General features: G+C 39.7%; 1 protein-coding gene across 3 annotated transcripts; it reads left to right on the top strand.

Moving 5' to 3' along the window:
• The first annotated feature begins 3,738 nt into the window (after positions 1–3,738).
• LOC114318067 (Nucleotidylyl transferase superfamily protein) lies at positions 3,739–27,920 on the top strand. Of its 3 annotated transcripts, XM_028264931.2 has the most exons (12): positions 3,739–4,132; positions 4,234–4,332; positions 4,432–4,516; positions 6,856–6,925; positions 8,427–8,487; positions 8,581–8,634; positions 15,513–15,669; positions 15,756–15,852; positions 23,096–23,205; positions 24,320–24,426; positions 27,457–27,567; positions 27,665–27,920. In XM_028264931.2, exons 1-12 carry the CDS (start codon positions 4,010–4,012, stop codon positions 27,779–27,781), a joined length of 1,191 nt encoding a protein of 396 aa, XP_028120732.2. In that variant the 5' UTR covers positions 3,739–4,009; the 3' UTR covers positions 27,782–27,920. The 3 variants fall into 3 exon arrangements, with proteins under 3 accessions (XP_028120732.2, XP_028120733.2, XP_028120734.1); XM_028264932.2 differs by lacking the exon at positions 8,581–8,634 and having other exon boundaries at positions 3,892–4,132; XM_028264933.2 differs by lacking the exons at positions 27,457–27,567; positions 27,665–27,920 and adding an exon at positions 24,558–24,960 and having other exon boundaries at positions 3,892–4,132.
• The last annotated feature ends 44,169 nt before the right edge of the window (positions 27,921–72,089 follow it).

The following is a 72,089-nucleotide window of genomic DNA, read 5'->3' on the forward strand; positions in this document are numbered from 1 at the left end:
CAAAACTTTAACTTCGGCAAGATACTGACCTGCAAACTTTTCATAAATTCTAACAAGTGTGAAACATATACTACTCAATGTTAACTTTGCAAATTTTTTCTCAAGTTTCAACAAGTGTTTAAACGGTGATCTCGGTCTAGCCGACTTGTAAATTGCTACAAATTTCAACAAGGATTAACATAACAAGTGTTAAAACAATAATCTATTTGTAAATTGCTACGAATTTCAACAAGTGTTTAAACAACATACTTAGCTTTTTCCTCAACCTGTAAATTGCTGCAAATTTCAACAGATGATCATATGTTGGCTTAACGTTATCTTGTAAATTGCTGCAAATTTCAACAAGTGTTAAGCATCTTCTTTGGTTTAACCAACCTGTAGATTGCTACAAGTGTTTAGCAATAACCTCAACTTTGCTTCAACTCGTAAATTGCTACGAATTTAAACAAGCGAAGGGAAACAGTAATCTTGGCTTAACTTCAACTTGTAAATTGCTACAAATTTCAACAAGTGAAGGTAAGGAACCATCTCAGCTTAACTTCAACTTGTAAATTGCTACAAATTTCAACAAGTGAAGGTAAGGAACCATCTCAGCTTAACTTCAACTTGTAAATTGCTACAAATTTCAACAAGTGAAGATAAGGAACCATCTCAGCTTAATTTCAATCTAAGCATCATCTCGGCTTAACTTCGGTTAAGCATCATCTCGGCTTAACTTCGGTTAAGCATCGTCTCGGTTTAACTTCGGTTAAACATTATCTGGGCTTAACTTCGGTTAAGCATCATCTCGGCTTAACTTCGGTTAAGTATCATCTTGGCTTAACTTCGGTTAAACATTATCTGGGCTTAACTTCGGTTAAGCATTATTTCGGCTTAACTTCGGTTAAGTATCATCTCGGCTTAACTTCGGTTAAGCATCGTCTCGGTTTAACTTCGGTTAAACATCATCTGGGCTTAACTTCGGTTAAGCATTATATTGGTTTAACCAACTTGTAAATTGCTACAAATTTCAACAAGTGATAAACGCATTCTTCTTCTTTCTGCCCCCCCAGTGTGAACTTAAAATCCACTTGGGTTCTCATCATACATGTAGCTTTGACCTTGTCGCCGAGGTTTAATTCAAGTCGAGGTTGTCGGCCTTGGTTTCTCTATTGATCTTACTTGGCTCCAACCTGAGTTTGATTTTCGGCCTCGCATCAGCGAGCCGTTTCTCTTTTCTTGTTCCGATGCCTTGGTTCCCGGCATGTCCTCTTCGGCCCTAGCATACTTCTCAATTCTGGCCAACTTTAGTCTGATCTTGTGTGTTTCCTTTTTATCTTCTAGGATCTGAGATCTGCTCATTGTGCTCTTCTCTCCTCGGACTCAGGTGCCGAGATCTTATCTTCTGGAATCTTGGATCTGCTCACTCAGGTTGAGCTCTTCTTTTCTCGGACCTACTCATCTAGGCCGAGATCATGTCTTCTGGGATCCGGGATTTGCTCACTCAGGTTGAGCTCTTCTATACTTGAATGTTATCTCCTTAGGAGCGCTCATGCCTCCTGTCTTTGCATCCCTTCTGGAAGGGTCTTTGTTCCTCCGCAGGTATCTATCCTTCCATACCTGGAGGTCATCTTCGTTGTAGTATCCGCTTCGATCTGTTGTCTTTGGTGCGTCACCTTCCTGGCCGGCATCTTTCACTCCGTGACTCTGGTCACGAGTTTCTGTGTTGCAATCGTCCCCTTCAATGTCGAGATCGATAGGTCTCCTACTCCCAGTAGGAGCATTTGTCTCTAATCTGATCCTTCTGTCCGTCATTAGCCATCTATTCTTCTTTCTTTCCCACAGACGGCGCCAAATTGTGTGGGTGATTTTCCGACCACACTGCCCGCTTAGTAACTAGCTGGAGAGCACTGGCAGAATAGATGGCACCTGACTGACCTGCAACAGAAATATAAGAATCCCGCGGTGGTTTCGACCACCCGGGGGCACTCCGACGATCAAGTCAGTATATCTCTTAAAGATAAATCAAGTACTAAACTCACAAGCTTGAGTATCAAAAGCATACCTTAGACCCATGGGGGTGCCTCTCTTTTATAGCCAATACAATCCTAGTCCCAATAGGAGCCTGGCCCTAATGGACTTAGGATTACTGCTAATCTGGGACTCCAGTGGGATTAGGATAAACTCTCTAAGAGTCTTATCTTTACCCAAACTGAAGTCTTCTCCCAATTTAGGACTCTTGTCCATATACAAGTTAGTTCCCTCTTCATTTTAGGACTCTTGTCCCTTATCCGTTTATCTCGGATTCCGATATCTTCGGAGGCATTCTCGGCCTAGCCGAGATGACCTCGGCACAACGACCAAGACACGTGGCACCTCGGCTGACACGTCGGCGTCACCTTGCCACCTGTTGGTACTCATAAAATATATCCCCACAAAGGCATATCAATTCTTCTAAGTTTGTTTAGAAAGAAAGTGATAATAATTATTCTCTTGTACAATTCATGGTAGTATGATAACTAAGTTTAGTATTGAGAAATATAAACAAATTTAAATTTATTTATAAAAATAGTTATTTATAATTAAAATTTCTCTCTTTCTTACAAAATTTTCATCCTACTCATTTTTCTTGGGACAATTACAAAAAATAACCTAAGGTTTGATTCTTATAACAAAATAAATCATGAATTTTCAATTTTATAAATTTAAACTTTAATCTTTTAATTTATTTTCAATCTAAATTATTTGCCTATTTTCATGAACTAAAACCGATGAAAAATAATATTTTAGTCATTAAAATATAAGTATACATAAAATATCCATCTTTATTGAATTTAATGACTAAAATATTATTTTTTTTATCGATTTTATTTAACGAAAATATGCAAATAGTTTAAATTGAAAACAAATCAAAAGTTTAGAATTTAAATTGACGAAATTAAAAACTGACGGTTTATTTTGTTATAAGAGTCAAATCTTGATTTTTTTATTTATTTATACTTACTCCTATTTTTCTGAAAATATTAGTGAAATATCCCTCTCTAACTTTGTGTAGTAAGAGATATTTAAGATATATTTTTTTATTAACTAATATCCCTCAACATTTTCACATAGAATTTGACTCAGAGAAATTTCGGCTCCTAACTCAAGAAATTTCAATTTTTACAGAGATTTCTCTGTGAAAATTGAAATTTCTCTAAGTTAAGGTAAAATTTCTTTAAGTCGGGCAAAATTTCTCTGAATTAAATTTTTCTGTAAAAATGTTAAGGGACTTTAATTACTATAAAAATATTGTATACCATTTATTTTATAAAATCTTAATATTAGGGACTTAAAAAAAAATTCTTATTTTTTTTCTTCTTTTGCTTCACTCTTTATTATTTTTTTATCATTTATTTATTTTATAATCAAATATAATGTTATTGCATTTTTTTTTTTTTTTTTTTTGCATCGTTAAATTTGAGGTGCAAAAATAAAAGGAAAACTACCAAAATATGTGTGGTGTGTTAACGCCACTTTGCCCGGTTAGGCTAGAGGCTGTTTGAGCTAATAAAAACAAAATAAATTAAAATAATTAATAAAATAAAATAATACATTTAATTTATAACTATTTTAATTACTATTAAAATAATTAATTATCATTTTAAATACAATTTTTTTAAATTAAACTAAAATAATCACAAAAAATTAAATAACCAACTAAAATAACTCCAAGTACCTTTTATTTCGTTAAAAAAGAGCAAAGGACCAACAAACTGCGAACGGCGAATAAAACGACGCTGTATGGATGAATCTTCTATTCATCTATATCAAAACCTTAGACTTATATCAGATAAGATTCTTATCACCCGACTAGGACGTAATATATAATAAATCACTTGACTAATATATCAAAACCTTATACTTATATCAGATAAGATTTTTATCACTTGACTATAATAAATTTTTTATTTTATTTTTATTTATTAGGATAGCACAGGCATCGCGTGTGCGTGCGGCAACCGCTAGTTTAATTACAAAGGAAGAAGAGATGATGGAGTCATCAGCTATCGTCGACAGAAAAATGACGGACGGTTGTATCCGAGCTCTGGTAGAAGCCATCCACTCAACCCCTACCCACTCTGTCCTCTATATCTCCGGCGGAGCTTCTCAGGTCTCTCTCTCTCTCTCTCTCTCTCTCTCTCTCTCTACATATACATATACTTGTATCTATACATGCCTGATCATGATCACAATCGAATGATTTCAAATCAGGCTCTGGCTTGGCTGATGTCAGTTCCTGGAGCTTCAAACACAGTTCTTGAATCTGTAATTCCTTATTCCAGAATGTCCATGATCCAATTGCTCGGCAAGGTGGCCATTTTATCTACCAATTTCGTTTCAATTTCATCATCAGTTTGAAAAATCTCAATTCCAATAAGTTTGATTTGATTCTTTACTTGATTTTTGCAGGTCCCAACTCAATTCGCCAGTCGTCAAACTGCAGAGGAAATGGCTTTGTTGGCTTACAATCGCGCTCTCAAGCTCTCTAAACCAGGTTTATCTGCTAGTATTTTGATTATATTGTAAATTTATGCTGATGGTTTATCTGCAAGATCGTTAAATTTAGTTTTAAACATTTTCTAGGGTTAATTCACCTGCCTTATAGTGACATTGTTATGTTTGGGACCATCATATGTGGTTACAAATGGAAATTGGTTTTGGAATTACTAGATATCAGTTTGTTTAGGACCATAACTTGTAATTCACAAGGCTGTTTTGTGTAAATAATGATTCCATATATTGTGTTGAAATACTGATAAATTTATTTTGGTTGTATGGGCCAGAAATAGGAAAATAGGTAGGAATTATGTCTTGATTGGAAGCCATATACTTTGATTGATTTACATGACATCAGTGTTGGCCTTGAGTTTTTTAGGGCCCTAGGGGAACTTTTCATCACAATAAGAAAAAGGTTTGTAGGAAAAAAGGTGAAGTATCTACAAATATATATATATATATATATATATTAATTTGCTAATAGCCACATGCTTGCATTTATAATCACTAAAATTTATTTACATCGATCAAGACATGAAGAAATCATCATAAGAACTCAAAGAGATAAAAAATTGGTCTTGTTGCTTTATTATTTAGCCAAATTTAGTTAACAACAAGAAAAAGTATCCAACAAAATCTAAAGTTATAATACTAAATAAAAATTGATTCGCCTACGAGAAAGTAATAGTTAAATGTTACTTTTCTTGCATTTTTGTTTGCAAACTTGCTAATTAAGCTTGCATAATCAATAAGGACCCTATAGTTTGGATTTTGAACTTAGATTAGTAATATCATCCCCCCCTTAAATTTTTTTTCTAAATTTGGGGGGCCCCAGGCGGTGCCCTTGCCTTAGGGCCAACCTTGCATGTTATGGATCATTCACTGTCGGTGATGCTATCTCCAAAGGATGACAAATATATTAAACAACTTAAATGTCAATGCACAAGTCGAGGCCCTAGAGATCACCCTTAGATGGTTACTACATAGTTGGGCCATTCAACCATGTAGGGGTAAGTCACGGATTCACACACAGATAGGGATTCGAACCCACATTCCTGACACTGGTTACGGTTCGCCCACGCCTGGGAGGTTCGTCCTACCAACCATATGTGCTGTCGCCCTGGTGGTTGGCCCCAGGAAGAGGTTAACCCCTCTGTGGTTAGGCCTTTTAGTTCAACATGACATTTGTCATTTGCTGAGCTATAATATTAGATATCAGTACAATTAATTTTCATATATTACCATAAAATCACTTCTTCATATTGAGTAATGTTTTCAACAGTTGGATTTTATTAAACTTTTGGAACTTTTTTTTTATTTCGAGTAATTGAAGTTTTGGATTTTAGTGCTTTGTTCAAAAGTGTGAAGTTGTGCTAAGTCCACTGGACTTAATAGCTAACTAGCCCCGAGTTATTATTATCTTGTTGATTAGGCCTTAGGTAAAGAGGTCATCCAAATGTAAGGACCATGTTGCTACTGTAATGCATTGGACTTAATAATCTACTAGGGAGAAAAATAACAGTTAGAAAACAGATCTCCAAAGCACCAATAAAGCATGGAGATTACCTCTATTATCGTTTTGGAAAGCCATTGAAATGAACACAGAACTACATTTTTCAAATATAGGTGCATAATAAATGGTAAAAAATCATGACATCAAAAAACTAACTTCTAATGATGAAAGAAAAGTATATGAACTGCAATTTGGCATGTAAAAGTAATCCTAACTATGGAGTATTAAAAAGTCTACAGAGCATCCTAAACTCTAATCTTGAGTAAAGGAAGCTAAAATACCGTATATGGGTGTACTGGTGCCTTCCTCGAGTAGTTTCCAGCCTCAGATTATCATCTTGTGCTAGTTACTCCATCTTCAGTCAACTGCTCATGTCTCCTTCTTGTAACACGATTTGTACTTGACTCGACCAGCAATTGCTTCCTGTCTTTGAAGGGCTCTACTTTCCTCCTTTGGCTCCTTGGACCTTCTCTTTTTTTCATTGGATCAAGTCCAACTAATTAGCCAATTAACGACTTGAAGAGAAGTAATACTTCTCAAGTGACCACACCATCTGACATCCTTTTCTAAGCCTTCATTGCCGTGTGGTGTCATCCTAGTAAAGCCACATTGCTCAATCCTAGGGATCCATTCATTGTGTGAATTTGGTTGGGAAGCCTTCAAAGCCCTATGATGTAATCTCGACTTTTATTTTTTAGTTACCACACGCAGATATTCAACTGTCTAAATACCTCAGCTGAAGACATTTAGTAGGTAACATTCATATACTTGTGATGCTATTCACTATTGTTTATTAATATTGCCTTTTTCTATGTGTTCAATAGGTTCCCCAGTTCTAGGTGTTGGTTTTACTGGTTCTTTGGCTACCACACACCCAAAACTTGGGGACCACAGGTATTGCTAATCATTATATCTATTTTAGTCTATAAATAATTATATAGAATTACTTATACTTAATTAGTTGTTGAATGAATCATTTCATTTTCGTCCCCTTCACTAACATTGTTCACATGACATATTATCTCATTTATTTTCATGCGCATATTTCATTATTTAGTGAAGGATACGAAAATGAAAACCATTTTCATTATTTCTCCAAACAGTCCTATTTTTACTAGAAGTGTAAGCATTCTGGCCTGACGTAGAGAGAAAACACATTCTAGCTGATAATTTTGAAGAGGATATAGCCTATAGAAAGCTGAATGGTGAAGAAGGATTTTTGAGTGGAGACTCGGTGTTTGGAATTAGGATTATGGGTTTCTTGAGTTGACCTGAGTTTTAGGAAAATCATATAAATGGATCATACAAGTATTTTTCTTTCTTTACCATGGATGATTTGGATCTAAGCTAATTATACTGCTATGGTGCAAAACAACTGAAGACTGGATTGATTCAGTGTTCCCTAGTTCCATATGAAAAAGAAGATTTGAATTAGTTGAAAAGAAAGCAAAACACATTTTAGATGTATTAAGTATTGTGCACATGCAGTAATCAACATGGCTTTATTAGTTGAAACAATTCCATTTGTTTGAGATGGTGGGGTGAACTTCTTGCCTACGTAATATACTGCAGGGGCAGGGTTTTATTTCACAATGGGCCTACTTGTCCTCCTATGTACATCATTGATGAGTTTAAAAGAAAATTGTTTTTATTTTTTTATATTTCTTCAGCACATCAGTATCCTAGATTTATATGTATTCTACCTCCCATTTGGGTCCTTTGCTTAAATGTAAAACAAAATAGTTTGATATCAAAGTGCATTTTCAATGTTTTATCCTTTCCTAGTTTTGGGCTAGTGTTGGATTATGACATGGGTACTGTTGTCCTTAGAATGCATATTATGCTTTACTTTAGTAGGTGAGAATTGGTTTTTCAACTTGCATTGTATTGTAGAATTACTTTTCATTGTCCAAAGTTACTTTTTTGCTTTTGCTTTTTTAATTTTGAATAATTTGTGCTTTTCTTAGAAGCATGGACATGTGACACAATATAGATATGTGGACACACAAATTTTAAAAAAAATGCAGGACATGACAGGTTCAAAACATATAATTTTATATATTAATTATGTGCCATATTTTTTAATATAACATATTCTATGTCAAATACTTATTCTCATCAATTTCATCAATCTTAAGTACGCTATTCAGGTAAAAAAAACTTAATAAAATAAAAAATTTAAAAATAGGTCTCTGCTTGTCCCTAGTGTATCCGCAGCCCTTCCCAACATGTCCTCAACATATCCAATTCCTCCAGCATGTCTACTTGTGTTGGACACTGGTATATGACCTCCGGAGAGGTGTCTGTGCGTCATAGGTGCTTTTAGACTCACTCCTGAAAGTTTTGATTTTCAATATTTTTTGTTTTTAGACTCAGTTTCTTGTTTCATGTATAGGTTTCACGTGTCAACAAGAACATCAGACCACCTTTGGGTATCTACAGTTACTTTGACAAAGGTATGAATGTGATTTTACTTGTTTTTTGTGGATTTAAGCTTTGGATTGTCAGCATGGAAGTATTTTGATATGTTTTGTAATGAATTGATTCAGGGTTTGCGAAATCGAGAGCAAGAAGATAGGGTTTCTAGTCATGTATTACTTAAGGTGCGCAATAAACATTACAGATCATATCCTGTTGATTTCATACTTGGAGAATGAATCGTCATGATGCTTGTCATTTACATTTAAAATTTTTGTTGAAGATAAATTTGTCCATGTTACAGTTATGGAAGATTATGCTTTTTCTTTTTGGATTGGGAAGATCATACTCTTAGACGCCTAAGAAACATGTCTGTTCTACTCTATGAAAACTTGTATATATCATGCTTCTAGATATCTGCTGGAAAGGCTTACTGCTGACAATAATGGCTCATATACAATACAATGTTTAGAAAAAGATACTTTGCCAGTATATAATTAGGGGCCATGGAGAGTTCATAATGCATGAATTATTAATGTTCTCCGATGTGCAACATGGATAGAAGAGTGAAACATGGGTCCAATACTAATGTTTGAACAAAGAAAAGGAAATGTATTTGTATTTCAGTGGAAGTTTCCTTGTATACACCCGGATCATTTAAAATGGATGAAGTATTAATCTTGATTGTTCTATTCTACATGGACTTTTCATCATACCCAGAGCATGGAAGCAATTCGATTTGATGCTTTATTGTTCCATGATTTCCCCTCTATAGGACATGATCACCCAGGGATTGCAGCACAGGACGCCAGTCACCCTTGGGCATGCTTTAACCAGCAATCATAGTTCAGAAAAAAATCTGGTGTATATTCTGCTATGAGCTTTGTAGAAATAAGAAACAAAAATTTGATGTTTCAACTTGAAAGGACCCAAACAAGAAAGAACTTCATTCTATTTTGTAGGGCCTTGTAGTCCCAGATATAGATATTCATGTAGTACACATGAGTTTCTATTCATTGTGAACCTAAAGCTTAAAATAACTACAGTAGGCACTGGTGATTTGTCTATACAGCAAGAAAAGCAAACTTAGAAGTTCATTCAAATGTTGTTTTAATTTTCTCATATTGTAACCGGTTCTAATTGTTACAGTACCAGTTGATGTCTATTTCCTAGTTTCAATGTCTTTTAAAAATGTTTCTTGGATTCTTACTTGGGAAAAGTTATCCACCCTTTCTCTTTTGGTTAGATATTTACCTATATTTGGTTTATGTTTGTCACTAACCCTCATATTACCGCTACAAGTGTATATGCAAGTTGGATGAATCAAATTATAGTACCACTTCAATAATAGGTTGTTTGCTTTACCCAAATTCGGTATTGAGAACATTTTGTTAGAATAATATATGATTATGTGGGTTATGATTTTGTAATTATTGTATGCGTTAGGGCTCCCTTGTAATCATTGATCTTCATTAATATAAATAGGGGATGATATCCTAATCATTCCCTAATCTTGGTATTCTCTAAATTGATCATAGTATCAGAGCCACAAACCTAACCCTACCCACCACACAGCCACCCAACATCTCTCCATCCCTCAACCACCACCACATTACCCATCTAGTTTTGACAGTGTTCCCTTGTTTTCCCAGTCCTGTCGGCTACTAGCAAAGGGTCTCTCAGTCGCGTAGCTCACTGCTGCGTTGTTGTTTGCTCCTGTCACCTACCAGAGGCAGCCCTAGTCTCGGTGGTCTCCTCCGACAGGCCTCCTGGCCTCATCGCTTGTCCCTGTTGGCTGCCCTAGCCTTGTCGAGCCATTCTACAGCCCTAGCCGACAGACCTAGTCGACGACCTAGTCCACAGTCGCACCAATCCATCTTCTTCCTTCTTTTGTCGTTTTGCTGATGTCGTTTTGAAGTCTGCTCTTGGTGTGTAGTTCTTCCTTCCTTTGTCGTTTTGCTGCTGGTGTGTAGTTCTTCCTTCCTTTGTCGTTTTGCTGATGTAGTAGTGCCAGGTTATCAAACAAACAAACACCAAAAACAAAAAAAAAAAAAACCTATGAGCTCTTAAACCTTTATCATTGTGTTTTTCCTTCCCCCACTATCTTCCGGGTTTGTGATTAGTACTAGTTTTGTTGAGGGTTCAGTCGTATAGTTTCCATGGAAGTTTTCCCCAGTATGTCCACTATTCTTAGACACCTAGGAGTGAGAGTTCCATTCTACCTATTACTATGACTGATAACCCCAGCCTTAGTCTTAAAATCACCACTTCTCCATTTAATGGTCAAAACTATCTAGCGTGGTCGCAGAGTTTGACAATTTTTTTGAAGAGCAGAAAGAAGATGGGGTATGTTGATGGCAGGATATAGGCACCCAGTGTCACTGACCCAGGTTATGACCAATGGGAGATTACTAACTCTTTGATTATGGATTAGCTTATTCATTCGAGGGTACCAGACATTGGTGAGGGCTACTTGTCTATGGAGACTGCCCAGGATATTTGAGATGTTATGGCTGCTACCTATTCCCGCAAAGGGAATTTCTCCCAGGCATTTGAGTTACACCGCTCTATTGAGAGCTGTGTTCAGGGGGAGCAGACGGTTCTTCAGTACTTCACCTTTCTCACCAACGGCTAGAAACGCCTTGATCACCTGCAGGACTATAAACCTGTTTGCACTGATGATTCAGTTGGGTACAAGAAATTCATTGCACAGGAAAGCGTTTTCAAGTTTCTGGCATGGCTTAATGTGAAGTATGATCCGGTTCGGAGTCGGGTTCTGAGTATGGACACTCTTCCTTCACTTCAGGAGGCATTTGCCTATGTACAGAATGAGGAGAGTCGCCGGTTTGTTATGAAGTCTTCCGTCTCTACTGACCGCTCCGTATTACTGTCTACTCCTAGAGATGGCCTTAGCCTGACTCGCATTCCTCCGTCTGCGGTCAAGGACTTTGTATTCTGTAATTACTGTAAAAATCGCGGCATACTCGTAAGACATGTTGGAAGCTTTATGGGACTCTATTCGGTGGTCGAGGTGATCAGTCTGGTGTTAGAAGAGGTCGGTCAGGCCAGTCTAGAGGACGGGATTCTCATCCACTGGCTCATCAGTCTAGTACCGTCGATACACTTGATTCTACTTCCGCTTCCGTTGGCCAGCCTTCTGATGGTCTCTCTAGCATGACTACTCCTGAGCTTGAGGATGTTCTGCGTCACTTGCTGGACCGTCGGTCTTCTACTGCTCTCAGTACATCTTCCTCGTCGTTTGCCGCTCAGGTAACTTAGCCTCTTCTCCTTGTGTTTTCTTGTCTCATACGTCTTTACCCTGGATTATTGATTCTGGGGTCTCAGATCATATGTCTAGGTCCTCTGACCTCTTCTCTGCCTATAAGCCCTTTTTAGGTTAAGACAAAGTTAGGATTGCAGATGGTACTGTTTCTTTTATTTCTGGGAAAGGTTTAGTCCATGTCACTCCTACAATCCCTTTATCCTCTGTTCTCCTTGTTTTCAATTTTTCTGTTAATCTGTTATCCTTGAGTCGTATTACACAGGATTTGAATTGTAGTGTGACGTTTTTTTTCCTGATCATTGTCTTTTTCAGGACCTTGTCACGAGGAGGACGATTGGCAGTGGTAGCGCAGAAAATAGTCTCTACTTCCTGGATCAAAAGGACAAGCTTGCTTATTCTTCTACCATGAGTCCTACTACCCAAGATGATTTATGGCTGTGGCATTGGCGTCTTGAGTATCCTTTTTTTTTATTTACTTAAACATTTATTTCTATCTTGTTTTGCCAACAATAATGTGTCTGAGTTTCTTTATGAGTCTTGTCAACTTGGAAAGCAACATAGAGCTTCTTTTGCTCTCAGTTTTAATAAAAGTTTAGTTCCTTTTTCGTTAATACATTCTGATGTCTGGGGTCCATCTCGTGTTATGTCTGTGAAAGGTCATCGATGGTTTGTTACATTTATTGATGATTTTTCTCATACTACTTGAGTATATCTCATGAAAGACAAGAGTGAGGTTTTCTCTGTGTTCCGCAATTTTCATAAGATGATTTGTACTCAGTTTGGGGCCACTGTCAAAATCTTTCGTTCTGATAATGGGGGGGGGGGGAAACATAGATTCTGGGTTAGGGCAATATTTTTCTACTCATGGCATTATCCATCAGACCTCTTGCACTAATACCCCTCAACAAAATGGGATGGCGGAATGCAAGAATCGCCATTTTCTTGACATGGCTCAGTGCATATGTTTGTCTATGAGCATGCCTCGGTCCTACTAGGGCGACGTTCTCACCGCTGCCCATCTTATTAATCATCTTCCTACCCAGGTTTTGCATAAACACGCTCCTCTTCAAGTCCTCCTAGGTTCCGAGTCTTTGTTTTCTATTCCTCCAAAAATATTTGGCTGTGTCGGTTTTGTCCACAATCACTCTCCTACTCATGGTAAGTTGGACCCTCGCCTCGCTCCCTCAAATGCGTTTTCCGTGGGTACTCTCCTACTAAAAAAGGGTATAAGTGTTACCACCCTCCTTCTCGTAAGTGGTTTGTGTCCATGAATGTCACATTCTTTGAGTCCCAATCCTATTTCTTGTCCTCTTCGGTGTCACAGTCCTCTCTTCAGGGGGAACCTTAGTGTAAAGTGATTCCTGTAATTCCTATAGTGGAACCAGTTCTTGCACCACCACCTCCTACTAGGACTACAGAACCCAAGGGTAGGGAAGGACAAGTTTATGTTGGGGACAAAGACAGACAGAAAGTTAACTGGATATAAGAGACCACTTATGCTCCTCCACTGCCATCTCCTGCTTCTGATGAGAGTCCAGGTAACTTTGAATCTCTTGAGTCCATTGATCTTGATGTTCCTATTGCCAAGAGAAAGGGTGTGAAATCTTATACTCAACATTCTATCTCAAATTTTGTGTCCTACTCTCATTTGTCGTCCTCACATAAAGCGTTTGTGTCAAATATTTCCTCTGTTAGCATTCCTAACCATTGTCAGGATGCTCTTGCTACCTCTAAATGGAAACTTGCCATGATTGAGGAAATGAAAGCACTTAGGAAGAATGGTACTTGGGAATTGACTGAGTTACCTAAAGGCAAACGACCTGTGGGATGCAAATAGGTGTATACTGTGAAACACAAAGCGGATGGGTCTATCGAGCATTACAAGGCTAGACTTGTGGCAAAAGGGGTCACTGAGACATATGGCGTTGACTATCAGGAGACCTTTGCACCAGTGGCTAAGATGAATTCGGTCAGAGTACTTCTCTCTCTAGCAGCTAATCTAGACTGGCCACTTCATTAGTTTGATGTAAAGAATGCGTTTCTCCATAGTGATCTCGAAGAAGAGGTATATATGGACATTCTTTCTATTTTTGAGGATCATCAGACAGAAGGCAAAGTGTGCAGGCTTCGAAAGTCATTATATGGTCTCAAATAGTCTCCAAGGGCTTGGTTTGAGAGATTCACTTAGGCTAATGCTTAAATATGGCTTTAAACAGAGTCAGACAGATCACACCTTGTTTGTGAAACATTCCTCACGTGGTAAGACTACAACACTCATTATTTATGTAGATGACATAGTTTCTTACAGGCGATGATAGTGAGGAAATACCTCTATTAAAGAAATATTTAGCTAGTGAGTTTGAAATCAAAGATTTGGGGAGCTTGAAGTATTTTCTGGGAATTGAAGTTGCTCGCTCCAAGGATGGGGTATTTATCTCACAAAGGAAGTATGTGCTTGACCTGTTGAAGGAAACTGGGATGTTTGGCTTCAAGGCTTGTGACATTCCACTAGAACCTAATCAGAAACGGGGGAATTATAAAGGAGAAGTAGCTGTTGATAAGGGGAGATATCAGTAATTAGTGGGTAAACTCATTTATCTATCTTACTCCCGTCTTGATATTGTTGTTGCTGTCAGTGTGGTTAGCCAGTTTATGCATGCTCCTCATCAGATTCACTTCGAAACTGTCATGAGAATTTTGAGGTACTTGAAGTTTGCTCCTGATAAGGGTTTTTATTTTTCAAAGTATGATCATCTTCGTATAGAAGCCTATACAGATGCTGACTGGGCTGGATCAGTAACTGATAGGAGATCGACTTCAGGGTATTGCACCTTTGTTGGAGGCAACTTAGTTACTTGGAGGAGTAAGAAACAGAATATGGTTGCTAGGTCAAGTGCAGAAGCTGAGTTTAGAGCTATGGCACAAGGGGTGTGTAAGCTGTTATGGATTAAGTTATTGTTGAGTGATCTAGGTATTGATCAGATGGACTCCATGCGGTTATATTGTGATAATAAGGCTGCTATCAACATTGCTCACAATCCGGTTCAACATGACAGGACAAAGCATGTTGAGATTGATTGTCACTTCATTAAGGAGAAACTCACTAGTGGCACAATCTGTACTCTCTTTGTGCAGTCTGGTGAACAACTTGCTGACATTCTTACCAAGAGAGTTGGGAGTAAGCCCTTTCATGGCATCTTAGGCAAGCTGGGTATGAGAAATATCTTCGCACTAGCCTGAGGAGGAGTGTTAGAATAATATATGATTATGTAGGTTATTATTTTATAATTATTCTATGTCTTAGGTATCCCTTGTAATTATTGATCTTCATTAATATAAATAAGGGATGATATCATAATCATTCCCTAATCTTGGTATTCTCTAAATTGATCACATTTATGCTGGATAGTTGTGAGGAATATGCCTTTAAGTACCCAATAGTTGAATGGTATTCTTGTTAGTTATACTGAGGTGAGAGAATGAGTACCTAGCCAACTTAATATTTATCCAGCATTGATGATTTCCAATTATTTGATTTTATAGTCATTTGTAGCAACCCACCCCTCAATTGTCAACATTGGTGACTATTCACGTTATCTGTACTTCTATCTTTCGGCAGAGGAGTACACAGTCCAGATAATAAGCTCAATGAATGTCAATATCTATTCTGTTATTTTAAAAATATGTTTCCAATTATTTTTTATTTTACATTTTCTGGTGTTTTTGATTTTTTATGAAGTCACTAATACATTAACTTGTTGAACTATCTTTTGGTTACAGGCAATTGCAAATGCTTGCGAAGTTCCAACAACATTTGTTTCAGAATTGACTGAATCTGAAGTTCCTGATGAATGTGTAAAGCACTTTGATGAAGATCAAGAATTAGAGCAGCTTATAAGTGGGGAAATATGTTTTAAGGTTTATCCCTTTTCAAGTGGTATGGTTTAACCCTTGGGTTGGATTTACCTTCAACTGACTCTTTATCCTTTGTTTATTCTTCTTTATAAAGAAAATGTTTTGCAGAGACACATACTTCTGATACAGAAAGGAAGATAATTTTATCTGGTTCATTTAATCCTTTACATGAAGGTCACCTAAAGCTTCTTGAAGTTGCTACTAGGTACATCAATCTCTTTGTGGACACGTGATTTTGAAATGCTTGGCTTACTTTTATTCCATTTGGTGAATCACATATTTATTCTTGATATCGGGAAAAGAGTTTTATACTCTCGCTGAAAATATTATTTCAGCTTTGCTAGTCTTCTCTTCTCAAACAAGTGTGCATAATTTTTCTGATATTCTTTTTATTTGAGGTTTTCCTTTATAAGGACTTGACTGATTTCAACAATGTGTTATGCCAGTGGGTTTTTTTTTTTTTTTTTTTTTTTTATTATTTTTTTTAAAATTTTTCTTTCCTATGGAATTTTATCTAGTATATGCATGCATGCATGTGTATGCATTTCTTATGGAAAATCAGTCAGAGGATAGTGTACCTATTCATTTTTGTTGTTACATATTTAAGTATATTCGATGTATTTTCCTTTTTTTTATTGTTCTATTTTGTTTTTGTTTTTTTGTTTTTCTAGAGTTTCCACTGGCACTATGGGTTGGTCATTTCTTGATAAGTTACTCTGATCAGTTGGACTATTATGTTAAAGCATTTCTGGAACAAAATTGCAATTTGTGTTTGTAAGAATTTGATTTTGTTATCTCTGTCATCTGTTATAATATCACTGTTTAGTATAGACATGAGACATTAAATAACAAAAGTAGTCTGAGAAGTGACATAAAAAGCGACACCTTATAATCATTTCAATGTAAGCCATTAGTGTAAATCTTCCCAAGTATACAATTTCTTATTTATAATTGTATTGCCCAGTATTTTAATACCTCACTGGCATGAGGTTTATGTTAAATAGCATTCTTTCATACGGTGAAATTGCTTTACTACTCTTGTGCTTCAACTTTATCAAGTGTTCCTGAATGGCCTAAATCTTTTCTTTCTTTTAGTTTAGCTTTTTTATATGGTCCTTTTGAGTTCCCTATCTTCACCTTATGTATTTAGTTCCACAATGACACTAAACATCATTTAGAACTGACAAAGCCGAGACCCACTTGGGACTGTTAAATCACTGTTAGAATTGATATATTATTGATTGATGTATATTATTATTACAAATGGTGAGGGGTTCCTTATATAGGAGATGTAGTGGAGTAGGTGGAGTAGGTGGTAGTGGTAGGTGTGTAGTAGGTGGTAGTAGGTGGTGGTAGGTGTAGTAGGTGATGGTAGATTTTAACAGCCCCTCGCAAACTCAAGGGGGATAGGAACTAACCAACTTGAGTTTGGAGAGAGTAACAAAACAGAAAAATAAAATAAAATAAAAATGGATAGGAGACACTGTATGGTCGTGTCAGACCGTTGTAGAAGACTGTATGGTTATGGCAGACCGATGTAGAAGACAGTTTATGGGGTCATGTCGGACCGTTGTAGCAGACAATGTTGTGACAGTTGTTGTGACAGTTTACGGAGTCTTGCTGGACCCTTGTAGAAACTAACCGGAATCAATGTCGGGACAGTTTACAGAATCTTGTCGGACCCCTAAAAAGTCGCACCCTCAAAAGGTGTTGTGACTGTTGTTGTGACAGTTTACGGAGTCTTGCTGGACCCTTGTAGAAACTAACCGGAATCAATGTCGGGACAGTTTACAAAGTCTTGTCGGACCCATGAAGGAGCTAACCGGAATCAATGTCGGGACAGTTTATAGAGTCTTGTCGGACCCATGAAGGAGCTAACCGGAATCAATGTCGGGACAGTTTATTGAGTCTTGTCGGACCCTTAAAAAGTCGCACCCTCAAAAGGTGTGCCCAATCTATCAAAAGGCGTGCCCAATCCATAAAAAGGCATGCCATCAAAAGGCGAGCCCAAGTCATAAAAAGATGTGCCGGACATGATGGCGAGGCGCGTCACCACATTGGCTTGCGCGCCTGTTTTGTCGTCTGGCGTCAAGTGGCGCGCGATGCGCGTGTCTGCCTCTTCGTCAGGGTCTTTATAAACTGAGGCGAAGGCTGTGCTTGGAAGCATAACAAATTAGTTGAAACCTCTTCGTTGAGAGAGAAACTCTGTAATACTCTGTAATACTCTGTTGTCCAGAAAATAGCCTCGTCGTCCCGTAGTCTACTCACTCTCTTTCCCGACCTCAACGAGTCCACAAGAGAAATAACTGGTGCGGTGGCCCTGGAACCTCAACCAAGTGCCGCTGGGTTTGCTCCGTTGAACTTTCCGATGCGGTCTGTGGAGCAAAAAATGGCGGTGCAAACTGATATTGAGGCCAATCAGTATACTTTGAAGTCATGTGTGGAGACCATGACTGCGGTCACAAACTTGTCGCACCGGCTGCAGAGTAGGACAAATGAGGTGCAGCATTTAAACGCCCAACTGGCTCTGCTCCAACGCATGTATAAGGATGCGCGAGCAGAGATAAGTGTGCTGAAAGCAGAAAATAAGGAGCTGAAGCGGAAGGCCACCGTGATGTTCCGATTTGGAGGTCCGCCATATGCTGCAGTGGAGGAGTATGGGGGAGTGAACGTGCTCGGTGGTGTGGAAAACACGGAGGCAGCACCGGCAAGGGCCACTCAGGACGGAGGCAAGAAGAAGAGACCAGCTGTAGAGTGGAGAAGAAAAATCCCGCCTGTGGATGTGGTTGTTTGTGTATTTGGTTTGTTTGTTTGTTTGTTTTTTTTGTGTAAAATTGTGATCGGGGTTGATCCCGGAGATGAATAAAATATGGGTGTTGTGCAAATTTGTAAATTGTTTGGTTTTTTTTTTTTTTTTTTTTTTTGAAAGAGGGGGAACACGCCCATGTGATAATAATAAAAATAATGAGAATGAGAAGGTGCACATTGTCCAGGAAAGTGATGATGAAAATAAAATAAATCCAGTGGGGGGTTTCGGAACCTGTGGGCTAGGATAGTGGATGTTAATATATTAAAATGGGTTGGTATAGTGCAAGTGTGTTGGTAATATAACCAAACCAAACCAAACGAAGCCTTAAGTCCCATCAAATGGGGTTGGCTACATGAATCCTTCTTCTCCACGCGGCCCTATCAAAGGCCATTTCAAAGTGTGTTGGTAATATATTAAAATAAAATAAGTATAGTGCAAGTGTGTTGGTAATATATTAAAATAAAATAAAAGAAATCCAGTGGGGGGTTTCGGAACCTGTGGGCTAGGATAGTGATGTTAATATATTAAAATGGGTTGGTATAGTGCAAGGGTGTGTGTGTGTGTATGTGTGCCTGGTGTGTTGAAGGTGCTTCCCATGTGCATAGGTCTGCTGACGAAGGATTTATAGAAGTCAATTCATGGGTGCCAAGTGAAGGCCCCCCAGTGTGGAACCGGCTTGACCGAAAGCAGTCTGTGAGCTTTGTTTATAATTGTGCAGTGATGGGTTGCTGAAGATTTGGGTTTGCGGCACTCTGAATGGGATCTAAAAGATTGCTTTCTTCATCAGCATAGCATTCTTGGCAATGGGTAATTTATTCCCACCTCTTGGTTTTCTCTTTTCTTCTTTATTCTCCTCAAGAGAGAGAGTGTGATTCGGTTGTGCAGTGATGGGTAGCTGAAGTTGGAGCCGTCACGGGAGCCGCCGGAGTTTTGTTCGGAGAAGAAGCTGTGGAACACAACAACCGTGTGGTGGCAAACATAGGAAGAAATCCTTTGACAGTCTTTGTCCAAGTAAACACCAGTGGAGAAGAATCGAAATCAGGAGTCGATCCATCTGTGTGGGTAGAACTTGTGAAGCGTGTTAGTTTGGCCTGCCCAAACCTTGAATTTTGTGGCCTAATGACAATAGGGATGCCAGATTATGCTTCAACACCAGAGAACTTTAAGACATTAGAGAACTGTAGAAGTGAAGTTTGCAATGCACTTGGAATAGCAGGGGATTGAAACCAGAAGCAAGGAAGACCGGTGTCGCGACGGAGCTTCGGCAAAGGGACATCGATGTGCAAGCGGCGGTGGTCTCCGGCGACTGAACAGTAGTGCACTCAGAAAGGAAATTTCAAGGTATGTGTAGAAAATTTTAGCGGACTAGGTAGGTTGAGATCCGGCGGGCGGCCAAGGCGAGGTTGCCGCCCGCCGGTGAAGCGAAAAATACTAAATTCTTAACCTTGCTCTGATACCATGTTAGAATTGATATATTATTGATTGATGTATATTATTATTACAAATGGTGAGGGGTTCCTTATATAGGAGATGTAGTGGAGTAGGTGGAGTAGGTGGTAGTGGTAGGTGTGTAGTAGGTGGTAGTAGGTGGTGGTAGGTGTAGTAGGTGATGGTAGATTTTAACAATCACCACTAGTCCCAAAAGTTTAAGCTAAAAGGAAATGGGCCTAATATTGTATATTAAGCTATTGAACACTTTTCCTCACGTTCAATCCCTCTTGCACATGGAGAGACAACCAAACAACTAAACAAAGTTCAAATAAACAAGCATATCAAACAAGGGACCAATTGCTTATGGAAAGACTTGAACCCAAGACCTCCCAAAACCAAAGCTCTCATACCATGTTAGATCATCACCAGTCCTAAAAGCTTAAGTTGTTAGGAAATAGATTGAACATTGTATATTAAGCTATCCAACAGAGACATCTTAGAATAAGTGTTAGTTTGTGTCAGATTCTATTATAGGTTTCTTTAATTTGGTAGATGCCATCTTAATTTTCCATATGGTTTCTTTTGTTTTAGGAGTTGAAGGCCATGTATTTAGGGAACGGTTGGAGTAATTTTCCACGGTCATTATGTAGGTCATGCTATGAAGTCTTTAAATGTGGGTTTTTAATTGGTTTGTTGGGTATTAGAAGTCAAAGACTAAAGTTTCTAATGTTGGAGTCATTGTTTTGTTAGACCAGTAGTCTTTACTACTAACCTAGCTGGCACCTTTTATCTTTTTTGATTTATTTATAAAGGATAAAAGTACTTGGATTTATTCATGGAAAAAGTATATGTGAAAATGAGTGAGTTTAGGATTAGATAATCGTAATTTGCACCTTCAATCTGAATAATTGGCTTCATTGCAACTGATTGAAAGTTAAGATGTATGAATGCCACCACCTTTGAGCACCTTTGAGATATATGGTGTGGATGGTATGGTGATGAGGGCAGACCATAGGTCCTTTTTTTATTTTTATTGGCACTGGGGTGTCCAGATCAAAGCCCGACTAATCCCCATGGGTGCACAGGTCTTCGGCAAGGAGTTTCCCGGTTAATTCAAGGGTTTTACCCCAGTTTGATGGCCCCAAGGAATTGTTAACATCTAAGAGGTTTCGATCCCTGAACCTTGGAGGGAGCACATCTCCAAGACCCAAGGCCTTGCCGCCAGGCCGACCCCTTAGGGTTCAGACTATAGGCCCTTTTGGAATCATAGCATATACAAAGATGGTGCAAGGCCGCTAGGTGGAGAGGAAGAGAGCAGAGGAAGCCCTAGCATGTAGATAGAAAGAGTGGTAGTAAGGGGTGAAGCCTCTTAGTGTGGAAAAGCGAGCTCTCCCCTAGGGTGTCTTGTATGGAGGTGGAGACCTTCTACCAACGCATCCTTGAGGGTTGTCCCAAATGCTAGCAAAGATAGGTGTGATACACCTTTCACGAAATCACATGATTTTGTCAAAGAGTCCTTTCTCTCATGTCTAAGATTGGTCAAAGTGGGGTCACCCTTGAGGGGCCAAGGGGGTGAGCCATGCAACTTTGATGATCCCTCAAATTTAACCACTAGTCCACAAGTCCTTGGTGATCCCATTCAAGGTCGTGGGTCGCTCGAGCATCCTATGACCTACGTTACTTGGACTCAGGTGCGAGTATCGGGTGTGAGTGCTTATCTAGGGCTCGAACACTTCAAAACTAAGAGGTTGTTTGGTATGTGTTAACACATGCTATTTTAGTATATTATCTTATTTAGGTCATAATCATCTTATTTGGGTCACATCACCTCTCTACTAGATCACTTCAACCCTAACCCACATTTCACATTTTTAAAAAAAAAGTTAAAAGTATAATAATCTTGCACTTTCCAAACAATCCCTAAAAATTGAGAATACGTGGATATGGATCCAAATTTGCAGATAGATACGGAGATACGTTAAGTAGTTATCCTTTAAATACATTTATTATATGAAGATGAGTTAAAAAAAGTTAAGAAATAATAGATTCTGTTGAAAAAAGAAAAAAGAAATAACAAATAGAAATTATATTAGGCATAAAATAAATTATATTATATATGATAAAATAAATAAATTTTTATTTTAAGATTAAAAGTTGTATTATTTATGAAAAATTATATTATATAAAATAAATTATATTAAAAAGAAGAGAGAGAGAGAGAGAGAGAGGGGGAAGAAGATCGACAGACGAAGGAAGAAGATCGATCGATAGACAAGGGAAGATCGATTGATAGACGAAGGGAAGAAGATTGATCAATAAACAAGGGAAGATCTATCGACAGATGAAAGGAAGAAGAGAGAGATCGAGACAGAGATTGAGAGTGAGATCGTAGCCCTAATCGTAGGTATGTATGCCATCTTTCTTCTTACTCTGTATGCCGTATCCACTTTCTCCATTCCATATCTCGGCTGGATTCCGTATGCATACCCATGTCGTGTTATGTCGACACGGGCACTTTGCCAAAATTGACGATTCCTGTAACGTAGCCTATGACCGAGGCACCAACCTCGAGGAGTCCCTAGGCCTTGCTTTTGGTCTAGGTAGGCTATGTAGCATCAAGATGTTGTTGCGTTTTGTGGGCCTTGATAAGTACTATACACTGAGCCCTAGGTCCATTGGAGATGTGTATCTTGAATTTTTTGGGTACTTTGGTAATTTCTTGTTGCTTCTGCATTGTCCTAATTTCTATGCTTATAAATAAATGAGGGGAGCGCCTCTTTTGTAGTAGAGTTTTAATCATTGATCATAGTGAAAATGTAACAGCCGCGGACGTAGTCCTATTTTGGGATGAACCACATAAATCTTTGTGTTTTTGTGTGTGTGTGTGTGATTTCTTCAATTCATTTTTCTTGTTTGTTATTTTGCGTCTCACCGATCCTAGTTAGGAAGAGTTGATATCCTAATAGAATTGGTATGGTTGTGGGACTATCATTTTAGTGACGTTGACTTGACAAGTCCTGTGGGACCCATATACCTACATATGGAATAGAATTATAACCTACTTATTGTCTAGTTTATTGTTACATTTTGACTTTTTCACTAGATAGTTTGAGCTTGATAAGAGCCGGATAAATCAAGTAATTATTGAATTTTGAAACCAGGATAATGTAAAAAAATTTGCTTCTCATCAATAATTTTCTTTTTGCAGCATTTTTGGAGATGGGTATCCCTGCTTTGAGATATCAGCAATAAATGCAGACAAACCTCCATTGACAGTATCTCAAATCAAAGATAGTGTTAAGCAATTTGAAAAAGTTGGTGAGGCTGATTCATATGTTTTGTCCTAAGACCTCAGATGTCCATTTTTTTAATTATTAATTGTTATTGATTTATTTATTTTTACAATTCATCATGGTACATAGTGTTACTTCTCATAGTATAGCTTGGATTCAGAGAGATATGATTCTAGGTGATGACATTAGTTATGGAATTAGGCTTGTGATTGTTGGGGATTGGTGAACAGCATTCAGAAGAGAACATTTTTTGATAAACTTATCTTTTTAAATTTTGAGGGTATAGACTAGTTGCAATTAATACACTCACATCCAAGTTAGAGAAAAAGCGGTAACTAACAGTAATCTCTCCTATGATTTATAATGATTGTAGGGATATCCACTGTAGTTTCTAAATTGATGTTGTACCCCCTTTAAATGTTGGTGTTCGTGATGCATTATCCCTTCCAGTAGTTGGCTATTTTGGTAATTGACAAATTTTACTGAGGTGATGGCACAATTTCCCACAATGCTTCGTGGCTTCGCCCCAGATAAACCAAATAGATGGAGTTATAAAATTCTCTGAATGGAAATATCAGATGACTGGTTTACAATTATTTTGTATGTGTTTGGCGGAAAATTTATAATTTTCTCTATCTACTTTCTCTCTCTACATAAATGGTGAATTGATTAATTTTTCTATTAATTTATATTTGTGTGTTTGGTGAAGGTTGTCAGAAATGGTGGTGAAGGTGAGACTATGGTTTTGGCAGAGAATTGATTAATTTTTCTATTTATAACACAATATTATTGAATTGAGGGAAAGATGTAAAAAACTAGGAAAGGGCAGTTTGATTCTAGAAACCATAGGGAAGAATCTGTGACTGTCAGGACTCCAAGGTAGCAGTGTAAGTTAATACATTAATAACCAACTCATGGAAATTTGGTAATAACTAGAACTTTCTAATATATTTTGCGCAAATTATGATTTTAATATTATTTGTGAGTATTGTGAGGCCTTTTTGAGCATGATTGTGAAGTTACTTATACATGTATAAAACCTCTGAATGATTTGGTATTTTGAGTTGTTTCCAGGTGATTATGTTTATATGGTTCAAAATAAACTGAGCTGTCGACTTCTTGCCGTCTCAAAAATGCAGGAAAGACAGTGATTATTTCCAATCAGCCTTTCTTTTATAAGAAAGCAGAACTTTTTCCTGGCAGTGCTTTCGTAATTGGTGCGGACACGGCAGCAAGGCTATTTAATGTAAGGAATAACACATCACTTGAAATAAACACTACTTGATTTATTTTGTAGAATATCTTATGTGATTTTACTTATTTTATTTTCTTTTGTTTCTCTTCTTTTTTCCCCATTATTTTTAACTACTCTTTCAGGTCATTGCTCAAGGTTCATATGTTTTCTATAGTAGCTGTATCTCTTTGTTATGCTATTATTTACAGAATTCAATCCATGCATAGTTTCAGGGAAGCTCATTTCTTTGAGATTTTCCCAGCAGAGTAGAGAATACCTCTTTTCTAACTTTTGGGGTATAGTTGTAGACAGTCTAGTTATTTTTAAAAGAGGCAACAGTTTTTAACTGCTGCTCAGCCTTTTCCTTTGCTTTGATTGGCATATGAAGCTGTATAGTAATTGGATCTTGTGTGTGGGCTTTATTGGTGTCGTGCCTTGTTGCCATGTGCAAACAACTAAGAGATGCACAAAGTGGACCACTATAATCAGATCTTGGGTGCATACCTTTTGCAGTCTCAGATAATGAAAAAATTTATTCGTGGTTTCCTTTTTTCAATAGTACATTGGGGGTGGGTACTGTGCAGTATGATGAGATTTAGCAGGAAACTATTAGAAACTTTCTACTCCCACAGCCAAGTAAGGTTTCACTTGGGATTTTGCAAGTTGCAACATGCATGATGTTGAATTGGCAAAAGAACTTAACAATTTCTGATGCTTGGTTTTTGATCTTGTCATAGTTTGTCTTTTTGAGGTAATTTAATAAGAACTTTAACAAGTTTTGATGTTTGGTTTATGATCTTGTCGTGGTTTGTCTTTTTGAGGTAATTTGATAATTGTTGGCAGGATATGTTTATGGTTGAATGTTTGATGTTTTTGGAGTTTGGTTATATATATCTTCTCATTCCAACCTATTGTCCTCTTTGCACTGGCTTTGGTTACCAAAGGTGGGAGACAAAATTGTATAACTTTCATGGGTTTTTCTGTCAATTGCTAGGTAGACATTTGTCTGCACCAAATATTGTCACATGAATATGTTTCACTTATAAGATTTTTAAGAAGTGAAACTTGTAAAGAAGATCAATTACAAGCTTGAAAGAGCTTTCACCAACAATGTTAACTGTCTGATAAATTGAAATTTCATTTATATTAAGAATCTAAGAACATAGCGATAACTCAATTGAAATTTTGAAAAGTATGTTTTAAAAGAATATTCATGTCGTTTAGAGATCCCTTTCCAGTAATTGTTTAAGCTTGCTCTCTTTTTTGGTGGGTCCTGTCTGGTATGCTTTTGTCTGTCTGTGTGACTGGTTGCTATATTAGAGTCAGGGCTTGTATTTGTACAATGTGTTCTCTGAAGTATGTGGTCTGAGGGTTAATACTCTTTATGAAAATTCCAATACATCCTGGTAGAAAAAGGTTTTCAGAGAAGAGTTTGAGATACTAAGGTCCACTGCCTATCCTTTTTTTTTCCCTCCCTCTCCTGTTTCTTCCATCTCTACCCTCATGTCTGTCTGTGTGATGCAACCATATTAACGCCTTTCCTCTTTGTTACTTTGTCCTTTCTCCTTTGTTAAATAACTGTCATCTGTCATGTTTATTCGTATATGGTTGCATCATTAATGGGCAACCATTAATCATGCCTGATACATAGCTTTAAGCTTGAAATTTCCTGGATATGTGTGTGTTTTCTTTATGTATTTTCATTTTATTTTTTTTCTGATATATGGGCTTACATGAAATTTTTTTCTCAAGACCTTTGTAATTGAATTAGGACTCCCTCTCTGTGGGTTTGTTAAATCTCTTGCTTGTTAGACAATTTTCAGCATATTCCTGCTGTATATATTTAATTTTACTCTAAGAAGCACGAACACTTCAAAGAAGTGGGTGTATCCATGTCAGGCAGGTGTTGAACACCAACACTCCTTGGACGTGTCCAGCACTTATTTTGTGTCCATATTTAAGAAATAAAAACCTTACATGTTGAACACTTCTTAGGCCATGTCTAGGACTGAAAGATGTGTCTCTAATACTCCTTGGAGGCTTGCTAACATGAATGACTTTAATATTGGTAAAAAATGCTTCTGTTATGGCTTATGAATCCCCTGACTAATCATATCAAAATTTCACTTGAAATTTATTGAAAAAAGCAGAAGGCACGTAAATGTTTTACAAAGAATATGACTTAGGAGGATGAGAAAAATGTTAGTACATGTGCTTGTTGCATTTTGTCTGATTATTAACTATTATGGCCCATTAGTATAATTTTTTTGGGAGTAAGATTACTAGATACAAGATGTACTTTAGTAATGATTTCTTCTTGTGTAAATTATTTTTGTAATATATATATATATGTGAACTCAATCATTCTACTCGTGTCCTAATTGTTTAGGGTTTGTCATATTGACGTGTCTGTCCTGTCGTGTCCACATCTGTGTCCATGTCTGTGCATCATATGTTTGGCTGATTTGTCCGTTGAATTTAGATGGTTTCTTGTATTAGATGATTTGTCCGTTGAATTTAGTGGAACTAGTATACCTCTAGTCTTTGAAGAGGCAATAGTCTTTGAAGAGGCGAGTATCTTGTTTTGAGGATTTCCAACTACTAGCCACCTCACCACAGTCCCTGAAGATTGATTTTTCTACAACTCAAACAAGGGAAAACAGTTTTGATTGACTGGTGCATACATATTTTTATTTATTTATTTATTTTATTTTATTTTTTTGGGGGGGGGGGGGGGTGGTTGTAAATAACTGGTGCAATTTTCATTGTGAAGACACCCACACCCCAAATTTAACCCAAGTAAATTAAGAAACAAATCATGCAGAATTTTCCATGTTTACACAGCTTTGTTTGGAAATAGACTATTTTAGTAACTTCTTGACTTTTTATGAAAAGATGTACAAAAAAGTAGAGAGAGTGGTATACTTTTTGGTTAAAATGTTTCCCCAAATGAATCATTTTTTAGTGGAGATTTTTTTTGGAAATTGGAGGTGTTTCATATAATTCTATTTATCTTTACAATTATATTTCTATGCTTTCCAGCCAAAGTATTATGGTGGGGATTATGGGAAGATGGTGGAGATACTAGTTGGATGCAAAAGAACGGGAACTATTTTCCTTGTGGGTGGTCGAAATGTCGACGGGGTTTTTAAGGTTTGTCCACATGCCAAAAGCCTATGAAGGCACTCTTTTTTCATGTTTCATATCTTTGGAAAATTGAGAAATTTCATCATATATTGAATTTGTACAGGTTCTTGAAGATTTTGACATTCCAGAGGAGTTGAAAGACATGTTTATCTCAATACCGTCAGACAGGTTTCGCATGGACATATCGTCAACTGAAATTAGGAAAAGTCTAGGAATGTAACAGCTCACACCCATTGTCTGCATCATCCTTGCACAACAAGATACTGTTGTTATTACTTGGAAAGTGGATCTATTTGTAATTGCATAAAGATTGGAAGCTTCAATACAGAAAATAAGAAATGGAAAAGTATTTTATATAATCCGTCTCTTTAGTTTGATTGTTGATTGATGAGTTCTGGCATTGTTGATTTGAGTGGATGATCCTAAACGTTAGCTCTATAATTCTCCATATGCTTGTTTAGTGCAGTTTATAGAAGTTTATAATTTTTTATTGTGAAAATTTGTGTCAGAATGATTGGTGTGTCTTTAAAAACTAATTTTAATAAGCTGAAAAAAAATCTTATACGGGAAAGAGGTATTAATAAGTTTTATTTATTTATTTTTTAGAACAATTAAGTTTTATTTTCTGAACAAAAACTACACTAAACACGCGCATGTGGTCAATGCTACTATCTTATTGAGGATAGCCACAGGGTTATGTACTTGGCATTTGGACAAGAATATAGGAATGTGTTTGACATTTACTTTGCATGCATATTAAATAATTCAAATAATTCGAGTTTACTATAAAACTAGGCATAAAGTGTTGTATGACACTTTATTAAAACTATTTTATCCATAAAAAAACTAAAAAATAAAAGTATATTAAGAAAATAATCTCTATCCTTGAATTCTTTATTCTCTGTGTTTGGTTGGAGGATTTAAGAAGAAATTTAGAAACAAAAAAAAAATGTGTGTGAAATAACGTGAAATGTAAGTATATTTTATTTACATTTTATCTATTTTTTTCCTTTTCTTTTCTCTTTCAAAATCATTTTTTAAATTTTTTAACCAAATACAACGTAAATTGAGAAAGGAAAATCTCAATACTAATTTGCTTCCTCTCTTATCTTTAATCGGGTAAGGTGAAATCATCTCCTCGCGTCATTAGACATGAAAATTGAATGAATCAAATATTTAAACATCCTAGCACGTGTACTCGAATCCATATAACATAACACAATCCATATACCATAACCAAAGGGCTCATTGGTATCCACTTTGACAAGCCTTTTTAATTTTCTTGATATCTCTTTATTGAAAACTTTGTAGTTCTAGTCCTTTACACATCCCTTCATTGCTAGTTTAATATGGCAAACGTTTGCATCGGGCTGTTCTGTGCAATTTATCTAAATTATTTATAATTTTTATTTATTATAAAAGTTTGCTAAATTATTTGTAGCCGTTTCTGTGCTTAAATAATAAGCCAGAAAAAAAAAAAAAAGAAAAAAGAAAAGAAAGAGAGATGATTTTAGCTTTTACTTTTTAATTACACCAAACAGACTCATTATAATCCACAGTTTTCCGCCCAGACAAAAATAAAATAAAATAAAATTATCAATCATGTGAATAAAACAATTCAGATGGTGGTAATTAATTTCATTTTGCACATCGGCAATTAAAAAAAAAAAAAAAAGAAATAGAAAAAAACTGATTTGTAATTGAACATCTATCTGTCTACCTTGTCTCAATAACAAGTTTTCCTTATGATTCTGTATGTAACGCAAAGCAAAAAAATGTGGAACTGCATATGTGGTGGAGAGAGATGATGTGTTTTGAGTTGGAGTTCAACAACCGCAGCCTGCACCGCACCCGGCGGCGCACCCGGCGCCGTAATTGTCAGCCTGTGCTGCCGAGGTTTTGTCTTTGGATACACCATCTGCACATGAGAATATAATTGCTGATATGAGAATAAGACTAACTAGAGCCACCCACAATATCAATACTCCACTTCCTTCATGACCTTCAGCTTCAATGTTACCACCATTCCATCTTGCCATCTCTCTCTCTCTCTCTCTCTCTCTCTCTCTCTCTCTGTTTGTACAGGATGTGCTTGCCTTAATCCCAGATGTTTCTTATCCTTTCTTTAGTTGACTTCAACGAGGGACTCCCAAAAAGTAAAGAAAAAAATATTTCAAAAATGAAATATATTGTGTAGACTCTCTCTGTTTGTACAGGATGTGCTTGCCTTAATCCCAGAGGTTTCTTATCCTTTCTTTAGTTGACTTCAACGAGGGACTCCCAAAAAGTAAAGAAAAAAATATTTCAAAAATGAAATATATTGTGTAGATTCAAATTTAATAGAGCAAATTATACTAACTGTCCTTACAGTTTGGGTCTTATGTCATTTTGATTTATGACTTTTCAATTGTGACACATTTGACTCAGAATTTTGAATCTTATTTTAAATAAGGACAATTGAATATACTATTGCTTAATTTCATGGACAAAATCATCATTTTATAAAATATAAACTAATTTGATAAAAATAAATATCAAAAAATTATTTTTGAATATTTAAAAATTATTTCTACTCACTAAAGATAAAATTATATAAAATTGATAAATCTTTTAGACATTTATATATTTATTTATTTATTTATTTATATCAAATTAATTTTTACTATGTGTTTGGATGATGATCATGTAATAGGTAGTTTTTATTTTCATTAAATTAGTTTCTATTTTTTTAAAAGTTAAATATGGTAACAACTTTAATATCATTATTAAACCAATCCATTAAATCAAAAATCCAAAACTAAAAAACATTTCATATATTATAATCCTAACAACTACCCATTACATGGTTATTATCCAAACACGTAATAAAAATTAATTTTGCAAAATAAATAAATGTGGAAAAAATTTATCAATTTTACATGATTTTATCTTTGATGGGTAGAAATAATTTTTAAAAATTTAAAAATATTTTTTTGACATTTATTTTTGTCAAATTAATTTACATTTTATCAAAATTGACGATATTTCCCTTGAAATTAAGCAATGGTATCTTCAATTGTTCTTATTTGAAACAAGATTCAAAATTTAGGGCCAAATGTGTCACAATTGAAAAGTCAGGAATCAAACTGACACGAATCCCAAATTATAGGGACTGTTAGTATAATTCGCCCAATTTAATATGGCGTGTATCATAAATTTGGGTAAAAGTATTTTGAAAGAACCAACTAAATCTAGTTTAATTGGTCACTATGACTTTGTTAAAAGCTTGAAGCCCGTTTGTTTTTAAAATTAGGTTGAGTGAAATTATTAATAAGGAGATTGTTAATAAGGAAATTAAGAAAAATTATGTTGCTTTTTGATATACTTTAATATTAAAAATTATATATTATTAATATTTTTTTATACTATATTATTTATATATATATATATATATATAATGGCCTCCCCCCCCCCCCCAAAAAAAAATCCACACAAACATAGCACACATCATGGACAAAATAGTTTTTTTTTTTTTTTTTTCAAATTAATCTACTCACTAGTTTTGAAACCTAACCTCTTGGAAGTCTTTGTTAATCCTCTCTTCCAAAACCTATCATAGTCCCTTGGCACTATAAATTCCCTTCTCAATTTTACAAATAAGGTGTCGTTTGATAATGACTTTTTTAGTTAGATTTTTTGACTCTTTTTAGCCTGTGACTTTTTTAGTCGTTTGGTATTTTTGTTTGGTTTTTTTAACTTTTTGACTTTGGAATGACAAAATTACCCTTAATATAGAATGATATTTTTTTGACTTATTGTTTGTATATGAGATAGTTTGATACTTTTGTAGCTTTTTTGTCTTTTTGTGATTTTGTAACTTCTTTTTTTTTTTTTTTTTTTTTTTTTTTTAATCTTTTGTTATTATATAACCTAGCAAGAATGCCAAACCAAGGCTAACTACTAATCTCAATTTTGAAACCTATCATAGTGGGTCTCATATCTATCCTAATCTAATCACATCTCCTATACTTCAAAACAAACAAGGTGTTAGTCTTAGGGGGAGATCATATCTTCAACTCTCCCTTTGATAGAGTTGAATTAAAGGGATAGTCATTTGATGCTTTGCAAAGAATGAAGAGGTTAATTTTCATACGTATTAATTTAATAATTAACAACAGACTTTCGCCGATTACCAAAAAAAAGAAAGAGTATTCGAAAGTAAAGTATATAGTATAAATTCAAATTTAATAGAGTAGTACTATATAAACACAGTTCATACAGAAAATCTATTTATTCAATAGGGAGATTTGAACCACTAACTTTCTTGTGAGGTGCATGTTTTCTAGCCAAATCAAGCTAGCCCCCTTTGTTTATTTTAAAATTAAGTCAATCAAAATGACTTCTATTTTTACGAATGTTCAGATAAATTCTGTATAATAATTTTATTTGTGAATATTTTTAATTTAATATAATATATGTCATATCTAAAATAAATTTTATTCACATTTTATTTTTGAATAAAAAATTTATTTTTATTTTTTTGGGGTTGACTAGTGGTGTTGTTGGGGGACCACCTCATTTTCTCTCAAATTTGGCAACTATTTGTTAACATTGAAGACTGGTCAAAGAAATCTCCCCAATGTGATGACAGAGTTTTATATCCCAACTCTCCTTTTGTCAAAGACTGCATACTTTTCTCTTCAAGTTATCCGAGGGGTGGAAAGGAAAGTCGGATTCCAGATTACATGCATGCATGTGACTCAATTAGATATTTTTTCTCCTTTTTAAGAGTGAGAATGGAACCTAGTAATAATAAAATCAACCATTTTTTTAGAACTAGCTTCAATTTTTATTCATACTTTTCTTAAACAAACACATTCTAAATCTATTTTGCATAGTTTGGGTAGCGTTTAGTTTACTTTTTTTTTCTTTATATTTACAAAAATTTTATAAATTATTTTTTATTTATTTTTAGAAAAATATAAATTACAAACGTGTTTGGTTTGAACAAAATATTTGAAAAAATTTAAAAATATAAACTAAAAAATATGTTTGTTTAGACCTAAAATATTTATATTTATTTTTTATTATTTATGACAATGGGATTATACACATTATAATTGAAAAAAAAAAAAATTTCTTAATCAAATTTTGAAATTTCTGTTTAAAAAATTTACAAACTGAGATAACCATTTATAAAACAAAAAATTATCAAATAAGTTTTTATGACAATTTTTAAAATTTTTATAAATAATAACTAAAAACTGAAAATGAAATACTTACCAAACAGGCCTAATTCTTGACTTATTTATTTATATACTTTTGAAATATTATTATATAGGAGAATTACACTAACAGTTCCTATAGTTTGAGACTCATGTCACTTTGATTCCTGATTTTTTATTGTGACATATTTGACCATGAATTTTGAATCTTGTTCCAAATAAAGACAATTGAAGATACCATTGCTCAATTTTAAGGGAAAAGTCATCAATTTGATAAAATATAAACTAATTTGACAAAAATAAATGTCAAAAAAATATTTTTGAATTTTTAAAAATAATATCTACCTACCAAAGATAAAATTATGTAAAATTAATAAATCTTTTAGACATTTATTTATTTATTTTTTTTACCAAATTAATTTTTATTATGTATTTGGGTGATGATCATGTAATGAGTGGTTGTTACCCTACTACAAAATCATAAATAGATCATACTTTTTATGTGTGATGTATATTATTTAATTACACGTTTTAAATTTTGTTAAAATGTGATATTTGAGAGTGATTAAAAATGAACATTTTTAATTACACATTTTGAGTGTCATTAAAAGATAATTCCATCACACGTTTTGCGTGTGATAATAAATATTTAAATCAAATCTTTTAAGTGTGATTAATAATATTTAGATAATATCTTTTAAGTGTAATTAATATCTAATAAAACTTGTGATTAATAATGAGATAAGATCACACATTATATGCATTTTTCATCATAGTTAATGTGTGTGATAAACAAATGGTTCGACATATTTGAGGAATAATCAATATTATTTTTGTACACGTATTTGAAGAATGTAATACACACTATATACTATCATTTGAATCACAATCACATATTGAATGAAATAACGTCATATATTTCATAAATGAAAGTTGAATGTTCAAAAGTATATACATAGAAAGTAATAATTTTTTTTTTACTGTGATTATATATATTAAAAAATAAAAAAACTTGAAGCACAAAGTTCTGTAATTCTTTGACTATATTTTGCATCTCTCTAAGCAATTTCTGACCTGTAAAATGAAAGCACAAATTAATTCAGAAACCGATAGAAGCATATGAATAAACTTACTAGAGACTATTCTAATATTAGAAAAGATAAAGTCAGACATTTTCTCATTACACTAACTCTTCATCTCCTACATCAACAGAAAAGGAAGAACCACTTTGACTGTTACTATTATAAAATGTTTGGATTACCATATAGATATGACATATACATAGAATCAACAAAATCCAAAATGAAATTTCAGAAGTCAAAATATTTTTAGAGTAACTCAAATTGCTTAAAAATGTACTAACCAGCCAAACTTATGTGTTTATTACAATTTCAAGACTTGTGTTTATTTTAGAATTAATCGGATCAAGCAAGTACACAATTATCAATGTTAGATCAATGATTAATAATATCCAAGGAATTCAACTTGCAGCTAAAATTTGACACGTGAAACTAGCAAAAGTAGAAATAGGAGAAGATGTTAAGTTCCAACTAGCAAAAATTCAAGCCGATATCTAGATTTTAAGATGTCAAGTCCCAGCTATTCAATATCAGATTGAAGATGTTGAGTCCCAGCTATTCAAGATGTTAAGATCTTTTATTCCAGCTAGCCATACAGATGGAAGCACTAAAGAACAGTCCTTTGTTTGTGTGAAAGTAAAAAAGGTTCAAAAAATAATTTCAACGAGAGTAAATTTGCAATGAAGAACAAGAACAAAAAGCAGCTAAGGATCACTACAGGAAAAAGGGGATATAGCAACGTTTTATTTACGACGTTTATAAAAACGCCGCTATTTTTCAATTATAACAATGTTTTTAAAACGCTGCATTAGATTTCTTTTAAACATAATCTCTGCGTGTTAATTGCCTAACGCCGTTACCCACATCCTAAAGCCCTAAAGCTGCGATTTCTCTCTCTCTCTCTCTCTCTCTCTCTCTCTCTCTCTATCGAGCTCGAATTCATTCTGAACAAAATTGATTTGCGATTTGCGATTTCTCTCTATTTCTCGCTCCAGATTTGCGATTTGCGATTTGGAGATTTGAATATGAGCGATTAAAGTTCTCAGTCTACTCCTTCAGATTTGTTCTCAGTCTACTCTCTCGCTCGATTTCAAACACACTCTCTATCTTGTAGACGTCCCCGAACGCCCCGGGAGGGATGAGTCCCCCCCCCCCCGGTTCTGTTCATATTAGGGTCACTACAGTTCAGGACTCTCAAATTGTCACGGTTCTAAATCTGAACCAAAGAGTCCAAATCCGGCAAATCGTTTTGAGAAAACAGATTTTTTGAAAGAAGTTCCAAACATGGACTGCTTTGCCAGATACAGAGTCGCCACCTAAATATTTTATTTTTGAGAAATTTAGGAAACCCTGACTCGTTGCCTAAGGCCACGTGTCCGTCATCTCCAAAGTTGCCTCGGCTCGGGAACTTGGGTACGATTGGGGAAGGTCACTTCGTGAGCACCCCCGCTCGCCTGATCAAAGATCGGCCTCTACTAACCATAATATCTATTTTTGAAAACATTATGCGTTCTTATTCCGGTTATTAGCCTAGATTTACTATGTGATGCGCACAACATACAAGTATAGATTGGATCGCCTAAATTGGAACAAAACGTTTCATGTTTGCTTATTTGAAAATGGTTTGATGGTGCTACCCGCAAGTAGGCTAAGACGTGGATTTGCCACCCTCGGGTGGGCTTAAAAAACATGATTTTGCCACTATCTAGTGGGCTTAAAACTCACAGTGAATGAATTGTTCCAATCTAAATAACCCAACCTTCACCCACAGGCATTCAGGCAGTTATATCACATAAGCAATTAGCCTCATGGTAAGCATGCTATCATGGTAGTCACTCACACGCATGCAAGGATGCTAAAGCATAAAACTTACCGAGTACTCTAAGCCAAAACAGAAGCTAATTAGAAATCCATGCATGATCCTAATTATACAGAAATGCCTAATGTAACACATGCAAAAATGCAACTATAGCAGACTCGACTATTCTAGACATGGCATATGAAATGCTACAGCTAACATGTATTCAACTTGGAATTGAAAATACAATGCAGTTAGTATGATGCGCCGAGCCTGGTGCATGCAAGACAGATAAAATGAATGCAAACATGCTATCATACTGTATGCTAATTGAAACATGCTCTAATCTAACCATCATAAGCGGGTAAATAAAAGGGAGAAAGACGTGGGGTTGGAAGACATACATCACACACACGCACACTTATTACAACATTGCCCTCGCGTAGAGGGTCCTAATAAATAATATACAGTCCCGAATGAATAATTACAGTCCAAATATGTACAAAACCCTAATTAATTAACAAATTAAATTGGGAAAGTAATAAATTGGCATGCAAGCCAGGGACTGCCTCAAATCTGCTCCGGATGATAAATGATGCATGCTCGGGTTGCCTTGTGCGGAGAATCCCTCGCGATGCCCCGGTTTGCCTCTGTTTGCAATTGTTCTTGGAATGCGTGCCAAGCTCCATAAGGTTGCCGATTTTTGATTTGCTGCAACAGAGAGCAACAAAGGGGCATGGCAAAGTATTTTCACATATGTATGCATGACTACTCTTGGGGAGTGTAGTCCTCGATCCTCGTGCCACCAATCACGCATATCGATGCATGATGGCCGAGGAGTCGAATTGCACGACTCAATATGAAATGAATGCACATATAAACACAACAAGACCTAAACTCCATCATGGATTATCCGGAGTGTCGGTGACTGGGAATTGAGACACGTTCCGTCACTCGAAGTACGAAACGTCCCTCGTTTCCCGTGCTCGGGCTAACTCCTATCCCAAACACAATGTAATATGCATGACATGCATGAATGTAACTAATATACAACCTATCATGCACAATGCTATGAGATGGCATACACAATGCACGATGTAACAAGGCATACACAATGCTCTAACATACAACCTAGCATACGCAATGCTATGAATTGAAATGGCATACACAATGCATAATGGACTTACACCAACATGAGTGGACCTCAGCCACACTCGCATCAGTAGCCATTAGATGAAAAAATGAGATTCTCGAAATACGTGCACGTATGCACGCAAATTGAGGACCGAACCTAAGGCATAGTATGCAACTCTAACAAGGCATGGCAAGGCATGAAATGTGGCACATAAGCATGTAATTCTAGCACTAAAATATGATACAAAGCAGTCCCGAAACATGGAAACATGGCACCCGATGCATGGAATAAACCCCGAAACTCGAAACTAGGCACACAGAATGACTTACAGCTATACAAAGCATGCATTATTTGATCATGAAGCATGAAGACAGATGCAAGATAGTCCCAAAACATGCATATTTCCAGTTTATAACAAGTCTCAAAAATGAACACAAATAGGGCTAATCTATTATGCAAAAATGGCCTTAAAAGATAGATTAAACACAAAGGGACAGCAGCTGGCCCCAAATGGCAAAGAGCCCTTCAAAAAAGTTGAAGAGGGGCTCAAAAAAAGGCACTTTACAATTTACATCAAGTCACGAAAATAATCACAAATAAGGCCAAACTATCATGCAAGAAAAGGCCTAAAAGAGGGGTAAAGAGACAAGTGGTAGCTTCTGTTCTCAAACAGAGGAGAGCCCTTCAACAATGTTTAAGAGGGGCTCAAAAAAAGATATTTCACAGTTTATGAAAAAGTCCAAAACAACTCACAAATAAGCCTAAAATACTATGCAAAAATTGGCCTAGAAGAGAGATAAAGAGGCAAGTGATAGTAGGAGACCTCAAACAGAGGAGAGCCCTTCAACAATGTTGAAGAGGAGCTCAAAAAAAGTTATTTTACAGTTTATGAACAAGTCCAAAATAACTCAAAAATAATCCTAAAATACTATGCAAAAATTGGCCTAAAAGAGAGATAAAGAGGCAAGTGGTAGTAGGAGACCTCAAACAGCCGGAGGTCCTTGATCAAACACGAAAAGGGGGTCAAAATATGACTATTTAAAGTTTGGGTCGGAGCCCAAAAAAGCTAGCAAGTATGGCTTAGATAGCATGCAAAACAAGGCAAGAAAGAGGGAAAATGGGACTCACCCCTGTAGAACCATGCTTCAACAACTTTTGGGCCAAGTTTCTGAGCTCTTCACCTCTGGAAAGCAGCCTCAAGTTACTGGAATGAGGGATGGAGGCCTTGTGCTATGAGGTGTAGGGTAAATGGTGCAAGGCTTTTAGGGTTTAGAAGGTTGAAGTAGTGAGAGAGTGAGAGTTGTAGGCAAAGGCTGAAAACCAATTTTGTAACCATTAAAATGCAGCTGGGAGTGCTGGTTTTATAGGGAAAGGAGTGGAGGAAAAAGGAGGGGAAATCAAATTCAAATTTCCCTCCAAAAGACCCCCCATCGGATACAGGATCTAGGGGGAAACAGAGGGTGCAGCTGTAAGGAACCAGGTGAGAGGGTCATGGCCAGCCAGGTTTAGAAGGTTCAGGGGGCCGGCCGGCCACCCCCCATGGCCAGCCGACCAAGGGTCAAAAGGGTCAATGACAATTGCTGGTCGGCCACCTCAAAAAGGTGGCCTCCCATGTGTGCACAACACAACTATGTGGTTAAAACCCAGAGAATGTGAACCTGGAGAGAGAAAAACCCATTTTTTAGAGGGGTTCAAAAGGGTCAGGCACAATTACTGGTCGGCCACCAAATATTGGTGGCCTCCCAGGTGTGTACAACACAAGTATGGGGTTTAGGGTTCAAGAAAGTGGCCCCGGGGTGGTCAACATTGGCTTTCAAGTGAGGAAAACGAGCGTCGGAGAGCGATGAAGAAATAAAGCTGGCTTTTTCGGAACAATTGCTGGCCTCCCACTCTCCTACAAGCTTCCTAACTATGAAAATAAGGCCTCCACCAAAAATGAACCAAAACGGATGCAAAACGGAGGTTCGGGGACCGAAACATGCGGCCCGGGGCCCCGAAAATGGGCTGTTAAGCACCGGAGGTGGCATTCGACCACGAAGTTGGTCTCTCGGGCCACAGTGTCCCCCAAAAGGGATTAAATAAGGTGTATGCCAAAAATCGGAGCAAACGGAGGTGGTTAGGCAGTCCCGAACCGAGGCACACGGCCGTCGGTTCCGAAAAATTGGAAACCGGGCTCCAAACGGGAAAAATGGTCTACGACCACGAAACGTAGCCTACGGCCACTGAGAGATGGTCTACGACCACAAAACGTAGCCTACGGCCACTGAGAGATGGTCTACGAGACCTCTCCCTCCCTTTGGGAAGAGAAAACAGAGAAAACAGAGCCTGGTTCGCAAACCAAGGCAAGGCACGAAAGAGTCCGGAAGTCTAGAGGTAAGGCTTGCAGCCGGGACTCTAAAACTTCTAAACGAGCACAATATGCAATATCACCGAGCACTCAACTGGTGACGTCTGAGTCTTAAGGTCGGTCAAAAATGGGGTGTCTACAGTTGCCCCTCTTTGACAGAACTCGGAAGTCATAAGTGACGGGAGTAAATGTCAAAGCCCAGAGACGACCCATTTTTGACAAGGCCGAAGACTTAGACAAACAGGTAAGACAAACAGAGATGTGCCCACAGGCAGGGGCAAAATGCAACCGACAATGCAAGAAGCTGAAGGTAACTCAAGGATCATGTGAATGCAACAAGCTGTAATGAAGCACATATTCACAATAGATGCAACAGTTTTAAGCAAGAATGTAAAGCAACAACTTCATTTCATGCAGTTAAGAATGCGGAGAATTATTCAATTCTCGCCACATCTCACACGGAGAAGATACAATACCTGCGTGGTTCGTCTGGTCGCACCAGCCTCAAATGAACCGTACATACAATATCGTGGCTGCAAAACAAAAAAAAACTCGACAAGCACAACATAATCAGCAACGCATGTTCAAAGCGATATTGAATGCGGACAATCGCGGCGTCGATAGAAAAGTGCATCGCAATGCGAGGAGTAACTCGCGTGACAATGCGGGTTAAGCATGAGGATTTGACAACACCTGTGAAACATGCACAATAGTATGAGTGGTGTGCATGAGAATGTAAGTGACGTGCATAACAATGCCGAATAAATGTGAATTCGAATGCGAATTTGTCGTAAAACGACGGGCAAAGAAATGCGAGTTTCCGATGAGGGTAACTCAATTGCGACCTCCGGTTTACCTCCCGGAGGGGTCACAACACGTTCGAAAAGAATACATCTCACTTTTGACGAGTAACGATGAACAACGCATCGAAAGTTGGTGTTGAAGTTCCAGTAGAGCGATTTCGCGACAGAAAGTGCACTTCTTTTATACTTTTTCAGGTCCCGGGGACTCCAATCCTTCCCAAAATTTGCAGAGAGCTTGGTGGGCACTTGGGGAACACCATCGACCAGGTCTCGTCCCAAGAAGAGGCCACCGACCAGCATTTTGCAGAGGGGGTGGTCAGCCTGCCACAAAAGGTGGTCGGCCGACCCCTTAGCCCAAATCCGGGGCAGTTCGGTCATTTTGCTCTCATTTCTTTAAATGCACTCGGCCAAAGCCTCATTCCTCACAACTTCAGCTCCGAAAACACCTTCTCTACCTTCCTAGACCATTTTCCTCTTCAGATCTGAGCTCTATACGCGTTTTCCAATGCCCCACGCAAGTTGTTTTCGCGAAATCTTTCAGTTTTCATCACTTTGGACCGATTAAATTTTGATTTCGGTGCTTCTTTTCTCATTTTCACCACTTGAGGTAAGTTTGTCTCAACATTTGGAAGATTTCCTCGGGGTTGACTTTTGTTGACTTTTTCATTTCCCGAGAGTTGACTTTTGTTGACTTTTCCAATTTTGGCTCATTTTGCTTATTTTTGCTCCTTTTTGCAGATTTTCTGAAATGGCGGGTCATCTTCCTCACGGTGGAGGTCCTCCGGGCGCCGGGGATGATCCTGATATTATGGCTCTGCCTCCGAGGGTTCGACCCTTCATACCCGAGAGGTACGTCCCTCGAGCACATATCCTTCCGCGGGCTATTTTTTATCACTTCATTGATTTTGATGATCGAGCGCCTGGGGATCTGCTTTTGCGAGAGCCGGAGTCTCACCTTTCTCATGAGGCACGAGAGGTATTTACTTCGTTTTTTTTACATTTCTGCAACGTATTCTGCATTTTTGTACATTTGATGCCTCTTGCTATGCATATCTGCTCCTTTTAGCACGTAGCTTGTTCTGACGCTTAGCCCATGATACAACATTCTGTTTGCATTTTGAACGCTTGAATTTCTGATCACGTAGCCCATAACCTGATGGTGAACACACAGCACACATATATGTTGATAGTTGAACACTCAGCCCAAACTCTGAATTTTTGAACACGCGGCCCAAGTTGAAGGTGAGCACACAGCACACACTTGTTAAGAGTAGAACACACAGCCCAAACTCTGAATTTCTGAACACGCAGCCCAAGTTGAAGGTGAACACATAGCCCACACTTGTTGAGAGTAGAACATACAGCCCAAACTCTGAATTTCTAAACACGCAGCCCAAGTTGAAGGTGAACACACAGCCCACACTTGTTGAGAGTAGAACACACAGCCCAAACTCTGAATTTCTGAACACGCAGCCCAAGTTGAAGGTCAACACACAGCCCACACTTGTTGAGAGTAGAACACACAGCCCAAACTCCGAATTTCTGAACACACAGCCGATTGTTGAGGTGAACACACAGCACACACTTGTTGAGAGTAGAACACACAGCCTAAACTCTGAATTTCTGAACACGCAGCCCAAGTTGAAGGTGAATACACAGCCCACACTTGTTGAGAGTAGAATACACAGCCTAAACTCTGAATTTCTGAACACGCAGCCCATTGTTGAGGTGAACACACAGCCCACACTTGTTGAGAGTAGAACACACAGCCTAAACTCTGAATTTCTGAACACGCAGCCCAAGTTGAAGGTGAACACACAGCCCACACTTGTTGAGAGTAGAACACACAGCCCAAACTCTGAATTTCTGAACACGCAGCCCATTGTTGAGGTGAACACACAGCCCACACTGATTTTGAAATCTGAACACACAGCCCAAACTCTGAATTTCTGAACACGCAGCTCATTGCTGAGGTGAACACACAGTCCACATTGATTGAGAGTTGAACACGCAGCCCAAACACTTGAATTCTGATTTGATTTTGCATATAGCTTATACATTTCATTTGCACGCAGCTTGTATATCTCATTTGCACGCAGCTTGTTTATTTCATTTTGAAACTGAATATGTGTATTCACCGTGAATGCAGGTGTCCTCCCATGTTACACGGGGATACGGCTCCATTGTTGCGAGAGATTGGTACGCAGAGCTCCCAGAGGCCGTCCGCGATTGGGTTGATCTAGCAGGATTCGGGCCCTTTTGTGTCGGGATATCTCGTTATCCAGCTAGCAGGACGTTGATGGGCGCCCTGGTGGAGAGGTGGTGGGACACCACCAACTCCTTTCATTTCTCATCTGCCGGGGATATGACCATGACCCCATTCGACTTTGCCGTACTGACCGGCCTTGACGTGGGAGGCTGGGCGATCCCATATGACGAGGACATGGGCCAGTGGGAGGCCGCTTGGATCTACTTACTGGGAGCTCGTCCACCGGTCGACCGATCCTCGGGCCGAGTCCGGTACACTTGGTTTTCTTCACATTTTAGGCATACTGAGCCCGAGACTCTGGAGGAGATTACACAGTACGCCCGCGGGTTTCTGATGTTCCTCTTCGGGACTACTTTGTTCTCCGACAGGGGGAACACTGTTGGGCTATATCTGCTGGGTGCCCTGGCAGACCTCACACAGGTTAGTCAGTATGATTAGGGTGGCGCCAGCTTGGCTACCCTCTATTGCTATATGAGCGCGACCTCCCGCGGACGGGGGAACATAGTTGGCGGCTACTGGAGAGCCTGGGAGGTACCTTCTGCCCTCTTGATTTACATTTCTGCTTTTCAATGTATGTATATTGCACACACGGCACACTTTATACTCTGTCCTGACATCCTGCACTCAGCATTCCGTATTCTGATGGCTTTTGCCCCGTTTTCCATAATTATGGGTTTTCGCATTTTTTCCCATACTAGCGCCAGAGCTGGAGGTGAAGGCACCCCTTATGACCCCTTGCTCGCTTGTTTTCGAGGGCCAGTACCGGCCGCGGCCTTGGGAGACTCTTCTCTACCTGCGGCAGTACTTTGACACGGTGCGGCCGTCAGAGGTAATCCAAAACTCCCAATTCCCAATGTTTTCATCTTTGGTTTATTCCGTACATCTACGATTTCTGATCAGCCTATGCATTGGTTACCTGTAGATTACCTGGCAGCTCTGGTTGCCTTTGGGTGGGGACCTTCGATTTCAGTTTGCCGGAGGATGGGGCTCTTCCTGGTATAGGATCTTGTCCGAGGGGCTAGTTGGTAGGGCCTGGTTCTTGGGGGAACGCTTCCTTCGTCAGACTATGGGCTTTCCTGAGCCGAGTGTTCCCTCAGCACCTCCGGACGGTATGCGGCTCGCTGATAGGCTTACTCCCCAGGGTGTCATTGACGCTAGGCTGGGCACTGATGCACTGCTGTATATAGAGGACGGGGAGTACGCGACCTACCGTCACACCTACTTGATGCCTCCGTTGACAGGTGTCTGTACTCCCTCGAGGAGGTCTACTGACATGCCGTCTTTGAGTCGAGCTCGGGCTGCAGGCGCCCCTTCTACTAGCAGGGCTGGCACATCGAGAGGAGGGGTTGGACTGGTCCTCCCGATTCCTCCAACTCATCATCATGCTGGATGGCCAGACATGCCAACCGAGTTGACAGGATGGCGATACGGGACCACCTACCCGATTCCGATAGAGCCTCCCATGCCTGATCATCGATATGTCATTGATCCCGACTCACCGCCAGTATGCCCCACTGCTTTTCATCTATCATTCAAATACTTAGACATTCTTTTATTCATTGATGATTTGAGCTTGTATCTGCAGCCACCCAGAGAGTACATGGAGGGGGTAATCGGATTGGTGGCCTCACTCAAGGGCATGGTCTTGCGGAGAGAGGCGCAGCTGTCCATCATGGGTTTCTAGGTGCTCTTTAGTTTTCTCACATTTATCGTACTTCTGACGACATGTTGACTTTGAACATTTTACTGCTTTGATTAATTGTATGTGTAGAGCACATCTGACACACCACATTCATATACTGTATCTGCATGCGCCCTCATTTCATGTAGTTTGCTTGCATCTGTATCTGATACACACATTTTGAGCTGATGTATTCAAATTGCACTTTTTATTTTCAGATGCCTCCAGTATATCCGCCACAGACCGGGCCATCTCGACCTTCTCGGGGAGCCGGGCCATCTCGGCCTTCTCGCGGGGCCGGGAGAGGGGAGTCGTCCCGCAGACGCAGGGCACACATCGTAGAGGAGGAGCCCGATGAGGACGAGGAAGAGGAGGAGGCTACAGATCGTCAGTCAGAGACCTCTGCTGACAGAGATGAGGGTTCCGACCCTGGTTCCGGGAGTGGAGAGGAGGCTGAGGAGGATCCTGAGGATGACAGTTCCGACTCAGAGGGTGCCGGTGGTGCAGAGCCTGTTCTGCAGAAGAGGACGAAGAGGACCTCTTATTCCTGCTCTTGAGAGCATTGGTGCAGCTGTTTCCTGCTTTATTTATCTTTTTTACTAGTGGTTGTAGCACATTGTACATTATTAGGTAGTTTTATTTTCTGCAAAACTTATACCTTTGATGTAAAATGTTGTAACAAAGGAAGCATGATGGAATGAAACAGCTTTTTTTTTTTTTTGAAAAAGTGTTGTACTTTATGTTCTCAGCATCGCATCGCATCATTTTGCAAGTAAAGAGATTAAACGGTAAATGTGCATTGTGTATGTGCCAAATCAGGTAGCGAACCGACATGACAAACTAAACAACCTAATCTTACTGAGAAACAACAACAGAAAAAACCTCAGCAAGTTTACAACTCGATAAGCAAAACACAACAAAATTGATAAACAAAGAGTAACAACTCAAATGCACAAGACTCGGCGACTCGATTAAACAAGACTCGGTAAACGAAATAGCTCGACCAACAAAATAACAACTCGATAAGCAAAACAACAACTCGATAAACAAGATTTAACAACTCTATAAACAAAGTGTATTTTGGACGATTTGGGCGACGAAACGCATCCGAAACAGAGAGAGATGGAGGCTTTTGACACTCCCGATGCATGGAAATGCTAGGAACTTTTTTCTGGAGAGTAAAACAGGGCCAAATACGCAGATTGCAGCATGGCCGGCCACTTTTGGGAGCTGGCCGACCAGCTTTTTGCATTTGAGGGGGGGAGAGGTGGCCGGCCTGCTAGAAAAGGTGGCCGGCCGGCCACTTAGCCCAGCCACCACCAAATTTTCGACACGTATCCGCCCGAACAATGCCTTATCCCCTTTAAAAGTCCTAGCTCCGTGGCTCATTCATTTCATCTCAGTTTTGCACCAAAATGGAAGCGTTTCTCGTCGAAAATCTCACAGCTTGGATTACTTCTTTAGCCGGCTCGGAAAAGTTGAACTTCCGGGGCTTTGGCTTGAATGCACTATTCACGCTGAGCCGTACTCCGCTACACCTTCCTTTCCTTCATGCCGCGGCAAGGTTTTGGAACCCGGTAACGCATGTCTTTAGCTTTGGTGGGCAAGAGGTATGTCAAACTTTCGAAGATTTTCAAGCTTTGATGGAATCCGAAAGTTGTGAAGAGATCTTGCCTCAGTTTCGCTTTGGTCACGCCCAAGCTTTAGGGCGGATGTGTGGACTCACCACGCATAACGCTCGGTCTCTGACCTGTAATGGAGAACTGGACATCCTCGGATTGATTTATCGCTTTTCTGACGTCGGTGATCGTGGCGACCATCATTGGCAAGGTTTCCGACAACATGCCCTTTGCTTGTGTATGCTATCTCACTTTCTGCTTGCGTCGGGCTTTGGTGGATCTAGCATTCGCCTGATTGAAGTTGCTCAAGGCTTGAAGGATGGAATGAGTTATATTGCGATGACACTGGCTGAGACACTGATGGGCTTGGATGCTTTCTATCGCCGGGAGACGACCAGATTTGCGGGGAGTCCACTACTGCTGCAGGTAATGTTTTCGACCCAATCTCACATATGTAATGCTCACATCGCTCGGCCCTCAGGCTCGATTTTTCTCACAAAACCCTTGTCTTACTTTTCTCTCATCGTACATCTCTCTATTCTTTATTCTCTCATTTTTCATCCCTTCCCAGGTATGGTTGATGGATAAATTGCAAGTTGTGGACTCTTGCCCAGCCTACTCAGCTCGCGGCTACTTCTTTCGACAACGCCTAGTCGATGCCTCTGATGAGGGATGGTGGTTCGACTGGATGTGCAATTTGTCTGCAGATCGCATCGTCTGGCGCTGCCCTTGGCTCAATCTCCCGGCAATGAGCTATAGTATGTTCCGGCAGACCGGGATCTAGTTGGTTGGTCTGACTCACTGTGTATTCTACTTTCCGTTCCGGTTCCAACGCCAGTTTGGTCATGATCAGACTTGCCCGCCAGAGGGGATAGAGTATCCGGCTGCCTTCCCAGTTCGAGGTGCACAGCTTGCCCGATATGCCACAGCATGGAGGACGAGAGAACTCCTGGCCCCCACTCCTACTTTCAGTTGCACTTTGTCTGATGAGTGCTTGGATTGGCTCAATGAAGAGGCACAGATTGGGCCCAGCTTAGCATCAGAGGCTTCGACCAGCTCTGGGAGGGGGCACAGGGACACCTGACTTGACTATGCCTCGGATTTATTACTTTATTAGTACTTTCAAATTTTCTTTATGAATGTAATAAAAAGCAACTTCGATTGTATGCAAGAGCAGGAGAACTCTGTTTTGAAATCAATGAAATTGAAGGTTGTGGTACTGAAAATTTTCCGCTTCGGTCCAAAAATGGTCTTAGTTGTAGAAAGATTAATTTGAACAAAGTCAACTTTTTATTAAAACTTTTCGAAACCATTTTCGATATGAATCAGAACTGGACACGCCTGAGATCTGTTACTGAGATGCACAACCCCGGATCCCTACAACTGGAAAGTTGCCCCTAGTCTGAATAGCACTGCACCGGAGATTCAAATGGTAGCTGATAGACAAAGATGACTGAGATGATCAAATGGACAAAGTTGATCGGGGAAAAGTTTATGGCTGAACTTCAGGATGGAGTTGCCTACATATCCCGAAGATGGGAATCAAGCCTTACGTAGTTCAGGTTTAGGTTCACTCGAGTATTTTCACTTTCCTTTTACGCTCTAACTTTTGCCAAGGCCGCCCTTTGTGGGTTTTCAACCTTGCGAGCTCAGTTTTCATGTTTTCCAATTTTTTATGCTCTAACTTTTGCCTAGGTCGCCCTTTCGGGTTTTCGGCCTAGCGAGCCTCTCAGGGGTAATATTTCTTCAACTTGTCTATGTTGATCGGTTGGGAGAACTCTAGGCCATCTAGATCATCAAAACCACAGCTCCACCTGACCAGATAGCTTTAATGATGTAGGGACCAGTCCAATTGGGTCTGAACTTGCCCCTTGGGTCGTGGATGGGAGCTCGGTTGTCCTTGAGCACCAAATCTCCTTCCTTTAGATTCCTGGACTTAACTTTCTTGTTGAAAGCCCGGCCAATTCTGCGTTGATAACCTTGAACATGGTACAGTGCTTTCAGTCTTCTCTCATCAAAGAGCATGAGTTCCTCAAACCTGCTCTGCTGCCAATCTGCTTCGGCTATTTGACACTCAGCCAACACTCACAATGACGGAACCTCAACCTCGATAGGTAGAACGGCCTCCATCCCATAAACCAATGAATACGGAGTCGCTCCGGTAGAAGTTCTAATTGAAGTCTTGTAGCCCCACAGAACAAATGGCAGCTTATCTGGCCAATCCCGGTAGGTTTCCACCATCTTCTGCAGTATGTGTTTGATATTCTTATTGGCGGCCTCGACCGCTCCGTTAGTTTGCGGCCGGTATGTGGATGACTTATGAAAAGCCACGTTGTATTTCTCCAACAAGTCAATCACTTCCTTCTTGAAGTTCCGAAATGACCTCGTTTGGGACCCCGTAGCAGCAGATGATGTTGTTTCTGATAAATTTTGCAACGTGCGACGCCTTCAACACCGCATACGATTGGGCCTCGACCCACTTCGTGAAATAATCTATCGCGACCAGGATGAACTCATGCCCATTCAACCCTTTCGGAGTGACAGCCCCGATCACATCGATTCCCCAAACTGAAAATGGCCATGGCGAAGTCATGTTGTACAGCTTCGACGGCGGGATATTCATGCGGTTTGCATGAATCTGACACTTGTGGCATCGTCGAACAAAACCGATACAATCCTCCTCCATGGTGGACCAGTAGTAACCCTGTCTGAGGATCTTCCGTGCTAGCATTACTCCGTTCATATGCACACCACATTCTCCTCCATGGATGGCCTCCATCAGGCGCTTCGATTCCTCGGTTTCAACACATAGCTTATGCATTCCCAGATGACCTCTCTTATACAGCTTACCCCCACAGATGATGAACTGAACGACCATTCTTCTGATCGCCCTTTTATCCTTGGCATTTACCCCTGGCGGGTATGCTTCCTTCTCCAAGAAATTTCAAATGTCATAATACCAGGGGTTTTCGTCCTGAACCTCATCTATAGCAGCGATCGACTCATAAGCTGGCGCAAATTTCTGGTCAATGATGACTGGACGCATCCAGATTTCGAACGGGATGTCTATCATGGAAGATAGGGTTGCTAAAGAATCTGCGAACCTGTTGTTCTCTCTTGGAAGATGAGCAAAGTTTAGCTTTTCAAACCGAGAAATTAACAAGTCCAAGGTCTGGTGATACATCATCATCTTTTCTTCTTTGACCTTCCAGTCTCCTTTTGCTTGAGACACAACAAGGTTTGAATCCCCGATGACGTCCAACTGTCTTGCTCCTAGTTCCAGGGCCGCTTCTAGACCGGCAATGCATGCCTCATATTCTACTTCGTTGTTCGAGACTTTGAACAGGAGTTTGAAGGCTAGAGGGATGTGGGAATTGTCAGGTGCTATCAGCAACACTCTTATCCCATACCCGTACTGATTTGATGCTCCGTCAAAGTACATCGTCCAATACTCGTCGCCGATGTGCAAAATGGCTTCATCTGGGAATAAGTACTCAACTGTTTCACCTTCTTTGACTGGATGATCGGCTAAGAACTCTGTCACTGCTCTTCCTTTGACTGACTTGCGCGTCACATATTTCAAGTCGAATTCGGAGAGCAACAGCAACCAACGAGCCAGCCTACCCGTAAGTGCCGGTTTCTCGAAAAGATATTTGATGGGATCGAGTCGTGAAACCAACATTACGGAGTGAGCTAACAGGTAGTGCCACAGCTTCCTGGTAACCCATACCAAAGCTAAGCAAGCCTTCTCCAACGTTGTGTAGCGAGTCTCATACTCTAGCATCTTCTTGCTCAGATAGTAGATGGTTCTCTCCACCTTGTCCTCTGACTCTTGTGCGAGCATACAGCCCATTGTGGTCTCGGTCACTGAAAGGTACAATATCAACGGTCTCTCCGGCTCTGGCGGTGACAACACGGACGGGTTCTGTAAATATTCCTTGATCTGTTCAAAAGAAGCTTGGCAACGGCCGTCCCATTGGAATTTCTTGCCTTTCTTCAGGAGACCAAAAAGTGGTTCACAAGTCAAGGTTAATTTTGAGATAAACCGTCTTATGAATTGCACTTTACCCAGAAAGCCTCGCACCTCCTTTTCAGTCCTTGGTGGTGGCATTTCTAAGATGGCCTTGATCTTTGAAGGGTCGACCTCGATGCCCCTTTGTGTAATCAGAAATCCCAGCATTTTTCCCGCTGTAACACCGAACGTACACTTCTGAGGATTTAGCCGTAACCAAAATTCTCTGATCCTTTGAAAGAACTTTTGCAAGGCGGTGTAGTGGCCCTTTCTTTCTTTGGACTTGACAATCATGTCGTCCACGTACACCTCAACCTCTTTGTGGATCATATCATGCAATATTGTAGTCGCGGCCCGTTGATATGTAGCTCCAACATTCTTTAATCTAAACGACATCACTCTGTAGCAATAAGTCCCTCACGGGGTGGTGAAAGCAGTCTTTTCTCTTTCTTCTGGTGCAATCACTATCTGATTGTAACCTGAGAAGCCATCCATAAACAAAAGCAAAGCATGCCCCGCTGTGAAATCCACCAACTCATCAATATGCGGCAAGGGAAAGTCGTCCTTCGGACTAGCTCTGTTTAAATCCATAAAATCCACGCACACTCGGATCCTGCCATCCTTCTTCGGCACTGGGACGATGTTGGCTAACTAAGTCGGGTATTCGGATACCAGCAGGAAGCTTGCATTGATTTGCTTGGTGACCTCTTCCTTAATCTTGAGAGCCCAGTTGGGGCGGATCCTCTTGAGTTTCTGCTTAACAGGTCGGGCCTCGGGGTCAAGAGGGATCCGGTGCTGTACAATCTCAAGATCGATTCCATGTATGTCTTCGTAGGACCACGCGAAAACATCTTTGAAATCTTTTAATAAAGCGACTAAGCGCTCGCGTTCCTCTGAAGACAACGTGGACCTGATCTGGACCAGTCGTGGGTCCTCCTCAGTACCAATATTTACTGTGGTGATTTCATCAACCAGGGGTTTAACAAATCTTTCCTGCTCTTGTTCAATTAAGCATTGCAAAACCGGAGGAACTTCGTCCTCGTCGTTTTCATCAAAATTTTGAAAGTCTGAGTTAATACAATAAATCAAGGGTACAGAAAAGTACTCAGAAACCACAACTACTTGATTCTCATTAAGCACATCCAAATCGTCCGATTCTTCGGTTACAACAGACTCAAAAGAGAAAGAAAAAGACGACCTGGACAAGACTGTGGCATCCGGGTTATCATCCCCAAGATTACCAAACTCAGACTCAGTCAAGCTGGAACCTGATTCCGACTCACAAGACTCGGTGGAATCAGATTCCGGCTCACTACCTGACTCGGTGCTGCTGGACAAGAATCCCTCTTCATACTACCAAATGAGAGAGGGTGCGATGGATGCATCCAAAATAGTTGCTGGCGGGCCCACAGCCGTCTCATTCTCGATCACGCATACCGAAAAGTTATCCCCTAAGCACTCCTGGTCGATCGGAGGATCTGAAAGTAGACACGCCAGGGCTACCCCCATTTCAAGTTCGGTGTCCTCAGACTGCACTTTCTTACTCTGCTCAACCTTAGCTGATGGGTTTGTCTGCTCTTCGGCAACGTCATCCCCGGATAGTTGCAGGTCGAAAAAGATTTCAAAACCAGGCACGCGCTTCCTCTCCGCGTTCAGCCACGGCTCTGGGAAGCCACAAAATGGGAAGTCCTCCCCCTCCCGAACGAAGCGTCCGTTCAGGGTACCCTGAATGGGTCGATGCATTAACTCAAAAGGCTTCCCTGTCTTCTTTGCTTTGGCTCTCCCAGCCATCTCTTTACCCTTCCTCACCCAGTCCTCTTTGGTGGGCAGATAACCCAAGCCAAAGGTATGCGGATTGTGCGGCACTTTGGCTAATGCTGCGGCGCCCTTCCGGCCGCTCTTTCCCAATCCCATCCCGGGGATGTGTTGAAGCTTGTTCATGAGGTATACAGATTGAGCACTGACATACACTCCCTCATTAACAGCCATGATGTTCTGCACAATTCGGGCCTTAGCCAAAGTAAACCCTGATAAGAACAAATCCTCCGTGCCATGTTCAATTTCCAAGACTGGCGTAGACACTTCCGGCGGCGGATGGATTGACGAATTCCCAAAAACAATAGCTACCCCTTTCCCGTGAGGGTACTTCAACATTTGATGCAAGGTGGAAGAGACTGCCTTGACCTGGTGCAACCACGGTCGCCCCAAAAGTAGGTTGAAGGTTGCGGGAACGTCCAAGACATGGAATTCAATGTTGTGTTGTCCTGGACCAACCTGAGTCTGAATTTTGACAATCCCCATCACCTCCCTACTTGTGTTATCATAGGCTCTGATCACCTGAGTAGTTGGCACGAAGTCCGCGGGCTTCAACCCGATTGTATATGCCGTCCTTGACGGGCACACGTTAATAGCGGATCCCGTGTCGACAAGAACCACTGGTACCCATTTGCCTCTACATTCCACCGAGATGTAGAGAGGTTTGTTGTGATTTGTGCCTTCATGCGGTAGTTCTTTGTCAGAAAAGGTCAACGTTGGGGAACCACCTCTCGAAAAAACCAATCCAACCAGTTGCTCCAGCGTGGTGTCTATAGAAAGCTTGGCCTTGTCCATGGCTGAAAGGACAGCCTGCCTGTGTACTCGTGATGCCATAAGCAATCCCCAAATGGAGATGTCTGCTTGTATCTTCTTTAACTGCTTTAGTACAGCCTCTTCTTCGATTTGCTTTTCTTTTTGTCTCTCAGCTTCCTTATCCTTTCCGGATGCTTCTGGCTGGTCTAGGTGCAGGGGTTTGAAATACCGTCCACTTCTTGTCATATGATCGACCTCGCCGATATACCAGGTATCATCTGGCTGGTTACTCCCCCAATCTTTATCTGTGTGGGCGAGACATAAATCATCGTCTTCCCACCACATTCCGTCGGCGGCCAACAGACACATGTCCGGCCCTGGTATGATCGTACTCACAGTACCTTCAGTCCACATGCCCGCAGCATCTTCTGTTCTTGTGCCCACAGCACCCTCGGTCCCTTCATGGGCTTTTGCCTTCCTGATCCTCTCAAGATCCCAAAACTTTTCTTGTTCTGACTGCGTCAGTGTAGTTTGTTGTTCAACTTTCTCTGCATCCACAATGCTCAAGTCCAGAGCGAAATTCTTCATAGCGGCGCTCTCCGGCAATGTATTCTGACTTCCGGCCCCTCCGGCCACAATTGATACTCTCGCCCCTGCCGGGCCCTATTCTGGTTGGAACTCTTCCACAATATTCGGTTGATCATCCAGCCATCCGGTAACCTCTGCTGATTCCTCATAATCAAACCAGTTGACTGCTGCACCCCCTGATTCTTGGTCATTGAAAAACTATAGGTTGGCAAAGTCTTCTTCTACAGCTGCCATGTCATCCGTTCCCTGCTCAAATCCGTCCCCTCGGATCGCACACAGCTCTGCCCTCTCTGTCAATTCAACCCTTGGCTCAAACTGTCCTGCTGGCAGAATGTAATCACTCGGATTGTAGTCTTTCCCAGCGACACTCCCAGACTGCTCAAACCCTGGTTCAGTAATTCCGTCCTCCTCTGGAATCTCCTCTGCTCTATCTTCGACAGTCACCACCATTGGCTCGGGTTGGCTTCTGGAGATGTCTAACATGCACAAAAAGTCAGTGCAGTCAGGAAGGAGCACCTTCGGCTTAGGTAGATGGGAAGGAGTGATATAGATACTAGGATCGTAAGACACGACCCCAGTTTGGATAAAATTGACTCTTTTGGGAGGTGGAGCTTGGTTGTGTGTAGGGAGTGGGTTAGTTGTGACATTGGGTTTTTCTAGAGGTAGGATCACCTGTTTGTCAATGAGATCTTGAATCTCATGACGCAGTTGGAAGCATTGGTCAGTGTCGTGACCATGTTGTTGGTGATACGCACAGTATTTGGCTGGGTTATGAGAGGGAGGGAGCGGATTTGGCAATGGCCTCGGCTCCAGGGGTTTTAGATGCCCTTTCTTGATTAATACCCCTAGAGCCTTGGACAGGGGCATGTATAAGGGTGTGAAGGTTTTTTGGCCTTTGGGTTGGTATTTGGTGGTCTGCGTGTTGCTTCCGGTTGCACCGGAGAAGGGAGTGGCTGCCATGGGTCTTGGAAGGGGAGGGGGAATGGTGGTGACCATGCTCACCTCTGAAGCTCTTGCAGTTGCAGCGCCACTCGGGCCTGCATTGTTGTTACGGTTGAAAGTCCTCCTTAGTTGCTCCCTATCTTGGTCGATCAGACCCTGTTTCATTGCATCTTCAATCTGTACCCCCATTTCGTGCAAATCTGAAAAAGTGGGGAAGGGGAGTACAATCATCTTTTGCATCAATTTTGGTTGGAGATTGCATACAATCATTCTAATTTGATCTTTATCGGTAGGCCTCAGGGTCATCATCGAGGCCTTTGCCCTCCATCGAGTTACAAATTCCGAGAAACTCTCCTTGGGCTCCTGCCTTGTTGTTTCGAGATCACGAGTTATAATCGCAATTTAGGTGTTATAAGAGTATTGCGCAACAAAGGCTTCAGCCATTTCATCCCAACTCCGCTTGACATCATCCTCCAACTTTGCATACCAGATGGCGGCTACACCCGACAGGGTCCGGCCAAATAGTGAAAGCTTCTAGGGTCTAGTTAGGCCCATTGGCCGCAGTATATCTGAGAATAGCCGGAGGTGGACCATGGGATCCCCAGACCCGTCGAAGCGATCGATCTGCAGCATTTTAAATCTATCCGGTAGCGTCACGGCCACATCGGTATATCCGTCTTCGATATCCGGAATAGCTTTTACCCCTTGTGATTTTTTAAAAAGCTTCTCGAGCTTGCTCAATTTCAGTGCTATTGGGTCTATTTCGAACTCGAAGGGAGAGTTCGGGTGGTTGATAGGCGTAGGCGTCTTGGACAGTTAAGGCAGAAATGGGGGCGGAGCGGCCCCGTTGGAAGGTCTGTGTCCTCCTGGACGTTCTGGACATTTGGCAAGGTGTTCCGGCCATTTGGCAGGACATCTGGACAGTTGGCGTTTGCTCTGGTAACGGGATCCCTGGTGGGGGAGGAACTGGATGTGAGGCTGACGCTCCGACTTGCTGCTGGAGCCAGGTAATTAGTTCCGCCTGCTGGGCCATGATTGTGGCCTGTTGTTTAGAGAATTCTGCTTGGCGGACAGCGTCCTCCTGCATTTGCTTCATGCTCTCTTGGAGCTGACGCATCATTTCCTCCATTCCGGCTACGCTCTGCTGATCCTGCTGACTGACTGGTATGTGTATTTCTATGGCAGAAACTAAAACCTCAGCCTGACTATTCACTGCTAGGGTAGACCACTGTTCTGGTAACCTCTGCTCAGACACACTGCGTTTTCTTGGCCTTCTTCTGGCAACTGGGGGTAGAGAATGAAACACTGGCTGTCCGTCAACCAGATCCTCGGATCGATTGAGCCGACGACCTCTTGTCCAGAGTGTTTAGGGAATATCTATTTGGCCGGAAGCAATTGTGCTAAAACTGTCCTAGCAAAAGATAAATAAAGCAATAAGGAAATAAATAACCAGATAAACAAACAGCATAACAGCTTAAAATAAATACACAACACACAGTTAGGCATAACAACACACGGTCGATAAGCTGAATACACATTGTCCTCAAACACTGATCATTGTCCCTGAATCACTGTTCCCCAAGACTGAATCTAATACCCACGGATAACTGATTCTCAAACACTAACTGATGCCCGCAGGCCTGATGCCCAAACTCATAAACTGATACATGCATTTCCCTGTAGAGACGTACTCTAAAAGCACATAGCAGATAAGTGAGAGCCAAAACACCTCTATGTTGGGGGAGGGTTTCCCTGTCCTATTTTGTCAGGAGCTAGGGTTTCACTACGTACGCAGCGGTTTCAAACAACCTATATCGGGTAAGCAACCTGTCCTAGTTTGGAATGGTCACTATGGATCTAAATATGCACTAGGTCGAATGGTCGAAAAGGGTGCCCCAGTAAAACCGGGGTTTGTGTTCCCATACTGGCAGAGCCCATAACCGGTCAGCCTTATGGTCATGCCTTGACAAGACAAGCCTCCGGCAAACCGTTCAGGAATAGCAGATGGCAAACACGGTGTCCTAGGCGCACCAATGCACATGCAATGCAAAGAAACACACAAGTGTAGTCAAAACAAGATATCATGAGTTCAAGTCAAGTTCTCTAAATCCCCAGCAGAGTCGCCAGAAACTGTAGACGTCCACGAACGCCCCGGGAGAGATGAGTCCCCCCCGTTCTGTTCATATTGGGGTCACTACAGTTCAGGACTCTCAAATTGTCATGGTTCTAAATCTGAACCAAAGAGTCCAAATCCGGCAAATCGTTTTGAGAAAACAGATTTTTTGAAAGAAGTGCCAAACATGGACTGCTTTGCCAGATACAGAGTCGCCACCTAAATATTTTATTTTTGAGAAATTTAGAAAACCCTGACTCGTTGCCTAAGGCCACGTGTTCGTCATCACCAAAGTTGCCTCGGCTCGGGAACTTGGGTACGATTAGGGAAGGTCACTTCATGAGCAACCCCGCTCGCCCGATCAAAGATCGGCCTCTACTAACCATGATATCTATTTTTGAAAACATTATGCGTTCTTATTCCGGTTATTAACCTAGATTTACTATGTGATGCGCACAGCATACAAGTATAGACTGGATCGCCAGAATTGGAACGAAACGTTTCATGTTTGTTTATTTGAAAATGGTTTGATGGTGCTACCCGCAAGTAGGCTAAGACGTGGATTTGCCACCCTCGGGTGGGCTTAAAAAAACATGATTTTGCCACTATCTAGTGGGCTTAAAACTCACAGTGAATGAATTGTTCCAATCCAAATAACCCAACCTTCACCCACAGGCATTCAGGCAGTTATATCACATAAGCAATTAGCCTCATGGTAAGCATGCTATCATGGTAGTCACTCACACGCATGCAAGGATGCTAAAGCATAAAACTTACCGAGTACTCCAAGCCAAAACAGAAGCTAATTAGAAATCCATGCATGATCCTAATTATACAGAAATGCCTAATGCAACACATGCAAAAATGCAACTATAGCAGGCTCGGCTATTCTAGACATGGCATATGAAATGCTACAGCTAACATGTATTCAACTTGGAATTGAAAATACAATGCAGTTAGTATGATGCGCCGAGCCCGGTGCATGTAAGATAGATGAAATGAATGCAAACATGCTATCATACTGTATGCTAATTGAAACATGCCCTAATCTAACCATCATAAGCGGGTAAATAAAAGGGAGAAAGACATGGGGTTGGAAGACATACATCACACACATGCACACTTATTACAACATTGCCCTCGCGCAGAGGGTCCGAATAAATAATATACAGTCCCGAATGAATAATTACAGTCCAAATATGTACAAAATCCTAATTAATTAACAAATTAAATTGGGAAAGTAATAAATTGGCATGCAAGCTAGGGACTGCCTCAAATCTGCTCAGGATGATGAATGATGCATGCTCGGGTTGCCTTGTGCGGAGAATCCCTCGCGATGCCCCAGTTTGCCTCTGTTTGCAATTGTTCTTGGAATGCGTGCCAAGCTCCGGAAGGCTGCCGATTTCTGATTTGCTGCAACAGAGAGCAACAAAGGGACATGGCAAAGTATTTTCACATATGTATGCATGACTACTCTTCGGGGAGTATAGTCCTCGATCCTCGTGCCACCAATCACGCATATCGATGTATGATGGCCGAGGAGTCGAATTGCACGACTCAATATGAAATGAATGCACATATAAACACAACAAGACCTAAACTCCATCATGGATTATCCGGAGTATCGGTAACTGGGAATTGAGACACGTTTCGTCACTCGAAGTACGAAACGTCCCTCGTTTCTCGTGCTCGGGCTAACTCCTATCCCAAACACAATGCAATATGCATGACATGCATGAATGCAACTAATATACAACCTATCATGCACAATGCTATGAGATGGCATACACAATGCACGATGTAACAAGGCATACACAATGCTCTAACATACAACCTAGCATACGCAATGCTATGAATTGAAATGGCATACACAATGCATAATGGACTTACACCAACATGAGTGGACCTCAGCCACACTCACATCAGTAGCCATTAGATGAAAAAATGAGACTCTCGAAATACGTGCACGCATGCACCCAAACCAGGGACCGAACCTAAGGGATAGTATGCAACTCTAACAAGGCATGGCAAGGCATGAAATGTGGCACATAAGCATGTAATTCCAGCACTGAAATATGATACAAAGCAGTCCCAAAACATGGAAACATGGCACCCGATGCATGGAATAAACCCCGAAACTCGAAACTAGGCACACAAAATGACTTACAGCTATACAAAGCATGCATTATTTGATCATGAAGCATGAAGACAGATGCAATACAGTCCCAAAACATGCATATTTCCAGTTTATAACAAGTCTCAAAAATGAACACAAATAGGGCTAATCTATTATGCAAAAATGGCCCTAAAAGAGAGATTAAACACAAAGGGACAGCAGCTGGCCCCAAATGGCAAAGATCCCTTCAACAAAGTTGAATAGGGGCTCAAAACAAGGCACTTTAAAATTTACATCAAGCCACGAAAATAATCACAAATAAGGCCAAACTATCATGCAAGAAAAGGCCTAAAAGAGGGGTAAAGAGACAAGTGGTAGCTTCTGTTCTCAAACAGAGGAGAGCCCTTCAACAATGTTTAAGAGGGGCTCAAAACAAGATATTTCACATTTTATGGAAAAGTCCAAAACAACTCACAAATAAGCCTAAAATACTATGCAAAAATTGGCCTAAAAGAGAGATAAAGAGGCAAGTGATAGTAGGAGACCTCAAACAGAGGAGAGCCCTTCAACAATGTTGAAGAGAGGCTCAAAAAGATTTATTTTACAGTTTATGATAAATTCCAAAACAAGTCAAAAATAAGCCTAAAATACTATGCAAAAATCGGCCTAAAAGAGAGATAAAGAGGCAAGTGGTAGTAGGAGACCTCAAAAAGCCGGAGGTCCTTGATCAAACATGAAAAGGAGGTCAAAATATAACTATTTACAGTTTGAGTCGGAGCCCAAAAAAGCTAGCAAGTATGGCTTAGATAGCATGCAAAACAAGGCAAGAAAGAGGGAAAATGGGACTCACCCTTGTAGAACCAAGCTTCAACAACTTTTGGGCCAAGTTTCTGAGCTCTTCACCTCTGGAAAGCAGCCTCACATTGTTGGAATGAGGGATGGAGGCCTTGTGCTATGAGTTGTAGGGTAAATGGTGCAAGGCTTTTAGGGTTTAGAGGGTTGAAGTAGAGAGAGAGTGAGAGTTGTAGGCAAAGGCTCAAAACCAATTTTGTAACCCTTAAAATGCAGCTGGGAGTGCTGGTTTTATAGGGAAAGGAGTGGAGGAAAAAGAGAGGGAAATCAAATTCAAATTTCCCCCCAAAAGACCCCCCATCGGATATAAGATCTGGGGGGAAACAGAGGGTGCAGCTGTAAGGAACCAGGTGAGAGGGTCATGGCCGGCCAGGTTCAGAAGGTTCAGGGGGCCGGTCGGCCACCCCCCATGGCCGGCCGACCAAGGTTCAAAAGGGTCAATGACAATTGCTGGTCGGCCACCTCAAAAAGGTGGCCTCCTATGTGTGCACAACACAACTATGTGGTTGAAACCCGGAGAATGTAAACCAGGAGAGAGAAAAACCCATTTTTTAGAGGGGTTCAAAAGGGTCAGGCACAATTACTGGTCAGCCACCAAATATTGGTGGCCTCCCAGGTGTGTACAACACAAGTATGGGGTTTAGGGTTCAAGAAAGTGGCCCCGAGGTGGTCAACATTGGCTTTCAAGTGAGGAAAACGGGCGTCGGAGAGCGATGAAGAAATAAAGCTGGCTTTTTCGGAACGATTGCTGGCCTCCCACCCTCCTACTAGCTTCCTAACTATGAAAATAAGGCCTCCACCAAAAATGAACCAAAACGGATGCAAAACGGAGGTTCGGGGACCGAAACGCGCGGCCCGGGGCCCCGAAAATGGGCTGTTAAGCATCAGAGGTGACATTCGACCACGAAGTTGGTCTCTCGGGCCACAGTGTCCCCCAAAAGGGAGTAAATAAGGTGTATGCCAAAAACCGGAGCAAACGGAGGTGGTTAGGCGGTCCCGAACCGAGGCACACGGTCGTCAGCTCTAAAAAACCAAAAACCGGGCTCCAAACGGGAAAAATAGCCTACGACCACGAAACGTAGCCTACGGCCACTGAGAGATGGTCTACGAGACCTCTCCCTCCCTTTGGGAAGAGAAAATAGGGAAAACAGAGCCTGGTTCGCAAACTGAGACAAGGCACGAAAGAGTCCGGAAGTCTAGAGGCAAGGCTTGCAGCCGGGACTCTGAAACTTCTGAACGAGCACAATATGCAATATCACCGAGCGCTCAACTGGTGACGTTTGAGTCTTAAGGTCAGTCAAAAATGGGGTGTCTACATGTCTCGATTTCGAAAACTCTCTCTCGCTCGATTTCCGATCTGGCGATGATTTGAAAGCCACCACTTGGATTGCAGATTTTGAAGTTTGGTTATCGATTTTGTGAGTTTCAATTTGTTTAGCTGTTTCTTTTTCTTTTTGTTTTGTTTTTTTTTTTTTGGTTGAAAAGTGTATACATTCATACTTATATCTTTGATTCGTTTTATAACATATATCTCTATTCAATGATTTTATGATGATAGCTCCATGCATTTAAACTTGATAATTTTGTCAAACTTGTTGTTTCTCTTGCTTTGTATGGGTCCCCTGTTTAGTCTATTACCATTCGTTGTGCCTCAGATTAGTGATTAACCTTTATGCTCGAGTTCTCCTTCAAATGTTGACTCTATTTCCCATTTTCATTGTCTTGATGTAGCATATTTGTGCCTCATTAAGAGAATTGAGATATATCTGGTATTGTTTAGACTATGATGATGGCATGAGGCGTTTGGATCTGATCTGGACCTGAATTGTGAACCCTGTACTCAACACCCTCAACTTAAATCTTCAGGTATAAAATTTGTTTTCTTTTACTATCTATAAAGGTGTATACCTGCCATCTCAGAATAGTTCAATGTTAAATATTTTTATCCAATTTTCTCTGCATAAGGTCAAAACAACCAGATCATGAGTGGTTTCTACTGTTTCTGATCAATTGATATATATATATATATATATATATTGCTGCTATATATGTTTATTTGGATGCTTTAGAAGTGGCTGGTAGAAGTACATTGAAGTACTAAAATTTCATATCATATGAGTTACATGATTTGATTTTTAGCTGAGGGAAAATTATACATGTAGTTTTTGTAGATTGGCTTTTGTTTTTTTGTAGTTTTAATTGAATCAACTCTAAGTTGAATTTTTCACGTTATGTCAATCTAGTTTAATCCATAATGCATGTTTAGAAATTGCAATGAAATGAAGCAGCAAAGTAATCCATTCACTCTACTTAAATGGTCCATTTCCTTTTGAGTGAACTATTTTACCCTTAATTTCTGTTCAATTACTTAACAAATATTATTAATTAGACTAAATTAACATAATGTAAAAAAGTAAAGGAAAAATTGAATAGAATTAGAACCCAAATTGACACGATACACAAGTTACACAAACCACATTTATAATTTTTCCTTTAAATTAATTTAAAAAAAAAATCAAATTGTATGATTATAATTGGTGAGACAGAGGGACATGTTCATTGTTAGGCCCTTTCAATGCTTTACTTTCTTATATAACACAAGCAACACTAATGTTAGCATTTCCAAAACACTTTTCTTGCTTTCAAATTCAAATGGTATTGCTGTTGTAAACTCCTAAAACGTAGGTAAGTGCTTTAAAAATGCTAGTTACACTGTTGGATCTTCATTGAAACATGTAACTGCTAGCATCTCAATGACAATACTTTCTTACATGACACTAGGCACAGTTATGTCTGTTATCATTTCCAAAACACTATTCTTGCTTTCAAATTCAATCATTGCATTGATATTAACTAATAAAAACTAGGAAAGTACTTTAAAAAAAGGAGCTACATAAGTCACTCAAAAATAGGCATTTTTGCTAAGTGCAGGTATTGGCAGGCCGCAGGGGAGAGGAAAGGAGAGAATCCCATGAAAACACCCATTCCCTACATTATCATATTCGGCATGCCACCCCACCAAATAGCATAGATGAATCTCACTTGGCAGGCATGCTTGCGAGCAGTCTGAGCATATGACATAAAGATGAGACAGTGGCAAAGTTCAGTTTTGAGATTCAAGGTGAATGTTTTTATCATAGGCCAATGCTGAGTTGACTGTTTTGTTGAGTGGCTGTGCTTTGGCAAGATGCCCTAAATATAACCTTATAAATATCAAGTTACCTTACAACTTTCAGTCGGCAAAGAGCACTTCCATTTTTGAGTAACAAAAGTGCACGATTAGCAGAGGCGACTCAACAAAATTCAAGGAGCAGGTACTGCTCATTGATGTTTATTTGCATTCATATGTTACTGCAGCTGCCTGCTCAGAACAAGTGAAGAGGTGAAATTACACTTCTTTCAACTTTGAGGGATGCTTGTATCTGTGCCAGTGTTGACATAGTGAGGACAACATTCATCTTTTAACTGAGGAAATCCACATCGGCAATTAGTAAGGTCATGGTCTCTTTGTTTCTCAGCTTTACCGTTTCTCTCGATTTTGTATTTTTAATGATCCTTCCACTGCTTCAGTGGTACTAGAAGAGAAGGTTCCCCTGATTTTCCATCTCTTGACGGTTAGGTAATAGTAATCTTCTCATAACAGGCCCTTACAAGTGGCTTTTAGGAAGATCAATACTTACTCTGACTCCTAGCACATATAATGTTGCAAAGGTTCTTCTAATAGGTCAGAGATACTAGCAATTTTTAGAAGCCCCTCTTGTGCACTTACAGCTATGCCATAAATAAGAAAGATGAGACCAACTGCAGATTTATTTGAATCATTGCCGGCTTTGGTGGTTGACATACCTTCCTCACTTTAGATGGTATGAACAATAGGTAATGGCCTTTTTCTTTTCTTTATTTTTTCTTTACTTATTTATTTATTTTTCTTTTTTCCCCTGTGTATGTATAAATTGTTAAAATTTATAGTTATAAAGCCTTGTATTGAAGTAATTTCTGTATGTGGATAAAGTATATGCTAGGTGGTACCTTCTACTATTGTGATTGGTTTTAACAATAGGGTCCACTACATTTGTGTTGGGTGTTTGGGAAACAATATGGGGCATTGAAATTGAGTTCTATGATTTCACATGGGATATACTTTATTGCGGCATTTTCGCACAAGTATGCTACTCGGTTTGTCAATTTTTTAAATTAATTTTTTTAGGACACCTTTGTAGTTTTCTTTTATTAATAATTTTAGAAAGCTGATTTGGGGTCAAACAAAGAAAAGAAAAATATAAAAATTAAAAATTAAAAATACACCCACATTGCATATCCTACATTTATATTCTTTTACATGGTAAATAAATAAAATAAAATAAAAAATTGTCGTATCCCCACCATGTCCATATCTGTACGCATCCGTACTTCTTAGCTTCAAAATAATTCTAGCCAGTTGTGTGTTGTAACCTAACTGGTCACATGTTGCATTGCTTTGGTCAACCTCCCCCCTATAATGGCTCTCCTGGGGCTTGAAAGTAGTTGTACCTGGCATTTAGCTGCCTTATGCGCTGAATAGATCCACTGTATGTGTAGCCCAATTGTAAGCTACTACATGATTGGTTATTCTGGCTTATGACCACAGATTGTGATCCATCAATTAAACTGCAGTTTGTTTTTTGTTTTTTTTTTTTTTTTTGTTTTTTTTTTGTTTTTTTTTGCGTTGGGTTGATTTTGTGGATAGAAAAAACCGTCAACCCAGACTCAGTAAACTGGCCAAATAGATGGTCTTACTAGCTTCTAAATTCATCTGAACTTAATGTTGTATTGCAAAAGACACATGGTTATGCCTCTTCTTTTTGAATATATTTATTTATTTATTTTTGTTTTCTGCTTGACATAACTACTTGGCTTTACTTCTGCTTAGTTTGATGGGAATTTTGTCTTCCATTTCTTTCCTTTTTGGGTATTTTAGAAGAAAAGTTATAACATGTGAGATCTGAATGTGCAGATCTTGCAATGCACTTGCTGACCTCTTTAGTTGCTTTAGCGGCACGCCTGAGACATGCATCCTCAAGCACAAGGAAATGCACACATTTCTACTGGTATAGAGTCCACCACAAAAGGTTAGATATATTTCAGTAAATTAATTATGATATATCTGTAGAATTATAATTATGATATTGATACTTGCTGCTCATAAATCAGTTAGGATTATAGATTTTGATACATTCTACCCTCTCCATTTGTTTCTCATTGTATGTGATCCATCCTTTTATCTTCTAAAGCCCCTAAATCTTATGGGTAGACAAGGGTGAATTGATCATTACAGCATTCTACTTTTACTGCAAAATTTGGTACTTACAATCCAAGCTCAACAAGCACGAATAGAGCAATTGGAGTCTCAACAGGCCATGGGTGGGCCTGTTGCACCAGCTTCTACACATGTGCATTCACAACAACAATCTCATGCATACACTTCATCGTTTAATTGTCATCGTTCGTCTGAGGAGATGAGTAAATAGTTAATTATGAAATTTTCAATATGACATTTTATTCATGTTATTTGTTCTTATCAAATGTAGGTTCACATATCAAAGAAAGGAAAGAAGAAGAAGAAGAAGAAGAAGTAGATATGACAAATTCAATGAAAGAAGGCCGTTGGAGTCTACTGAATTCAAGGTTAGAATTGTTCATAAGCTTTTCTTCTATTGATTATTCTAGCTCTAAATTTTCAGCCTCATGTTCCTAATCTTATCTTATCTTGTATCTTCTCTTTAATATTTTTGCTCTTTTGAAATGATTGTTGGGGGTAATAGGCTCTCTTACTTTCAAATGGGATGTTCCTGAGTTTAGATTAACCTTGTGCAATCCTGACCATTCACAATGGTGATCACTGATTAGGTTTCAGGTCATTAATTGTCAACAAACTACAATAGGACAAGCAAGTGCAATGATTTATATGGAGAGGTATGGGTTGAAAGTGAAGAATACTTTTGGTTTTTTAAATCTGTCATCACAATAGGACAAGCAAGTGCAATAATTTTAGTATATTTGCAAAGAGAATAATCAATTTCAATGTTTCTCTCTGTGTCTTGTGTATAATTGTATGTATATATATATATATATATATATTTTGTGAATGAATGGAATCTCTTTCTTGAAATGTACTAAAAAATAATGATAATCAAAAGCTTATATTTATATGGGAAGGCAAATGTAAATAAATAGTTAAAGCAAGTTATCATAGTTTTCATTGCCCATAATTTCAATTTAACTTGATTAAGGCATTCCTCTTCTTAGGTGTTTTTGCTTATGTGGAATGTATATTTAAAATAATATATTTGAGTGCTACTTTTCTGAAATCTGCTGTGGATTTCATATTTTGGTTAAATATCTCTGTTTAATCTGTGTAATGGCACACTCTATGATTATATTATGAGTGCCAAAGTATATGATGTTGGTCACTTGAGGTTAGAGCTCCGCCTCAACAAGATTTCTTGGAGTTGGCCCAACATGAACCAACAATCTGTGATCATTTTTATTTTTATTTATTTAAGTTGGTTTCTGATTCTTGCTTATATCACAGAATGTGTTTTGCCTGCCTAGTTTGTTGCCAACCCATTTAGTGTTCTATATAGTTGAAGAAATGGTACAAGAAATAAGCCAATTTGAATGTATATATTATACAAATAAAAATTAAGCATTATTTTTGTTTCATTGTTGTTTTGCAACTTGTTGGAAGCCATTGATCTCATCCTCTTAGGTGCTCAGAATCTTGTGGTACCAATAAAGTCCAATTCAAGAAGAAAATTGCAAGAATCTCCCACAACTCACAACAGCTGTGAATTCTGTTGACCCAAGAAGACGTGATCAGATTTAGTCAAAATTGAAATGAAAACTTGTGATTTTAGAGTTGATATTTCAATACAATTACCAAGACTTTCTGACATTTAATGATTTGCCTTCTGCTTCTCAATGTACTGTTTGATGTATTGGTTGTTTAGATACAGTTCTATTAACTATTGGTATGCATATATAATTACCAAGTTATAAGTGTGCATATATCATAGATGAGTAATATGGCTTTGAAATTGGATGATTTGTGTAGATTGTTGCCTAATTTCATGTCGTATTTGAAGTATCTGGAGTGTGAATTTGAATTTTATTTTTTTGGATTTCATTATAATGTATTTAGCTTAGTCTAGTGGAAGATTTGTTTTTTCAGATTCATTATAATGCATATTTTCTGAAATGGTATGCTTTGGACAAAATATTGATATTTATTAATAATAATATGGAGCCAAAAAAAAAAAAAACAAAAAAAGGGTGGCGTTTTTGAAAAAACGCCACTAAATGACGTCATGCTCACGTCACACGTTAGTTTGTGACGGTAAGAGAAGCGGACGTCAACATTTTGTGACGTTTTAAAAAACGCCGTCTTATATTTTTAGCGACGTTTTTCAAAAGCTGCAAATCTATTGCGGCGGCCGTATCAACGACGGAAATTTAAAACATCGTTATTTCGTTTCACGGCGTTTTCCAGGCTTTTCGCGGCGTTTGGCGTTTTAAAAACGCCGCTAAAAATCGAATTTCCTATAGTGGATTGACATACCATCATGGACCAACTGCTCCGATAATTGCTCAACCAAAACCCCAGCAGAAGGGTCTGTTGAAGATAAAAGTATCTTTATCCTCTGTTTGTGTGAAGGTAAAAACGTAATGGGTTCAAAAAATAATTTCCACGAGAGTAAATTTGCAATGAAGAACAAGAACAAAAGTAGCTAAGGGTTGACATACCATCACGGACCAATTGCTCCGATAATTACTCACCAAAAGCCCCAGTAAAAAGGTCTGTTGAAGATAAATGTATCTTTATCCTTTGGCTCTGTTTGGTAGAGCTGTGGGAAAGTCCTTATAACTTATACTTAAATAGCTTATAACTTATAACTATGAACATAAGTTGATTTCTGACTTATAAATTAAACATCTCCTGCCCCACTCAAAGAATAAGCTGATTTCTGACTTCTAAAAAATTATAAGCTATAAGTTATAAACTAAACCAAACACATCAAAATAACTTAAATTAAGTTAAAAACTAAAATAAGCAGCTTTTAAGCTGCACCAAATAGGACCTTTCTTCATTACCAAGCCATTGCCCAATTATGACTATCATATCCTCCGTCAAGCTAATCTCTGCCACTGATGCAATTTCTGATGTTATGAAGTCAATGCCCCCTTATGCAAACTTCTAGGTCACTGAGTAAGCTTCTTGGATGAGAAGGAATGTCAAAGTGCTTTTCTAGGTCACCTTGTAAGCTCCTTGTAATCGACATATTTAGGGTTGGTTTAGAATGTTTTAAAAAATTATATTTTTTAATTTATTAGCTTATATATATTGAGTTTGGGTTAGGTTTAATGTGATGTGTTAGAGAGGTGATGTGATTTAAATAAGATAATGTGACTTAAATAGGATAGTGACTTTTTGACTTTTTGTATTATTTAGTTTATGCCAAACTAACCCTTAATATATAAAATATTTTTAATTTTGATTTTTTTAATTTAATGGACTGATTTAATAAGGGATTTTTATTGATAAGTCCAATTTAGAAGTGTTTTAACCCAAGAAGTCCATGGAGGAATTTTTTAACCCATTTAGTCCCATGTATGTATAGTTTTATTCCATAAAGTCCATTTTCTTGATTTACACTATTTTCTTGGACACTTATGCCCTTATATTTAATTTTGATACCCTTATAAATATTTTTTGAACGATTAGCAATTTAATGACGTGAACATTCATATTTTAAAATTCACATTGGTAGGAATGTAAAATTGGCCCGTGGGCGGCCCGAAACCCGGCCGCGAGCTGGGGCGGGCCCGGCCCGTTGACAATGTGAATATTCACATTGACATATTAGCATTCACATTAATAGAAGTGTAAAATTGACCCCCGTCCCGTGGCGGCGCGAAACCTGCCCGCGACCCATGGCCGGCCCGGGGCGGTCCCGGTCTGGCCCGTCGACAATGTGAATATTCACATTGACATGTTAACATTCACATTGATAAGAGCATAAAATTGAGCCGCGGCCCATGGGCGGCCAAAAGCCCGCCCACGGCCCGGAGCGGGCCCGGCCCAGCCTGTTGACAATGTGAATATTCACATTGACATGTTAACATTCACATTGATAGGAGTATAAAATTAGCCCGCGCCTCGTGGCTGCCCAAAACCCGCCCACGGCCCGTGGGCGGGCCCGGCCCGGCCTGTTGACAATGTGAATGTTCACATTGACAGGTTAACATTCACATTGATAAGAGTATAAAACTGGACAGCAGCCCAGGGCGGGCCCGACCCGGCCCGACCCGTTGACAATGTGAATATTCACATTGACATGTTAACATTCACATTAATAGGAGTGTAAAATTGGCCCCCGTCCCGTGACGGCGCGAAACTCGCCCGCGGCCCATGGGCAGCCCGGGGCGGGCCCGGTCCGGCCCATTGACAATGTGAATATTCACATTGACATGTTAACATTCACATTGATAAGAGTATAAAATTGGGCTGCGGCCCATGGGCGGCCAAAAGCCCGCCCGCGGCCCGGGGTGGGCCCGGCCTAGCCCGTTGACAATGTGAATATTCGCATTGACATGTTAACATTCACATTGATAGGAGTGTAAAATTAGCCCGCACCTTATGGTTGCCCGAAACCCGCCCACGGGCCGTGGGCGGGCCCGGCCCTATCTGTTGACAATGTGAATGTTCACATTGACATGTTAACATTCACATTGATAAGAGTATAAAACTGGACAGCAGTCCAGGGCGGGCCGACCTGGCCCGGCCCGTTGACAATGTGAATATTCACATTGACATGTTAACATTCACATTAATAGGAGTGTAAAATTGGCCCCCGTCCCGTGGTGGCACGAAACCCGCCCGCGGTCCATGGGCGGCCCGGGGCGGGCCCGGTCCGGCCCGTTGACAATGTGAATATTCACATTGACATGTTAACATTCACATTGATAAGAGTATAAAATTGGTCCGCAGCCCATGGACGGCCAAAAGCCCGCCCGCTGCCCGGAGCGGGCCCGACCCGACCTGTTGACAATGTGAATATTCATATTGACATGTTAACATTCATATTGATAAGAGTGTAAAATTGGCCTGCAGCCCGTGGGCGGCCCGAAGCCCGACCGCAGCCCGAGGCGTGCTTGGCCCGACTCGTGACAATGTGAATATTCATATTGACATGTTAACATGCACATTGATAGGAGTGTAAAATTAGCCCGCGGCCCGTGGCTGCCCGAAACCCGCCCACGGCTCGTGGGTGGCCCGGGGCGGGCCCAGCCCGGCCTGTTGACAATGTGAATATTCACATGACATGTTAACATTCACATTGATAAGTGTGTACAATTGGCCCGTGACCCGTGTGCAGCCCGAAGCCTGACCTCAGGCCGGGACGGGCCCGACTCGTTGGCAATGTGAATATTCACATTGACATGTTAACATTCACATTGATAGGAGTGTAAAATTGGCCCGCAGCCCGTGGGCGGCTCGAAGCCTGATCGCAGCCCGAGGCGGGCTTGGCCCGACTCGTAACAATGTGAATATTCACATTGACATGTTAACATTAACATTGATAGGAGTGTAAAATTTGTCCGTTGCCCGAAGCTCGCCCACGGCCCGGGGTAGGCCCGGACCCAAACCCGGGCCGTCCACGGGCTTCAGGCCGCCCGTGGGACGCGAGTCAATTTTACACTCTTATCAATGTGAATGTTAACATGTCAATGTGAATATTCACATTGTCAACAGGCCGGGCCGGGCCCGCCTCGGGCCGCCCACGGGCCATGGGCGTATTTCGGGCAGCCACGGGCCACGGGCTAATGCTACACTCTTATCAATGTGAATGTTAATATGTCAATGTGAATATTCACGTTGTCAACGGGCCGGGCCCGCCCCGGCCCGGGGCCGGGCTTCGGGCTGCTCACGGGTCACGGGCCAATTTTACACTCTTATCAATGTCAATGTTAATATGTCAATGTAAATATTCACATTGTCAACGAGCCGGGCCGGGCCCGCCTTGGGCAGCGGGCAGGTTTCGGGCCGCCCACGGGCCATGGGCCAATTTTACACTCCTATCAATGTGAATGTTAATATGTCAATGTAAATATTCACATTGTCAACGGGCCGGACCGGGCTCGCCCCGTGCCACCCACGGGCTTTGTGCCGCCCATGGGACGCGAGTCAATTTTACATTCTTATCAATGCGAATGTTAACATGTCAATGTGAATATTCACATTGTCAACAGGCCTGACCGGGCCCACCCCGGGCCGCCCACGGGCCGCCCACGGGCCGTGGGCTAGTTTCGAGCAGCCACGGGGCGCAGGCTAATTTTATACTCTTATCAATGTGAATGTTAACATGTCAATGTGAATATTCACATTATCAACGGGTCGGGCCGGGCCCACCCAGGGCAGCCCACGAGTCGCGGGCGGGTTTCGGGCCGGCCATAGGCCGCGGGCTAATTTTACGCTCCTATCAATGTGAATGTTAACATATCAATGTGAATATTCATATTGTCAACGGGCCGGGCCCGCCTCGTCTCGGGCCCGGGCTTCGGGCTGCCTACGGGTCATGGGCCAATTTTACACTCTTGTTAATGTTATTGTTAATGTTAATATGTCAATGTGAATATTCACATTGTGAACGGGCCGGTCCGGGCCCGCCCCGAGCGGCGGGCTGGTTTCGGGCCGCAGGCCAATTTTACACTCCTATGAATGTGAATGTTAACTTGTCAATGTGAATGTTAACTTGTAAATGTGAATATTCATATTATCAACAGGCCGAGCCGGACCTATTTTTTTGGCCTGTAGGCCGGCCCAGCCTGACTCGAATTTTTCCGGGCAGCCACGAGGATCGACATAGGCCGGGCCCCTACACATTGACGATATGAACATTTACGTTGACGGTGTGAACATTCACATTAAGGGTATTTTGGTAATTATGTCACTCATAGGACTTATTGAAATATAAGAAAATAATGTGAACTAAATGGAACATAAGTAGATGAAAAGGGTATTTTGGTCTTCTTATCTCAAATTGGACCTAATGGAATAGTCAAAAAGAATATGGGTTGGATGGAATAAAGCTCTTAGAAAATGGATTTATCAAAAAAGCTCCCATTTAATAATGATATTAAAGTTGTCGTCATATTTGACTTTTGAAAAAATAAAAACTAATTTAATGAAATAAAAACAACCATCTATTATATGATCATCATCTAAACACATATAAAAATTAATTTAGTAAAATAAATAAATGTCTAAAAAAATTATCAATTTTTCATAATTTTATTTTTAGTGGGTAAAAATAATTTTTAAAAATATTTTTTTGACATTTATTTTTATCAAATTAGTTTATATTTTATCAAATTGACGACTTTGTCTTTAAAATTGAACAAAAGTATCTTCAATTGTTCTTATTTAGAATAAGATTTAAAATTTAAGGTTAAATATGTCATAATTAAAAAGTCAGAGATCAAAATGATACAAAATTTTAACTATAAAGATCGATAGTGTAATTCACCCTATTATATAATGCCAACAAGTCATTTGAAAGTGAAGGCAACTTCTAAATGCCTCCATAGTATTCTTTTTTAGCCATGCATTCTCTGGAAATTATTTATAAAAAAAAATTGGACCCCTACTACATGCTAACCCAGGCAACATATGGGCCTATTAACATAAGTTATTTAATAGTAACATCACTCAAACAAACTTCTAACCTAACCCAAAATGCTTTAGTCTCATTATGTAATAATAGGTTAAGATCACCCCCTACAAACTTTTGCCATTGATAGGCCCTTAGGTTTTTTTTTTTTTTAGAAATGTTATTATTGATGAAAGAGCTAAAAGTAATCGGATCAAGCTATTATGAAAACTACATCAAAGATTAGCCATTATATAAAAAAGAAATTATATATTTGAAACATTACAAACTCATGCAATAGAATTCTTTTAGAATTATTCAAGTGTCTAGCATTACAAACTTAACATTCGTATAGAATACTTACAGTTAGAGCAAATAGGTGTCGATAGAAAATAATCCGAAAAGTTTATTCTAAACAACACAAAGTTGTAAAACACAGAGAAGATCCCTGAAAGTAAGGGACAAATCAAAGACAATAAACAGGGGTTCGTTTTTTTGGATTTGTCTGACCTCTTCAATGTGAAACATAAAGTCAATAATGAAGAAGCCTTCAACCAACGATGCTTAATTGATTACCACGACTCTCTTAAAAACTTAATTTTAATAGAGAGATCATGAGTTTAACTCTTTTTAAGTAGAAGTTGAATTAGAAGGCAATCATTTGATACTTTGTAATGATTGAAAGGCTAACTCCTATAAGTATTAATTTAGCA

Source organism: Camellia sinensis, chromosome 10 (genome assembly GCF_055761805.1).
Source record: "Camellia sinensis isolate YWXY chromosome 10, ASM5576180v1, whole genome shotgun sequence".
Classification (NCBI taxonomy): Eukaryota; Viridiplantae; Streptophyta; class Magnoliopsida; order Ericales; family Theaceae; genus Camellia; species Camellia sinensis.

What these genes read in the sequence shown, in the direction of transcription:
- LOC114318067 (XM_028264931.2), top strand. Translation starts at nt 4,010, where the DNA reads ATGATGGAGTCATCAGCTATCGTCGACAGAAAAATGACGGACGGTTGT. An exon ending in CGGCAGCAAGGCTATTTAAT is followed by an intron (nt 24,427 to 27,456) that starts GTAAGGAATAAC and finishes TATGCTTTCCAG; the next exon opens with CCAAAGTATTATGGTGGGGA. An exon ending in ATGTCGACGGGGTTTTTAAG is followed by an intron (nt 27,568 to 27,664) that starts GTTTGTCCACAT and finishes GAATTTGTACAG; the next exon opens with GTTCTTGAAGATTTTGACAT.